We start from the raw sequence: 72,089 nt of genomic DNA on the forward strand, positions 1-72,089 counted from the left end.
AACACCAGACTAGCTGCATCAGAACACTGGTAGTTTCAACACCAGACTAGCTGCATCAGAACACTGATAGTTTCAACACCAGACTAGCTGCATCAGAACACTGATAGTTTCAACACCAGACTAGCTGCATCAGAACACTGATAGTTTCAACACCAGACTAGCTGCATCAGAACACTGATAGTTTCAACACTAGACTAGCTGCATCAGAACACTGATAGTTTCAACACCAGACTAGCTGCATCAGAACACTGATAGTTTCAACACCAGACTAGCTGCATCAGAACACTGATAGTTTCAACACCAGACTAGCTGCATCAGAACACTGATAGTTTCAACACCAGACTAGCTGCATCAGAACACTGGTAGTTTCAACACCAGACTAGCTGCATCAGAACACTGATAGTTTCAACACCAGACTAGCTGCATCAGAACACTGATAGTTTCAACACCAGACTAGCTGCATCAGAACACTGATAGTTTCAACACCAGACTAGCTGCATCAGAACACTGGTAGTTTCAACACCAGACTAGCTGCATCAGAACACTGATAGTTTCAACACCAGACTAGCTGCATCAGAACACTGATAGTTTCAACACCAGACTAGCTGCATCAGAACACTGATAGTTTCAACACTAGACTAGCTGCATCAGAACACTGGTAGTTTCAACACTAGACTAGCTGCATCAGAACACTGATAGTTTCAACACTAGACTAGCTGCATCAGAACACTGATAGTTTCAACACTAGACTAGCTGCATCAGAACACTGATAGTTTCAACACCAGACTAGCTGCATCAGAACACTGATAGTTTCAACACTAGACTAGCTGCATCAGAACACTGATAGTTTCAACACTAGACTAGCTGCATCAGAACACTGATAGTTTCAACACTAGACTAGCTGCATCAGAACACTGATAGTTTCAACACCAGACTAGCTGCATCAGAACACTGATAGTTTCAACACCAGACTAGCTGCATCAGAACACTGGTAGTTTCAACACCAGACTAGCTGCATCAGAACACTGATAGTTTCAACACTAGACTAGCTGCATCAGAACACTGATAGTTTCAACACCAGACTAGCTGCATCAGAACACTGGTAGTTTCAACACTAGACTAGCTGCACCAGAACACTGATAGTTTCAACACCAGACTAGCTGCATCAGAACACTGATAGTTTCAACACCAGACTAGCTGCATCAGAACACTGATAGTTTCAACACCAGACTAGCTGCATCAGAACACTGATAGTTTCAACACTAGACTAGCTGCATCAGAACACTGGTAGTTTCAACACCAGACTAGCTGCATCAGAACACTGATAGTTTCAACACCAGACTAGCTGCATCAGAACACTGGTAGTTTCAACACCAGACTAGCTGCATCAGAACACTGGTAGTTTCAACACCAGACTAGCTGCATCAGAACACTGGTAGTTTCAACACCAGACTAGCTGCATCAGAACACTGATAGTTTCAACACCAGACTAGCTGCATCAGAACACTGATAGTTTCAACACTAGACTAGCTGCATCAGAACACTGGTAGTTTCAACACCAGACTAGCTGCATCAGAACACTGATAGTTTCAACACCAGACTAGCTGCATCAGAACACTGATAGTTTCAACACTAGACTAGCTGCATCAGAACACTGGTAGTTTCAACACCAGACTAGCTGCATCAGAACACTGGTAGTTTCAACACCAGACTAGCTGCATCAGAACACTGGTAGTTTCAACACCAGACTAGCTGCATCAGAACACTGATAGTTTCAACACCAGACTAGCTGCATCAGAACACTGATAGTTTCAACACCAGACTAGCTGCATCAGAACACTGATAGTTTCAACACCAGACTAGCTGCATCAGAACACTGATAGTTTCAACACCAGACTAGCTGCATCAGAACACTGATAGTTTCAACACCAGACTAGCTGCATCAGAACACTGATAGTTTCAACACTAGACTAGCTGCATCAGAACACTGATAGTTTCAACACCAGACTAGCTGCATCAGAACACTGATAGTTTCAACACCAGACTAGCTGCATCAGAACACTGATAGTTTCAACACCAGACTAGCTGCATCAGAACACTGATAGTTTCAACACCAGACTAGCTGCATCAGAACACTGATAGTTTCAACACCAGACTAGCTGCATCAGAACACTGATAGTTTCAACACTAGACTAGCTGCATCAGAACACTGGTAGTTTCAACACCAGACTAGCTGCATCAGAACACTGATAGTTTCAACACCAGACTAGCTGCATCAGAACACTGATAGTTTCAACACCAGACTAGCTGCATCAGAACACTGATAGTTTCAACACCAGACTAGCTGCATCAGAACACTGGTAGTTTCAACACCAGACTAGCTGCATCAGAACACTGGTAGTTTCAACACCAGACTAGCTGCATCAGAACACTGGTAGTTTCAACACCAGACTAGCTGCATCAGAACACTGATAGTTTCAACACCAGACTAGCTGCATCAGAACACTGATAGTTTCAACACTAGACTAGCTGCATCAGAACACTGGTAGTTTCAACACCAGACTAGCTGCATCAGAACACTGATAGTTTCAACACCAGACTAGCTGCATCAGAACACTGATAGTTTCAACACTAGACTAGCTGCATCAGAACACTGGTAGTTTCAACACCAGACTAGCTGCATCAGAACACTGGTAGTTTCAACACCAGACTAGCTGCATCAGAACACTGATAGTTTCAACACCAGACTAGCTGCATCAGAACACTGATAGTTTCAACACCAGACTAGCTGCATCAGAACACTGATAGTTTCAACACTAGACTAGCTGCATCAGAACACTGGTAGTTTCAACACTAGACTAGCTGCATCAGAACACTGATAGTTTCAACACTAGACTAGCTGCATCAGAACACTGATAGTTTCAACACCAGACTAGCTGCATCAGAACACTGATAGTTTCAACACTAGACTAGCTGCATCAGAACACTGGTAGTTTCAACACCAGACTAGCTGCATCAGAACACTGATAGTTTCAACACCAGACTAGCTGCATCAGAACACTGGTAGTTTCAACACCAGACTAGCTGCATCAGAACACTGATAGTTTCAACACCAGACTAGCTGCATCAGAACACTGATAGTTTCAACACCAGACTAGCTGCATCAGAACACTGATAGTTTCAACACCAGACTAGCTGCATCAGAACACTGATAGTTTCAACACTAGACTAGCTGCATCAGAACACTGATAGTTTCAACACCAGACTAGCTGCATCAGAACACTGATAGTTTCAACACCAGACTAGCTGCATCAGAACACTGATAGTTTCAACACCAGACTAGCTGCATCAGAACACTGATAGTTTCAACACCAGACTAGCTGCATCAGAACACTGATAGTTTCAACACCAGACTAGCTGCATCAGAACACTGATAGTTTCAACACTAGACTAGCTGCATCAGAACACTGGTAGTTTCAACACCAGACTAGCTGCATCAGAACACTGAGAGTTTCAACACTAGACTAGCTGCATCAGAACACTGATAGTTTCAACACCAGACTAGCTGCATCAGAACACTGATAGTTTCAACACCAGACTAGCTGCATCAGAACACTGGTAGTTTCAACACCAGACTAGCTGCATCAGAACACTGGTAGTTTCAACACCAGACTAGCTGCATCAGAACACTGGTAGTTTCAACACCAGACTAGCTGCATCAGAACACTGATAGTTTCAACACCAGACTAGCTGCATCAGAACACTGATAGTTTCAACACTAGACTAGCTGCATCAGAACACTGGTAGTTTCAACACCAGACTAGCTGCATCAGAACACTGATAGTTTCAACACCAGACTAGCTGCATCAGAACACTGATAGTTTCAACACTAGACTAGCTGCATCAGAACACTGGTAGTTTCAACACCAGACTAGCTGCATCAGAACACTGGTAGTTTCAACACTGACTAGCTGCATCAGAACACTGATAGTTTCAACACCAGACTAGCTGCATCAGAACACTGATAGTTTCAACACCAGACTAGCTGCATCAGAACACTGATAGTTTCAACACCAGACTAGCTGCATCAGAACACTGATAGTTTCAACACCAGACTAGCTGCATCAGAACACTGATAGTTTCAACACCAGACTAGCTGCATCAGAACACTGATAGTTTCAACACCAGACTAGCTGCATCAGAACACTGATAGTTTCAACACCAGACTAGCTGCATCAGAACACTGATAGTTTCAACACCAGACTAGCTGCATCAGAACACTGATAGTTTCAACACTAGACTAGCTGCATCAGAACACTGGTAGTTTCAACACCAGACTAGCTGCATCAGAACACTGATAGTTTCAACACCAGACTAGCTGCATCAGAACACTGGTAGTTTCAACACCAGACTAGCTGCATCAGAACACTGATAGTTTCAACACCAGACTAGCTGCATCAGAACACTGATAGTTTCAACACCAGACTAGCTGCATCAGAACACTGATAGTTTCAACACCAGACTAGCTGCATCAGAACACTGATAGTTTCAACACTAGACTAGCTGCATCAGAACACTGATAGTTTCAACACCAGACTAGCTGCATCAGAACACTGATAGTTTCAACACCAGACTAGCTGCATCAGAACACTGATAGTTTCAACACCAGACTAGCTGCATCAGAACACTGATAGTTTCAACACCAGACTAGCTGCATCAGAACACTGATAGTTTCAACACCAGACTAGCTGCATCAGAACACTGATAGTTTCAACACTAGACTAGCTGCATCAGAACACTGGTAGTTTCAACACCAGACTAGCTGCATCAGAACACTGATAGTTTCAACACCAGACTAGCTGCATCAGAACACTGATAGTTTCAACACCAGACTAGCTGCATCAGAACACTGATAGTTTCAACACCAGACTAGCTGCATCAGAACACTGGTAGTTTCAACACCAGACTAGCTGCATCAGAACACTGATAGTTTCAACACCAGACTAGCTGCATCAGAACACTGATAGTTTCAACACTAGACTAGCTGCATCAGAACACTGGTAGTTTCAACACCAGACTAGCTGCATCAGAACACTGATAGTTTCAACACCAGACTAGCTGCATCAGAACACTGATAGTTTCAACACTAGACTAGCTGCATCAGAACACTGGTAGTTTCAACACCAGACTAGCTGCATCAGAACACTGGTAGTTTCAACACCAGACTAGCTGCATCAGAACACTGATAGTTTCAACACCAGACTAGCTGCATCAGAACACTGATAGTTTCAACACCAGACTAGCTGCATCAGAACACTGATAGTTTCAACACTAGACAAGCTGCATCAGAACACTGGTAGTTTCAACACTAGACTAGCTGCATCAGAACACTGATAGTTTCAACACTAGACTAGCTGCATCAGAACACTGATAGTTTCAACACTAGACTAGCTGCATCAGAACACTGATAGTTTCAACACCAGACTAGCTGCATCAGAACACTGATAGTTTCAACACTAGACTAGCTGCATCAGAACACTGGTAGTTTCAACACCAGACTAGCTGCATCAGAACACTGATAGTTTCAACACCAGACTAGCTGCATCAGAACACTGATAGTTTCAACACTAGACTAGCTGCATCAGAACACTGGTAGTTTCAACACCAGACTAGCTGCATCAGAACACTGGTAGTTTCAACACCAGACTAGCTGCATCAGAACACTGATAGTTTCAACACCAGACTAGCTGCATCAGAACACTGATAGTTTCAACACCAGACTAGCTGCATCAGAACACTGATAGTTTCAACACCAGACTAGCTGCATCAGAACACTGATAGTTTCAACACCAGACTAGCTGCATCAGAACACTGATAGTTTCAACACCAGACTAGCTGCATCAGAACACTGATAGTTTCAACACCAGACTAGCTGCATCAGAACACTGATAGTTTCAACACCAGACTAGCTGCATCAGAACACTGATAGTTTCAACACCAGACTAGCTGCATCAGAACACTGATAGTTTCAACACCAGACTAGCTGCATCAGAACACTGATAGTTTCAACACTAGACTAGCTGCATCAGAACACTGGTAGTTTCAACACCAGACTAGCTGCATCAGAACACTGATAGTTTCAACACCAGACTAGCTGCATCAGAACACTGGTAGTTTCAACTTCAGACTAGCTGCATCAGAACACTGATAGTTTCAACACCAGACTAGCTGCATCAGAACACTGATAGTTTCAACACCAGACTAGCTGCATCAGAACACTGATAGTTTCAACACCCGACTAGCTGCATCAGAACACTGATAGTTTCAACACCAGACTAGCTGCATCAGAACACTGATAGTTTCAACACCAGACTAGCTGCATCAGAACACTGGTAGTTTCAACACCAGACTAGCTGCATCAGAACACTGGTAGTTTCAACACCAGACTAGCTGCATCAGAACACTGGTAGTTTCAACACCAGACTAGCTGCATCAGAACACTGGTAGTTTCAACACCAGACTAGCTGCATCAGAACACTGATAGTTTCAACACCAGACTAGCTGCATCAGAACACTGATAGTTTCAACACTAGACTAGCTGCATCAGAACACTGGTAGTTTCAACACCAGACTAGCTGCATCAGAACACTGGTAGTTTCAACACCAGACTAGCTGCATCAGAACACTGATAGTTTCAACACCAGACTAGCTGCATCAGAACACTGATAGTTTCAACACCAGACTAGCTGCATCAGAACACTGATAGTTTCAACACCAGACTAGCTGCATCAGAACACTGATAGTTTCAACACCAGACTAGCTGCATCAGAACACTGATAGTTTCAACACCAGACTAGCTGCATCAGAACACTGATAGTTTCAACACCAGACTAGCTGCATCAGAACACTGATAGTTTCAACACCAGACTAGCTGCATCAGAACACTGATAGTTTCAACACCAGACTAGCTGCATCAGAACACTGATAGTTTCAACACCAGACTAGCTGCATCAGAACACTGATAGTTTCAACACTAGACTAGCTGCATCAGAACACTGGTAGTTTCAACACCAGACTAGCTGCATCAGAACACTGGTAGTTTCAACACCAGACTAGCTGCATCAGAACACTGGTAGTTTCAACACCAGACTAGCTGCATCAGAACACTGATAGTTTCAACACCAGACTAGCTGCATCAGAACACTGATAGTTTCAACACCAGACTAGCTGCATCAGAACACTGATAGTTTCAACACCAGACTAGCTGCATCAGAACACTGATAGTTTCAACACTAGACTAGCTGCATCAGAACACTGATAGTTTCAACACCAGACTAGCTGCATCAGAACACTGATAGTTTCAACACCAGACTAGCTGCATCAGAACACTGATAGTTTCAACACCAGACTAGCTGCATCAGAACACTGATAGTTTCAACACCAGACTAGCTGCATCAGAACACTGATAGTTTCAACACTAGACTAGCTGCATCAGAACACTGGTAGTTTAAACACCAGACTAGCTGCATCAGAACACTGGTAGTTTCAACACCAGACTAGCTGCATCAGAACACTGATAGTTTCAACACCAGACTAGCTGCATCAGAACACTGATAGTTTCAACACTAGACTAGCTGCATCAGAACACTGGTAGTTTCAACACCAGACTAGCTGCATCAGAACACTGGTAGTTTCAACACCAGACTAGCTGCATCAGAACACTGATAGTTTCAACACCAGACTAGCTGCATCAGAACACTGATAGTTTCAACACCAGACTAGCTGCATCAGAACACTGATAGTTTCAACACTAGACTAGCTGCATCAGAACACTGGTAGTTTCAACACTAGACTAGCTGCATCAGAACACTGATAGTTTCAACACTAGACTAGCTGCATCAGAACACTGGTAGTTTCAACACCAGACTAGCTGCATCAGAACACTGATAGTTTCAACACCAGACTAGCTGCATCAGAACACTGATAGTTTCAACACCAGACTAGCTGCATCAGAACACTGATAGTTTCAACACCAGACTAGCTGCATCAGAACACTGATAGTTTCAACACCAGACTAGCTGCATCAGAACACTGATAGTTTCAACACCAGACTAGCTGCATCAGAACACTGATAGTTTCAACACTAGACTAGCTGCATCAGAACACTGGTAGTTTCAACACCAGACTAGCTGCATCAGAACACTGATAGTTTCAACACCAGACTAGCTGCATCAGAACACTGATAGTTTCAACACCAGACTAGCTGCATCAGAACACTGATAGTTTCAACACCAGACTAGCTGCATCAGAACACTGGTAGTTTCAACACCAGACTAGCTGCATCAGAACACTGATAGTTTCAACACCAGACTAGCTGCATCAGAACACTGATAGTTTCAACACCAGACTAGCTGCATCAGAACACTGATAGTTTCAACACCAGACTAGCTGCATCAGAACACTGATAGTTTCAACACCAGACTAGCTGCATCAGAACACTGATAGTTTCAACACCAGACTAGCTGCATCAGAACACTGATAGTTTCAACACCAGACTAGCTGCATCAGAACACTGGTAGTTTCAACACCAGACTAGCTGCATCAGAACACTGATAGTTTCAACACCAGACTAGCTGCATCAGAACACTGATAGTTTCAACACCAGACTAGCTGCATCAGAACACTGATAGTTTCAACACTAGACTAGCTGCATCAGAACACTGGTAGTTTCAACACCAGACTAGCATAGCATCAGAACACTGGTAGACTCGATGGGCAGGCTAGGCTGCATCAGGACACTGATAGTTTCTAACCGGTAGACTCCATGGGCAGGCAGGCTGCATCAGGACACATAGTTTCTGACCGGTAGACTCCATGGGCAGGCTAGGCTGCATCAGGACACATAGTTTCTGACCGGTAGACTCCATGGGCAGGCAGGCTGCATCAGGACACATAGTTTCTGACCGGTAGACTCCATGGGCAGGCAGGCTGCATCAGGACACATAGTTTCTGACCGGTAGACTCGATGGGCAGGCAGGCTGCATCAGGACACATAGTTTCTGACCGGTAGACTCCATGGGCAGGCAGGCTGCATCAGGACACATAGTTTCTGACCGGTAGACTCGATGGGCAGGCAGGCTGCATCAGGACACATAGTTTCTGACCGGTAGACTCCACTGGGCAGGCAGGCTGCATCAGGACACATAGTTTCTGACCGGTAGACTCCATGGGCAGGCAGGCTGCATCAGGACACATAGTTTCTGACCGGTAGACTCCATGGGCAGGCAGGCTGCATCAGGACACATAGTTTCTGACCGGTAGACTCCATGGGCAGGCAGGCTGCATCAGGACACATAGTTTCTGACCGGTAGACTCCATGGGCAGGCAGGCTGCATCAGGACACATAGTTTCTGACCGGTAGACTCCATGGGCAGGCAGGCTGCATCAGGACACATAGTTTCTGACCGGTAGACTCGATGGGCAGGCAGGCTGCATCAGGACACATAGTTTCTGACCGGTAGACTCCATGGGCAGGCAGGCTGCATCAGGACACATAGTTTCTGACCGGTAGACTCCATGGGCAGGCAGGCTGCATCAGGACACATAGTTTCTGACCGGTAGACTCCATGGGCAGGCAGGCTGCATCAGGACACATAGTTTCTGACCGGTAGACTCCATGGGCAGGCAGCCCAGCTCCCTGATGTCCTTTGGAAGGGTGCAGAAGGTCAAACAGCTGGCTGAGTTGAACACCACACTAATGCACTGACAACACAGTTCAGGAAGCTGTGATGCCTCTCACTCAGTCACTCAGTCACTCAGTCACTCAGTCACATCACATTACATCTCTCCTGCTATCCAATCTTAAAGTCAGTAGAACATCAGGGTCACAGACCAATTCATACAGTTATTGTCCCAGACAGTTCTTTTCAAAGCAATACTTGGTGGATGACATTTTGAGGCCAATGTCCCTTTCAAATGTCCCTCTCTGTGAAAAATTCAAATGGAAAAAGAAAAACAGGACATTTTAAGTACTTCATTTGCATCCGACTACCATGCAGCTTTGACAGACTTCAATTGTATTTTTATGTCAGTATGGATGTTGGTCGTTGACAGTCTGCCCCTACAATCATCCACACACATGCACACCAATATACAGCTGCATTTTTACTGATGTCAAGCGCATCAATGTGTGAACATGGGGCTTGTGGTATAGGGTGCGTGTTTCTCTGTGGGAATGAGGGCAGTTCATTATAACCATACAATAACAGGTTGCTATGTTTCCTTCCTATTGTGCCTGTCTGTCATGATAGGAGATTTATAAACACACGAAGAAGAAAGGGTCACCCTTTAAATCACATCTAACTAGTGAAGCTCACACAAGAAGTAACTAAGAGCCGTTGCAGAAAGGTGAAGATGAAAAACAACTGCTGTGTGTGAAACACATGTTGTCTGACATAGGCCATACAGTAGGCTGCTGAACGTCAACAACACAGAGACAGGTATGCCTAACTAGCCGTCGGACAACTTACAGGAATAGACTTTGCTCAAGGGGCAAGGAAGCGTATTTGGGCAAAAACAATGGGAGCTTTTAGCATTAACAATTCAGATGCTTTTGAAAGCAAGCACAGAAATAAATGGTTGGGGCCACATAGTTCTCCACTGTTGCTATATTCTATCAGTATTTCAATGCATTATTAATTCATATGCAGCTCTGAACTTACTCAGAGCAACTCTACTCAGGTATTTCCACGGATAGTCAACTCTTCCTAAGCAGGTGAAGGTTCCGTATATTTATGGAAGGTGAAATTAGCTGCGCACTCAGAAGGGGGCGCCTTGGCTGTCCTCGTCATGCGTTGTAAAGCCACGGTCTCGTTCTGACATGACGGGGGCTCCCGGTTGGCAGGTTTGTGGCTGAGAATATGCTAAATGCTCTGTCATTGGCTGCTTCCGAGTAAACAGTGCTTTGGCATAGCAATTGATATCCTACAGCTGGAAGGTAGTGTTTGTCACACAAAGTGAGAGGGCTTAGAAAGTGAACGAAAGCTTAATGTAGGGTCTCAAAAGGAGGGATACCGAGGTTGTTTATTTAAAATTTTCTAAAGAGAGGTCTATAGACCAAAGCTAAAGTAATAGATTGCCAAAATGCTTTGCCATGTTACCCGTCCGGATTCGGTGGTTATGGAAGTGGAAGTTGATACGAAGGCGAATGGTGAAGACTGTCTGAATAAGGTATGGATAGTCGATACTAATTAAATTCCCCCCTTTTCAGGTTGTTAATACTTTACAAACCCATTTGTGTCAAATTCCAGTGAATATTGTCCTGCAAGTGTAATTTACAGTGAAATGTTGAGATTGAAACGCAACACTTGGCAGCATGAGCGCGTGTGTTGGTTTGCCGAGGTGATGAATCCAAATGTTAATGTAAAGGCGAAGTTCAATGTCTTTTTGCTAGATTTTCTGCCGACGTCAGTTATCTCGAAATTGCATTGTCTGTCACAGGATAGACTACTCTACATTGTCACACACAGCATTACAAATTATTATTATTGTTAAAAAATAAAATAAAATTACACAGCAATACAAATGAGCTTCTCTATCGTGCAACAATGTTGCTTTGGTCGAAAATAAGTTGGCTATATTTTCCGTGAAATAGCCCCCCCCAAAAAATGTTTTTTCCTGATGACACAATCAAACTCATTAAGTTGGTGATTTCCTAAATAGGTAACTTACTATTAAGGTTCTTTCTGAGGGAGTTGTTTCCTGGTAGTATATTCGCGATGAAAGGCTTTGTCAAGCCAAGGTTACTTCAGTTCATTTGGTTCCCCGGTGCATGCTTGGCAAATTGGCAATGTTATTGTGAAGCTTGAATGAGGGTTCCCATTGTTGACTAGATCAACATCGAATATACAATAGTTCCAAATTACTTCGAAATCCGTTTTGAAAGAGTTAATAAATCAAATCAAATTTTATTAGTCACATACACATGGTTAGCAGATGTTAATGCGAGTGTAGCGAAATGCTTGTGCTTCTAGTTCCGACAATGCAGTAATAACCAACGAGTAATCTAACCTAACAATTCCACAACTACTACCTTATACACACAAGTGTAAAGGGATAAAGAATATGTACATAAAGATATATGAATGAGTGATGGTACAGAACGGCATAGGCAAGATGCAGTAGATGTTATAGAGTACAATATATACATATGAGTAATGTAGGGTATATAAACGTAAAGTGGCATAGTTTAAAGTGGCTAGTGATACATGTATTACATAAAGATGGCAAGATGCAGTAGATGATATAGAGTACAGTATATACATATACATATGATATGAGTAATGTAGGGTATGTAAACATTATATTAAGTGGCATTGTTTAAAGTGGCTAGTGATACATTTTCACATAAATTACAATCACGCGTGCACAGAGCTGCTGGTGCCAAAGACTGTACATAGATTCATGTTTCTATTGTGTTATGGACTGTACGTTTGTTATGGACTGTACGTTTGTTTATGTGTAACTCTGTGTTTTAGTCGCACTGCTTTGCTTTATCTTGGCCAGGTCGCAGTTGTAAATGAGAACTGGCCTACCTGGTTAAATAAAGGTGAAAAAAAGGATGTAAAGTTAGTCCTCAAACCAGGAAATAAAAGGAACCAATGTGAATTTATCGGATGCTTCAATCGCGTTGTTTTCTAATGAGTTCTATCCATTCTATATCATACGCACAACGCGTTGACATAGTGGTCCTCATTCTCCGTCCTGTCTGGAAGTAGGCTGTCCTTGACGTTATGTACCTCCGTCCCGTCTGGAAGTAGGCTGTCCTTGACGTTATGTAACTCCGTCCCGTCTGGAAGTAGGCTGTCCTTGACGTTATGTAACTCCGTCCCGTCTGGAAGTAGGCTGTCCTTGACGTTATGTACCTCCGTCCCGTCTGGAAGTAGGCTGTCCTTGACGTTATGTAACTCCGTCCCGTCTGGAAGTAGGCTGTCCTTGACGTTATGTACCTCCGTCCCGTCTGGAAGTAGGCTGTCCTTGACGTTATGTAACTCCGTCCCGTCTGGAAGTAGGCTGTCCTTGACGTTATGTAACTCCGTCCCGTCTGGAAGTAGGCTGTCCTTGACCTTATGTACCTCCGTCCCGTCTGGAAGTAGGCTGTCCTTGACGTTATGTAACTCCGTCCCGTCTGGAAGTAGGCTGTCCTTGACGTTATGTAACTCTGTTTCTTTCTTGTCGCTGTTGAGAGGCGTGTGGGAAGCGCTCGAGGTGAGTTGTATTACCAGATGAAAAAGATCCCAATGTATTTTCCATCAATGCTCCCACTGGCTTTACGGCCTACATATTGATGTGTACGAGCCACGGAGTCAATGGCAAAAACATGGTAACCTCAGTCTCAGTAAACTTGTTTTTAGGCCTTCACAAACCAAATCAACTGAGGTTTTACTTTGATAGAATGACTATTCTGTGGGTTTGACTGGTTTCCCCCTGATCGCTCTGTTTAACCTAACACACTGAATTCTTCTATTCTAAAGGTGTGTAGGAAGTTGGGAATCATAGAGGTGGACTACTTTGGCCTGCAGTTCTCGGGCAGTAAAGGAGAGAACCTGTGGCTCAACCTCAGGAACAGAATCTGTCAGCAGATGGACAATCTGACTCCCTGCCGACTCCGGCTTCGAGTCAAGTTCTTTGTGGAACCACATCTCATACTCCAGGAACAGACGAGGTATGGATATTCTGTATCTCCCACACACACACACACACACACACACACACACACACACACACACACACACACACACACACACACACACACACTTCTTACTACAATAGTCATTCTTTATGGTCCTTACATCGTCTTGTTATGATTGGAAAAGAAAGCAAAATAAATCTAGGTCATGTTACTCATTAAATATTCATATTACAACATAACTCAACCCTTAACTGTTCAGATTCCCTCTGACTCCAGTCATGTGCTGTAGGAGGAGAAGGTAAACAACCAGATCATTCAGCACTGTACTGTAGCTACTGTATCCTGTGAAGTTAGTTGTGACTTCCTGCTTAGGCTCTACAGTGGAGCGAACTACAGTAACCCCGCAGCACACAGGGTTACTACAGGTCATTGTGGAGCCAAGCGGAGCAGGGCGGGAGGCCGCCAGGAAATGTGAACTCTTTAAAGGCTCTGTTGCTGATGCCACAGGGTCCCTATGCCTGCCTGGTCCTGCCTGCTGAGAGCTATACAGCCCTCCCTAGACCTTCCCTGCTGGCTCTCATTCAAGTGAATGAAGGAGAAGTGGGCTCACTTAAACATTTGTTGTTGCTTTTTGCTGTTGGTTTCTTTTCTTTTGTTGACTTTCTCATTTAAGGAGAAGCGTCCTTGTTCTTGTGCATTTCTCTGTTTTTTAGTTTCTTTTGGCTTTTGACAAAGTCTCAAAGGCACGTCTCACCGTTGTGAATTTTGTTTAAATGCTAAAATGCTTATACTACATACTCAGAAAATATGCATGAGTTTAAAATAACTATAAAAAGACCAGTGTGAAAGGCTGTTTTCTCATTTAATATGCTCTTAGCTCTGTATTTTGTCAGCCTCATTTTTGAAATCGTTCTTCTTTTCCACAAACAAACCAGAGAAGAAATGATCCTGTCTTCCAAAAAAAGCATGTTGAAACTTCTCTAGTGAATGGCCTGACACGCTGACATCAGGCTGATAGATAACAGGACCTTTGACACGCTGACTTCAGGCTGATAGATAACAGGACCTTTGACACGCTGACTTCAGGCTGATAGATAACAGGACCTCTGACACGCTGACTTCAGGCTGATAGATAACAGGACCTTTGACACGCTGACATCAGGCTGATAGATAACAGGACCTTTGACACGCTGACATCAGGCTGATAGATAACAGGACCTTTGACACGCTGACTTCAGGCTGATAGATAACAGGACCTCTGACACGCTGACTTCAGGCTGATAGATAACAGGACCTTTGACACGCTGACATCAGGCTGATAGATAACAGGACCTTTGACACGCTGACATCAGGCTGATAGATAACAGGACCTTTGACATGCTGACTTCAGGCTGATAGATAACAGGACCTTTGACACGCTGACTTCAGGCTGATAGATAACAGGACCTTTGACACGCTGACTTCAGGCTGATAGATAACAGGACCTTTGACACGCTGACATCAGGCTGATAGATAACAGGACCTTTGACACGCTGACTTCAGGCTGATAGATAACAGGACCTTTGACACGCTGACTTCAGGCTGATAGATAACAGGACCTCTGACACGCTGACTTCAGGCTGATAGATAACAGGACCTTTGACACGCTGACATCAGGCTGATAGATAACAGGACCTTTGACACGCTGACATCAGGCTGATAGATAACAGGACCCTTGACACGCTGATAGATAACAGGACCTCTGACACGCTGACGTCAGGCTGATAGATAACAGGACCTTTGACACGCTGACTTCAGGCTGATAGATAACAGGACCTCTGACACGCTGACTTCAGGCTGATAGATAACAGGACCTTTGACACGCTGACTTCAGGCTGATAGATAACAGGACCTTTGACACGCTGACTTCAGGCTGATGGATAACAGGACCTTTGACACGCTGACGTCAGGCTGGTGGATAACAGGACCTTTGACACGCTGACTTCAGGCTGATAGATAACAGGACCTTTGACACGCTGACTTCAGGCTGATAGATAACAGGACCTTTGACACGCTGACGTCAGGCTGATGGATAACAGGACCTTTGACACGCTGACTTCAGGCTGATAGATAACAGGACCTTTGACACGCTGACTTCAGGCTGATAGATAACAGGACCTTTGACACGCTGACTTCAGGCTGATAGATAACAGGACCTTTGACACGCTGACGTCAGGCTGATAGATAACAGGACCTTTGACACGCTGACTTCAGGCTGATAGATAACAGGACCTTTGACACGCTGACTTCAGGCTGATAGATAACAGGACCTTTGACACGCTGACTTCAGGCTGATAGATAACAGGACCTTTGACACGCTGACTTCAGGCTGATAGATAAACAAAACTCCCTAAATTCTATCAGCATATCGATTGTGCTACCAGGGCTGGAAAAACACTAGACCATTGTTATACTAATTTCCGCGACGCTTATAAGGCCCTCCCCCGCCCCCCTTTCGGAAAAGCTGACCACGACTCCATTTTGTTGATTCCAGCCTACAAACAGAAACTCAAACAACAAGCTCCCGCGCTCAGGTCTGTTCAACGCTGGTCCGACCAATCTGAATCCACGCTTCAAGACTGCTTCGATCACGCGGATTGGAATATGTTCCGCATCGCGTCCAACAACAATATTGACGAATATGCTGATTCGGTGAGCGAGTTCATTAGGAAGTGCATTGATGATGTCGTACCCACAGCAACGATAAAAACATTCCCAAACCAGAAACCGTGGATTGACGGCAGCATTCGCGTGAAACTGAAAGCGCGAACCACTGCTTTTAACCAGGGCAAGGTGACCGGAAGCATGACCGAATACAAACAGTGTAGCTATTCTCTCCGCAAGGCAATCAAACAGGCTAAGTCTCAGTACAGAGACAAAATCGAGTCGCAATTCAACAGCTCAGACACAAGAGGTATGTGGCAGGGTCTACAGTCAATCACGGATTACAAAAAGAAAACCAGCCCCGTCGCGGACCAGGATGTCTTGCTCCCAGACAGGCTAAACAACTTTTTTGCCCGCTTTGAGGACAATACAGTGCCACTGACACGCCCCCTACCAAAACCTGCGGGCTCTCCTTCACTGCAGCCGAGGTGAGTAAAACATTTAAACGTGTTAACCCTCGCAAGGCTGCAGGCCCAGACGGCATTCCCAGCCGCGTCCTCAGAGCATGCGCAGACCAGCTGGCTGGTGTGTTTACGGACATATTCAATCAATCCTTATCCCAGTCTGCTGTTCCCACATGCTTCAAGAGGGCCACCATTGTTCCTGTTCCCAAGAAAGCTAAGGTAACTGAGCTAAACGACTACCGCCCCGTAGCACTCACTTCCGTCATCATGAAGTGCTTTGAGAGACTAGTCAAGGACCATATCACCTCCACCCTACCGGACACCCTAGACCCACTCCAATTTGCTTACCGACCCAATAGGTCCACAGACGACGCAATCGCAACCACACTGCACACTGCCCTAACCCATCTGGACAAGAGGAATACCCATGTGAGAATGCTGTTCATCGATTACAGCTCAGCATTTAACACCATAGTACCCTCCAAACTCGTCATCAAGCTCGAGACCCTGGGTCTCGACCCCGCCCTGTGCAACTGGGTCCTGGACTTCCTGACGGGCCGCCCCCAGGTGGTGAGGGTAGGTAACAACATCTCCACCCCGCTGATCCTCAACACTGGGGCCCCACAAGGGTGCGTTCTGAGCCCTCTCCTGTACTCCCTGTTCACCCACGACTGCGTGGCCATGCACGCCTCCAACTCAATCATCAAGTTTGCGGATGACACTACAGTGGTAGGCTTGATTACCAACAACGACGAGACGGCCTACAGGGAGGAGGTGAGGGCCCTCGGAGTGTGGTGTCAGGAAAATAACCTCACACTCAACGTCAACAAAACAAAGGAGATGATTGTGGACTTCAGGAAACAGCAGAGGGAGCACCCCCCTATCCACATCGACGGGTCAGTAGTGGAGAAGGTGGAAAGTTTAAGTTCCTCGGTGTACACATCACGGACAAACTGAATTGGTCCACCCACACAGACAGCGTTGTGAAGAAGGCGCAGCAGCGCCTCTTCAACCTCAGGAGGCTGAAGAAATTCGGCTTGTCACCAAAAGCACTCACAAACTTCTACAGATGCACAATCGAGAGCATCCTGTCGGGCTGTATCACCGCCTGGTACGGCAACTGCTCCGCCCACAACCGTAAGGCTCTCCAGAGGGTAGTGAGGTCTGCAGAACGCATCACCAGGGGCAAACTACCTGCCCTCCAGGACACCTACACCACCCGATGTCACAGGAAGGCCATAAAGATCATCAAGGACAACAACCACCCAAGCCACTGCCTGTTCACCCCGCTATCATCCAGAAGGCGAGGTCAGTACAGGTGCATCAAAGCAGGGACCGAGAGACTGAAAAACAGCTTCTATCTCAAGGCCATCAGACTGTTAAACAGCCACCACTAACATTTAGCGGCCGCTGCCAACATACTGACTCAACTCCAGCCACTTTAAAAATGGGAATTGATGGAAATTATGTAAAAATGTACCACTAGCCACTTTAAACAATGCCACTTAATACAATGTTTACATACCCTACATTACCCATCTCATATGTATATACTGTACTCTATATCATCTACTGCATCTTGCCATCTTTATGTAATACATGTACCACTAGCCACTTTAAACTATGCCACTTTATGTTTACATACCCTACAGTACTCATCTCATATGTATATACCGTACTCTATACCATCTACTGCATCTGCCATGCCGTTCTGTACCACCACTCATTCATATATCTTTATGTACATATTCTTTATCCCTTTACACTTGTGTGTGTGTGTGTAAGGTAGTAGTTGTGGAATTGTTAGGTTAGATTACTGTTGGTTATTACTGCATTGTCGGAACTAGAAGCACAAGCATTTCGCTACACTCGCATTAACATCTGCTAACCATGTGTATGTGACTAATAAAATTTGATTTGATTTTTTTAGATAACAGGACCTTTGACACGCTGACTTCAGGCTGATAGATAACAGGACCTTTGACACGCTGACTTCAGGCTGATAGATAACAGGACCTTTGACACGCTGACTTCAGGCTGATAGATAACAGGACCTTTGACACGCTGACTTCAGGCTGATAGATAACAGGACCTTTGACACGCTGATAGATAACAGGACCTTTGACACGCTGATAGATAACAGGACCTTTGACACGCTGATAGATAACAGGACCTTTGACACGCTGACTTCAGGCTGATAGATAACAGGACCTTTGACACGCTGACTTCAGGCTGATAGATAACAGGACCTTTGACACGCTGACTTCAGGCTGATAAATAACAGGACCTTTGACACGCTGACTTCAGGCTGATAAATAACAGGACCTCTGACACGCTGACTTCAGGCTGATAGATAACAGGACCTCTGACACGCTGACTTCAGGCTGATGGATAACAGGACCTTGAACCTGGCTTCGTTTCTTCTCCTCCTCCTCCAGCCCTTTAGAGGTCCTCTATTGAGAAGTCCTGACTGCATCCCTCATGGAACCCTATTCCCTATATAGTGCACTTCTTTAGACCAGCGACCTATGGGCAGTGCACTATAAAGGGAATAGGGTGCCGTTTGGGACACAGATTCTCAACTAGGCTTCTCTTTTGATGTTATTTATAGGACGCTCTGATCTCAGTGTTAACCCTCCCTCTCTACCGCCTGGCCGTCGCAGAAAAACAGCTTTGCATGCAGTATTCACGTTAATATCATCATGTCTATCTTTCCACAGCTGTGGGAGATCCTGTATCATTAAAAGCTGATTCTAACCCCAGTCAGTCTGTCTGCCAGGAGAGGCATCAGATAACTCAATGTTAGAGTAGAAAAGTGTGTGGGAAGCAGGATGCAGGATGGACTGTGTGTGTGTCTTTAAGACTGGACAGTGTGCCAGTGGAGTTGGGGAGAGGAAAGGGATAGATGAGGGTAAGGAAAAGGTGAGGGGTATTCACCCAGTCAGACTACTGCTGTCTCCCTCCGCCCGTCACCCAGTCAGACTACTGCTGTCTCCCTCCGCCCGTCACCCAGTCAGACTACTGCTGTCTCCCTCCGCCCGTCACCCAGTCAGACTACTGCTGTCTCCCTCCGCCCGTCACCCAGTCAGACTACTGCTGTATCCTTCCGCCCGTCACCCAGTCAGACTACTGCTGTCTCTGCCTGTCACACTCCGACCACAAACAGACAGGAGTGCTACGCCACTGCTTGTAAGTTAAGTAGAAATATATAAGATGTGTTAAATGAATGATATTCAGCTCAGGGCTCCAGCTATGCATTTGGTTTGCTAACTTGCTAGCTAAGTGGTTAGATGTCAAGATCAAGCTTCATGTTTACAGCAGAGACATTCAATCCCCTCCTGTATCAAAATCCCTGTTGTTGCCTAAATTGTTTTGTGCGTCAACATTTGTAAGAAATAGCGCCCCTTGTGTGCACTTCCGGTAATACCTTATACCCTGGTATGGTACAGAAACAGTATGACCGTCTGGATAGCACCCAACCCGACCAGTAGACTCTCACAGTGAGAGCAGAACATCTAAGTAAGTGGAAGGCGTGACTGTGTCCAACTCCCATTCCTCCATCTCTCCTCTGCATGTGCTCTAGTCTATTCCTAATCTATCAGCTTGTTCTGCTACAAGTGTTGCACTGCCAGTTGGTGTATGAGAGAGACCCCAGCCAATAGTTTACTAGTGAAAGACGCCTCTCAGAAACAACTATATACCAATGGAACATGCTCACAAACTAATATCCACCAATGGAACATGCTCACAAACTAATATCCACCAATGGAACATGCTCACAAACTAATATCCACCAATGGAACATGCTCACAAACTAATATCCACCAATGGAACATGCTCACAAACTAATATCCACCAATGGAACATGCTCACAAACTAATATCCACCAATGGAACTGAGTGTTCTTGGCAAGTGACAGTGCTGAATGCTGACCTGGCCCAGGGGGATTTTCCAGCATTATAGGCATGCTCACACTTACCCTCACAGCTATACACACACACACACACGCACACACACACACACACACACACATCATGTCCTGGTACAGGAAAGCCTGCAGGTAGTAACAGATGCTGGAGAGCGTGTGAATTGTCCTTAGTGGGTACAGACGCACGCAGAACGCCAGTTTGTACACATTCACTCACGCATATACATGCTACCCATATACATGGGCCTCTCTCTCACCCTGTTACGTAGCATATGGTGGACTCTGCACTCACAGAATACAAATAAAAAGCTGCTTACATAAGCTGGAGCGCTTAAATTTACAGAATCATCACCAAATCCTGCTGCTATCCCATTATTGTAAGCTTGCGCCTTTTTGTGTGTGCTTGGCTGACTCTAGTAGTCTGCACAGGACTGATTTATTCACCCCGCTCGCACCTGCAGCTTTTCGTCCCACTCCCGCCCACACCAGCTGTCTTTCTGTCGGGCTCCCACAAGAACTGATCCCACAATGTTATTTTAGGCTCATGTGAAGACTCAGCAATTGGCAATATCGAAATGTGCAAAAATACCTAAGAAATGGGTTAAATTACCAGAGATTTTCACGTGGCCATTTTATATTAAGCTTTCGGTATTACTGGGCTATATCAGCGAGTAGGCTAGACGTAGTTTGAAGAGAGCAGAATTGGTGAGACTTTCACTTGAGCTTCGTTTTATAGCTTACCTTTTTAGGAGTGGGACGATTTTCAGACAGACATGTATGGGTGATCAATATTTATTTTTAGGCAATGTAGTTAACTATATCCTAATCCTCATATTTAGGAAGTACATATCCTTGGAAAGATGACTGCCCCCTTGCTTCAAGAGAGACTCTGGTGGCGCAGCTAGCACTGCGATGCAGTGCTCTAGACCACTGCGCCACCCGGGAGGCCCCAGATGTGACTTTTTAATACAATAGGTAGTCTAACGCGCAGAAAGACGACCGTTTCCAAATAATCTGCGGGACAACACAAAATATTTCCATTCCAAGTTTGATCTGACCACCCACTCCCAACCGCAGAGTGAAAAATGGCGACTGCAGCAGTGCTCTGTCGGGATCCGCAGCGCTCTACACTCTTCTTATTAGTTTGCTTGCTGAAGGCAAGCTACTCTAGATTTCTTAGAAACTCATCATTATTATTATAATATTTATTCCGCCCGCTCTAGCGCTTAAACCATTTAACACGAAACCAACTTTAAAACGTACATGCAAGCCCCAACTTTTCATAGCATTTATACTTTGACTACAACAAAGGCCCATCTCAATAGGTGGTCCAGGTATGTTATGACATGGGGGGGCTTTCCTCTATTGTTCCTCAAGCTAGGGATGACATCACGGACTCCCATCAGACCAACTCCTTGAGGTTTGCGCAATAGTTATTTTTTTTAACCCTTTAGTGTGTGTACTTCATTGTATTTATACTTTGGATATCGCTTTCCAACAGTCAAAGTTCAAAAATCGCTGGAGGACGTCTTTTAAAATGATCTCCAATGAATTTCACACACTCCCACATTTTAAAAAAAAAAAGAAAAAAAAAAGCTTTCTATAAATACACACTCAGGCCTTTGGTCTGTAGCACAGGCTCAGTTCAGTCTGATTTGTGTGGTTCCTCCGAACATCAAATAAACCCCCATCCTAATCCTGTAGCTTAGATCACAGCATCTCTCTACACCGCTCCGCCTGGGTAGCTTCTGAAACACCCTGTCTGCCTAATGCAGCCGACTGCCTGCTAGTGGGAGAGATGTTTTCTCTACTCTCATCCCCCCCATCTAGTTTTGTTGCTGCTCACACTTAGACTGACTCTCTGACCATGGTTTGAGATGAGGCAGTCTTGATGTTTGTGTGTGTGTGTGTTCACTGACCAGATCTGTGCAGTTTCATAGAGCTACTTCTGCATTTGGTTGTAATTTCTGAACTCTCGGAGGAGTAGTAGATTTCATATTTGTTTTAAAAGCTGTTCGCTCAAACAACAAACATCCCTCTTTATGAAACGTCCTGATAAATCCATCCATTGGTTAGGAGATGATGGGAGTGGTCATGTCTGTTTGGGTGAGAGCAAGGCAGGGATTGAGCTGGGGCCCCATAGAATAAGTAGAATGTCATCACTGTTCTACTTGTTTTAATTCTATGGTTGGAACTTGGCCCCCTCAATGAATGTGTGCTGTCTACGTCATTATCCCTCACTAGCCCAGAGGTAGTGCCGCCTGCCTCGTTATCCCTCGCTAGCCCAGAGGTAGTGCCGCCTGCCTCGTTATCCCTCGCTAGCCCAGAGGTAGTGCCGCCTGCCTCGTTATCCCTCGCTAGCCCAGAGGTAGTGCCGCCTGCCTCGTTATCCCTCGCTAGCCCAGAGGTAGTGCCGCCTGCCTCGTTATCCCTCGCTAGCCCAGAGGTAGTGCCGCCTGCCTCGTTATCCCTCGCTAGCCCAGAGGTAGTGCCGCCTGCCTCGTTATCCCTCGCTAGCCCAGAGGTAGTGCCGCCTGCCTCGTTATCCCTCGCTAGCCCAGAGGTAGTGCCGCCTGCCTCGTTATCCCTCGCTAGCCCAGAGGTAGTGCCGCCTGCCTCGTTATCCCTCGCTAGCCCAGAGGTAGTGCCGCCTGCCTCGTTATCCCTCGCTAGCCCAGAGGTAGTGCCGCCTGCCTCGTTATCCCTCGCTAGCCCAGAGGTAGTGCCGCCTGCCTCGTTATCCCTCGCTAGCCCAGAGGCAGTGCCGCCTGCCTCGTTATCCCTCGCTAGCCCAGAGGCAGTGCCGCCTGCCTCGTTATCCCTCGCTAGCCCAGAGGCAGTGCCGCCTGCCTCGTTATCCCTCGCTAGCCCAGAGGCAGTGCCGCCTGCCTCGTTATCCCTCGCTAGCCCAGAGGCAGTGCCGCCTGCCTCGTTATCCCTCGCTAGCCCAGAGGTAGTGCCGCCTGCCTCGTTATCCCTCGCTAGCCCAGAGGTAGTACCGTCTGTGTCATGCTGGTCTAAATTAACATGTTTTCCACTCCTTGTTGTTTAGCATTCCGATCAGGCCAACGGTTGGTCGGGGGGGTTAGCAATCCAGAGGGCACAGCCATTAATATAGACCACTGCCATGAATGAGAAAAGGGACGTTTTTAGTTCCTTTTCCTTAGAAATAGAATCTGTAGAAGGGACTTAAAGCCTCTAAGCAATTTGACGGGTGAATTCTGCTAATACTGGGTTCAAAATGGAAGGGCATTCTGGCTGGGTTTTGAATGGCAGCAACATGCATGCATTATTGGGTTTGCATGACCTCTCGGACTCAGTTAATTGTCCTTCAATCAGAGTCTAGTTGATTTGTTAGTACACAAATATAAAGGCAACATGTAAAGCGTTGGTCCCGTGTTTCATGAGCTGAAATAGAAGATTCTAGAAATGTTCCATACTCAAACCTTATTTCCCTTAAATGTTGTGCTCAAATGTGTTTACATCCCTGTTAGTGAGCATTTCTCCTTTGCCAAGATAATCCATCCACCAGACAGGTGTGGCATATCAAGAAGCTGATTTAAACAGCATGGTCATTACATAGGTGCACCTTGTTCTGGGGACAAAAGGCCACTCTAAAATGTGCAGTTTTGTCACACAACACAATGCCACAACTGTCAAGTTTTGAAGGAACGTGCAATTGGCATGCATAAGCCTCATCCAATGTCGTTTTAGAGAATTTGGCAGTACTTCCAACTTGCCTCACAACCGCAAACCACGTGTATGGTGTGAACGTGGGCGGGCGGTTTGCTGACATCAACGTTGTGAACAGAGTGCCCCATGGTGGGGTTATGGTATGGGCAGGCATAAGCTACAGACAATGAACACAATTGCATTTTATTGATAGCAATTTGAGTGCACAGCGATACCGTGACGAGATCCTGAGGCCCATTGTCGTGCCATTCATCCGCTGCCATCACCTCATGTTTCAGCATGATAATGCACGGCCCCATGTCGCAAGGATCTGTGCACAATTCCAGGAAGCTGAACATTTCCCAGTTCTTCCATGGCCTGCGTACTCACCAGACATGTCACCCGTTGAGCATGTTAGGGATGCTCTGGATCAACGTATACGACAGCGTGTTCCAGTACCCACCAATATCCATCAACTTCACACAGCCATTGAAGAGGAGTGGGACAACATTTCACAGTCAACAGCCTGATTTAACTCTGTGAAAGATGTCACACTGCATGAGGCAAATGGTGGTCACACCAGATACTGACTGGTTTTAGGATCAACACCTCTACCTTTTTGTTAAGGGATCTGTGACCAGATGCATATCTGTATTCCCAGTCATTTGAAATCCATAGATTAGGGACTAATTCATTTATTTCAGTTGACTAATTTCCTTATATGAACTGTAAATCACTAGAATCTTTGACATTGTTGCACGTTGCTTTTAATTTGGTTTAATATATCTGTGAATTCAGTTAGCCTAGTGAGAGAGGAACATTTGAGACTGTTTTGTCAGTTTAATTTGGGTGCAAATGCAGAAGTCACATGTTTTTGTGCTTTGATATCCTCCCCCTAAACCCCCTCGGAGAGCCGTTGTGTATTATTGAGCCAGTGTCTTTACATGTCTGCAGAAGCAGAACCTAGATATTGTCACAACAACAAGGCTGATGGATGTTTTTCACGGAATTGAAGACCATTCGTTGTTAGCATTATATCCATTTGCCTTAGTTTAGGAGACAAGATGGTTTCCACAGTCAGCCCCTGTCCTTTTCCCCAAACTTTTTTTTAACCTGCTTTAAGGTCTCTGAACTCAAGTATCAATCAGTCCCTCGTATATCTAGTTTGAACCCATAGGATTAGTTCCCGGCCAGGAAGGATGTCTGTGGCTGGTTCTGGGCTGTGTGTGTGACCTTTGCCCTTCTACAGTCCGTTACTAGGGAACACTCCGTTATGTTCCCATAACCGGAGGGTGTTTTAGCTTACAAAAACAATTTATTTGTTCGCCTCAAAATGCCACTTTGGATTCAGGAATTCAGTCGGCGTGTGAATAATTTTCTTATTTATTTAGTGTTTTGTCCCTCTTTCCGTTGCTTAAACGAGCTGATTAACAGCCTTGTGTTGGAGAGTGTAAATTGTGAAGTTTTCATTGAGAGACGGTGAGTCAAACTGGTCCATGGAATGGGGTTATTAGAGTTCGTTGACTGGGAGTGACCTCTAGCACCACAGCTTTGGGCTGTGTTATTGTTACTCCAACAAACCACATTGTTTAGAGTCTGGCCCTGTGAGCTCTGAAATAGACACTTCTCATTGGCTGATGTGGTGCAGTCGCAAGGCAGAGGTTTTTGGTTTCATTTCACACAGACTTTATGTTCTTCTGGAAACTGAGAACTCTGTGATGTTCTGATGTGTTCTATGTTACTACTGAGAGGAGAAGTCCAGTTGAAACAATTGTTTCCATTTGTTTTTGGCTAATTTTGAGAACTTGTTTACTCTTAATTTAGTTAAGTAAGAAAAAGTACTGACGAGAGGAGAGCATGTGAAATGCACTATATAGCTTATTTGGTGAAGTCATTTAACTTTGACAATATCTCAAACACAGTTAAAATATGTCACTAATAAAATCATAACTCAAGTGCACTAAACGCCCTCTTCCCCCTTTCTCTTCTTCCTCCTCCTCCTCCTCCTCTCCATCTTCCATCTGCTGTCACACATAGGGATCATTGAACCATATTCCCCCCTCAGTCTACGGTGCACTTTAATTTAATTATTCCAGCTATGCAGTCAAGTGTTTTAACATTCCAGCAGTAGAACATATTACTTTGTGTTGGAGCCCCCGCTGTCATCCATTGCCCGCGGGTGTGTGTGTGTGTGTGTGTGTGTGTGTGTGTGTGTGTGTCTGAACAGTAAATGTACCATGCGGTCCACTGGTCTGAGAGCAGGTGTTCCTTGACAGTAATGAAAGCCTTAAAGAGGCTGTGTTCATCCCAGTTGTATTTAAACTGGGCCAGCAGAGAGGAGGACGTTTAAGGGTTTTCTGTTCCAATATCAGATTCCCTGCAGGCTTAACTAGAAGCCCTGCTGTTTTGTCCGTCTGTGTTAGAGTTGAATAGCGGCAACCAGGTTAGAGATTTCCAGCCCAAACCCGCTCTCTTTTCCAGAGAAAAAAATAACATAATTTTATGTTCCATGCCCTTACCTCTTAAAAAAAAAAAAAAAAAGCAACCAATCCACATCTGAATTCCCAGTCATGTGGAATCCATAGATAAGGGCCTAGTTTATTTATTTCAATTGACTGATTTCCTTATATGAACAGGAACTCAAAGTAAAATCTTTGTCGCGTTTTATTTTTGTTCTCTGTGTGTGTGTGTCTAATGTGCAGTAGCCTAGCTGTGTATTGGATAACAGGCTTTTTTGGGCTTGGGATCATACATGTCTAATGTGGGGCTCATAAAATGTCTTTAAGGAGATAAGTGATTTATACTCGGGATGGAATATTTTGTAAAATACCTGTAAAATATTCAACAGGTCTTCTCCTTGGACATATGGTGGGCAGGGGTGTCCTTCTACCTGGACAGATGGTGGGTAGTGTGGGCAGCGGTGTCCTTCTACCTGGACAGATGGTGGGTCGTGTGGGCAGCGGTGTCCTTCTACCTGGACAGATGGTGGGTCGTGTGGGCAGCGGTGTCCTTCTACCTGGACAGATGGTGGGTCGTGTGGGCAGCGGTGTCCTTCTACCTGGACAGATGGTGGGTCGTGTGGGCAGCAGTGTCCTTCTACCTGGACAGATGGTGGGTAGTGTGGGCAGCGGTGTCCTTCTACCTGGACAGATGATGGGTAGTGTGTGCAGCGGTGTCCTTCTACCTGGACAGATGGTGGGTAGTGTGGGCAGCGGTGTCCTACTACCTGGACAGATGGTGTTTAGTGTGGGCAGCAGTGTCCTTCTACCTGGACAGATGGTGGGTAGTGTGGGCAGCAGTGTCCTTCTACCTGGACAGATGGTGGGTAGTGTGGGCAGCAGTGTCCTTCTACCTGGACAGATGGTGGGTAGTGTGGGCAGCAGTGTCCTTCTACCTGGACAGATGGTGGGTAGTGTGGGCAGCAGTGTCCTTCTACCTGGACAGATGGTGGGTAGTGTGGGCAGCAGTGTCCTTCTACCTGGACAGATGGTGGGTAGTGTGGGCAGCAGTGTCCTTCTACCTGGACAGATGGTGGGTAGTGTGGGCAGCAGTGTCCTTCTACCTGGACAGATGGTGGGTAGTGTGGGCAGCAGTGTCCTTCTACCTGGACAGATGGTGGGTAGTGTGGGCAGCAGTGTCCTTCTACCTGGACAGATGGTGGGTAGTGTGGGCAGCAGTGTCCTACTACCTGGACAGATGGTGTTTAGTGTGGGCAGCAGTGTCCTTCTACCTGGACAGATGGTGTTTAGTGTGGGCAGCAGTGTCCTTCTACCTGGACAGATGGTGTTTAGTGTGGGCAGCAGTGTCCTTCTACCTGGACAGATGGTGGGTAGTGTGGGCAGCAGTGTCCTTCTACCTGGACAGATGGTGGGTAGTGTGGGCAGCAGTGTCCTTCTACCTGGACAGATGGTGGGTCGTGTGGGCAGCGGTGTCCTACTTGGACAGATGGTGGGTAGTGTGGGCAGCAGTGTCCTTCTACCTGGACAGATGGTGGGTAGTGTGGACAGCGGTGTCCTTCTACCTGGACAGATGGTTACTGTCTATGGTAGTGACTGGTTGGTTGTGTGTGGGCAGGGTAGTGACTGGTGTCATGATGTGTGCTGTTGGCAGTCTGGGCACCTCTGATTCAGCCTGGCGTTGCAGCCTGGCGTTCCCAGATGTTGTTGGAGTTCATGTTCGAGCCGTGTACCAGTCGAGATCCTGCACAGAGGACAGTCGGACCAGCTCACACCCTCCTCATCACCGCCCTCTACAGTTCACATCAAAGCATGGTGGATGAGGGGAGACTCATGCCCTGCTGCCCTGGAAGTTGATTTGTGTCGACTTGCTGTACAAGTTAGACTAGAATTGTGACTGTTTCCTATACATTGTCCTTAACAACAATACCTACCTAGTATTTAAGTTCTTATTACGAGGATGTTCCAGATACTGTATACACCCAGACATGGTCATTTAGCTCATGTTCTGAGCCCAGAATAAACCCAGTATTGGGTGGGGGGTATAAAAGAGTTGGACTGCACGGGGCAGAGCTACAGGAGAAGTGTTCCTTTTCAATTAGTGGCTTTGTGTTTCCAAAATTAGTCACGTAAGGCGGAGCGCCTAGCTGGCGACCCCGGGGTGACGAGGGAGAGGGAAGGAGAGCAGTCAGGCCAGGCAGGGCCGTGACTGATAGTAAGCCCCAGGTAGTCAGAGCCCGTTGTTTACGACCAGACAGGTAGCAGCCTGCTGCTGGGCCTAGCACAATAGGGAAACAGACGGCTGTTTAGAGCCCGACCGCTAAATATGTTGACCGACATTATCGGTGATATTAGCCTTTCACATAAATATTTGTATCGGTCTCTATTCCATACGTAAAGCACCAAGATTATATACTGTACATAGAATGAACAAAAATAGGTCTGCTAATTTGTATACATTTTCAATGGTTGCCTGAAGAGGGCACTCTATGAGCTGCTCTGAACATCATTCAGCCCGTAAGTCACAACGTGAGAGTAGGCATGGTGGTTTGACGGTGAGTAGCGTGCCAGCGACAGCCTATTTGAAAACAGATGTAATCCAAAGTACACTTCACCAAGCAAGCAGCCCTCATCACGTGATCACTTAGTTAACGTTAGCTGGCTAGCTAGCAATCTGTGCTACTTATGTGTGAACGCTGGACTGGCTCCAAAGTGAACTCATCCTTGATACAAAAATAGCACTGTTACTGTCTGGAGTCCAGACTCTGGATCTATTATGTTTTCTGCCTGAAATATGCAATCTGCAAAAAAAACAAGACAGTTGGCGCGTTCAAGATGAGATGGGATTGTTTGCTAGCTAAATTAGAATGTTTGTGTGACTAAAACCAGTGTGGCAAGCGTTTTCCTGCATGGGTGCTTTCAGCCGTCAGCACGGGGGTGGCAGGAAGAGACCAAGCAGAGTTGACAGTACATCTCACTGTAACACATTCATACACCGTTGGAGTTGTATGTTACATAGCTTTGTGTTAGGGATGTTGCATAGTTGTGTTATTCATTTGTACAGATGGGCTCGGTATGCCAAGTTACATTATGCTATGAGGGTACATTATGTGTGAGGAAAACAAGGGAGTCTGGTCTCGTTTGATCCAGTTGACTGGATCCTGTTTGGGGAGGAAGGTGGGGAGGGGAGGAAGGTGGGGAGGGGAGGCTGGTGGGGAGGAAGGAGGCTGGTGGGGAGGAAGGAGGCTGGTGGGTTGCCTGACGGGTTTGTGCTGGTTTTCAGTTCCAGTTGCAGGTCTGAGACAAGGCCACAGTTCTCATGTTCACACTCCTTTTTAATGGGAGAGAATTAGTCTATTTCGTTGCCTCAGTGTCATATATATATATATATATATATATATATATATATATATATATATATATATATTACTAGTTCATGTTTAACTGACCATACACTTTCACAGTCCAGTCCAGAATAATAGTATTGGTATCTCAGTTATGTATTAACAGCCTCGCTGGACAGTGACTTGAAAAAGGAAGTGTCATCACATCATAACTGAGTTAAAGTAGGCAAGAACTTAATAACTCAATCATTCACCACATCTCAGGAACTAATACATGTTCTGATCTTTCGGGGGAAAACAATGGAAAAGCCTCCATGCCTGTGATTGTACCAGTCCAATGTTCACAGTATTCCATGTTTATGTCTATTGTTATTCATTCTTTTTTCTTAAAAAAAAAAATCCAGTTTCTTTCCCGAGGCCTACTATCCCTCCATGTTGAATCCAGCACAATAACAAGTGTTTAGCAACAACATGGGAGGGCCCTTGCCTCACTAAGAACAAGCTTACGACGCTGCGGCATCATTATGTTGATTTAGCCGTGTCTTTGTGTGGGCTTGTTTTGGTATATAACCGGACTTATTTTTTAAGAATGAGAGAGGGAGAACAAGAGAGGCCATTGGCTGAATGGTGCTATCGTACCCAGACCCCACTGTTACAACACAACAGCAGTAGAACCATGTCTGCTTATCGCTCCGCAGCACACTACTGTGAATAGGCAGCCATACAGAAGCTTTACAGGGCTGGCTGCTGACTCCTCTTACACTGTAATAAGAGCTAGAGCTCTGTGTGTGTGTGCGTCTTTGTGTGTGTACAGTGTACCCTGTTTTAGAGTTATGAAGCCCCATTTCGGGGCGGCAGGTGTGGTTAGAGTTTAGGACCAGTAACCGAAAGGTTGCAAGATCGAATCCCTGAGCTGACAAGGGAAAAATCTGTCGTTCTGCCCCTGAACAAGGCAGTTAACACACTGTTCCTAGGCCGTCATTGAAAATAAGAATGTGTTCTTAACTGACTTGCCTAGTTAAATATAGGTTAAATAATTAGTCGCTGACTGATTGAGTCACTGGGTTAAAAGTCAGACCACGTCACGCACTGTCTGACTGGGAACAGCTTTTACTTTTTAACTCTGCTCGTGTTCCTCATTCTATTCCTGGCATCAATGACCGTGGGGAACTAGAAAGCGGAACAGAGTACTACTTTGAGGTGTACGGCTTTGGTAAGCTGGAGGTCAGCTGTCAGTCATAGCGTGTGTTGGTGTGAGAGAGAAAGTGAGCTGTACAGGTGTCAATGAGTGAACAATCATCCATTTTCAAAAAGAAAGGAGGACCAAGGCACTCTTCATATAATTAATTAAAATGCCTTTATTAGTATGGCATGTTCAATAGAAACAAAGTTGTTTAAAAACCGACGCGTTTCGGCTGCATGGCCTTCGTCAGGGAGTACAGTACTGTACTGTACTCCCTGACGAAGGCCATGCAGCCGAAACGCGTCGGTTTTTAAACAACTTTGTTTCTATTGAACATGCCATACTAATAAAGGCATTTTAATTAATTATATGAAGAGTGCCTTGGTCCTCCTTTCTTTTTGATGACCAATTTACACCTTTTACCAAAGAGCACCTTCTATCTACCAAAATATACTATAGTGTACCTTAGTAGCGCTTCCCTTCCTCCTCTTTCTAATCATCCATTTTCTTTCTTTCTCTAGGCCTATTGCCCCCCCCCCCCCCACACACACCTACTCTGTGTGTAACCCAACCTCTAACTTCCACCTCCTCCCCCAATCATTACCTGTTTGGTTCCAGGCCCTGTGCACCACTCCTTTCCAATCACTACCTGTTTGGTTCCAGGCCCTGTGCACCACTCCTTTCCAATCATTACCTGTTTGATTCCAGGCCCTGTGCACCACTCCTTTCCAATCATTACCTGTTTGGTTCCAGGCCCTGTGCACCACTCCTTTCCAATCATTACCTGTTCCAGTTCATGTCTAACATTCCCTCCCTCTCTCTTCCCTCCACCAGACATGTGTTCTTCATGCAGGTCAAGGAGAACCTCCACAGCGGCCACCTGAGGATGTGTTCGGGGCAGGCTGAGGAGCTGAGTGCCCTGCTGGCCCAAGCCGAGTTCAGAGACTACAACCAGAACACAGCCAAGTACTGGTACTCTGAGCTGTGTGGGAGCGAACCCTGCCCGGCAACAGTCAACAGGTAAGGCCAGGGGACACCTGGGGGACATGAAGGCTCGCACACACACACACACACACAGCTATGTCTTACTATGCTTGAGGACTTTTTGGGGACCAACAGTTGATTCCCATTCAAGATCCTATTTTCACTTTTCCCCTAAACTGAACCTAACCCTAAGCTTGAAATAGCTGGCAAAAATGGCCTCACTTCTGAATTTGAGTTAGTTTACTATTCTTGTGAGTACTTTTGGTTCTCACAAGTATAGTAAAATGTGTCACACACACACACACACACACCTGTGGCGTGTCAAAACAGGATTGAAGCTCTAGCCATTGTGCTAATTGAATGGAGTTTGCAGGACATGAATACACTGTTGAAATATTGAAAGCAAAGCTACCCTTGACAAGGTCGCTGGCTGGCTTAGTGAACAGATATGTTATTAGAGGCTTATGATATGAAAGTCTCAACATCTAGCTGAACCAAGTGACAGATGTATTGTTAATGATTCATCAAACATCGGTTGGACATCTAACAATCAGGTGCTTGAAAGAGTAATATTCCCTTTCCCGTCCCAATTCAGAATGTTTGAAAATTCATCCCAGAACACGTCAAACCTTTCATCATTTATTACCATCAGTGTTACCTAGACATAGCTGTGTTCCTATTCCCAATAACACATGGTAGCTGCTCAAAACAAACAATTAGGTGTAAAATACCCTAACCCATGAGTTGCTCCAAGCCGTAACATTTCCCTCTACTTAGCCTACCTTTTTGAATATGAATCAGTCTGTCGTGTGCAGCTGACAGAAACATGCAGCGCCATGGGAACCTGATATCAGTTACACTGACATTGCAGACAGCAGCAGAGTTTGGAAGTCCCCAGAAATTGTTTGCTTTGTAATTGGAACAAAGTTCGAATCTCATGCCCACGTGTCAGTCGCCATGCGCAAAAGACAGACTAAGAGGAAACTAAAAGAAAAGACATGGTCACGAGGTTCACTACAGAAAGAATACATGTTCCCCTCCCATGTTTCTACCATGGAGCTGAGGTTGGTTTGCAATTCAAACAACAGTTTGTCCCACGTGATGTCACCCAACATGAGATGAGCAACAGATGGAAAGGAAATGGCACCCTATTTCCCCATAGGCTCTGGTCAAAAGTAGTGCACTAGATCGGTAATAAGGTGCCATTTTGGAGCATACTACACATGCTCACAAGGTCCCCTCTACAGAGACACACCCCTCTCTTCCCCATGTTTCTACCATGTAGCCACTTGATTTTCTCTCTCAGGGACCAAACCTGTTCAGGCATGGAACTGAACACCTAACAGGGAATTTCACCAAAGCAAGCAGGGTCATTGAGTTCTCGCCAGGTAACTGTCCTACAAAAAAGTGAAAAGACTGTAAATCATACAAATCAGTACTTGAAAAGGGAATGGTACAGTTGAAGTCGGAAGTTTACATACACTTATGTTGAAGTCATTAAAACGCGTTTTTCAACCACTCCACAAATTTCTTGTTAACAAACTATAGTTTTGGCAAGTCGGTTAAGACATCTACTTTGTGCATGACACAAGTAATTTTTCCAACAATTGTTTACAGACAGATTATTTCACTTATAGTTCACTGTATCACAATTGCAGTGGGTCAGAAGTTTACATACACTAAGGTGACTTTGCCTTTTAAACAGCTTGGAAAATTCCAGAAAATGATGTCATGGCTTTAGAAGCTTTCCCAAAGGCTAATTGGCATAATTTGAGTCAATTGGAGGCGTACCTGTGGATGTATTTCAAGGCCTACCTTCAAACTCATGGGAAAATCAAAAATAAATCAGCCAAGACCTCAGAAAAAAAATTGTAGACCTCTACAAGTCTGGTTCATCCTTGGGAGCAATTTCCAAACGCCTGAAGGTACCACGTTCATCTGTACAAACAATAGTACGCAAGTATAAACACCATGGGACCACGCAGCCGTCATACCGCTCAGGAAGGAGACGCGTTCTGTCTCCTAGAGATGAACGTACTTTGGTGCGAAATGTGGAAATCAATCCCAGAACAACAGCAAAGGACCTTGTGAAGATGCTGGAGGAAACGGGTACAAAAGTATCTATATCCACAGTGAAACGAGTCCTATATCGACATAACTTGAAAGGCAGCTCAGCAAGGAAGAAGCCACTGCTCCAAAACCACCATAAAAAAGCCAGACTACGGTTTGCAACTGCACATGGGGACAAAGATTGTACTTTTTGGAGAAATGTCCTCTGGTCTGATGAAACAAAAATAGAACTGTTTGGCCATAATGACCATTGTTATGTTTGGAGGAAAAAGGGGGATGCTTGCAAGCTGAAGAACATCATCCCAACCGTGACGCATGGGGGTGGCAGCATCATGTTGTGGGGAGCTTTGCTGCAGGAGGGACTGGTGCACTTCACAAAATATACGACATCATGAGGAAAGAAAATTATGTGGATATATTGAAGCAACATCTTAAGACATCAGTCAGGAAGTTAACGCTTGGTCGCAAATGAGTCTTCCAAATGGACAATGACCCCAAGCATACTTCCAAAGTTGTTGCAAAATGGCTTAAGGACAACAAAGTCATTGTATTGGAGAGGCCATCACAAAGCCCTGTCCTCAATCCTATAGAAGATTTGTCGGCAGAACTGAAAAAGCTTGTGCGAGCAAGGAGGCCTACAAACCTGACTCAGTTACACCAGCTCTGTCAGGAGGAATGGGCCAAAATTCACCCAACTTATTGTGGGAAGCTTGTGGAAGGCTACCTGAAACGTTTGACCCAAGTTAAACAATTTAAAGGCAATGCTACCAAATACACTCAATTAGTATGTAAACTTCTGACCCACTGGGAATGTGATGAAATAAATAAAAGCTGAAATAAATCATTCTCTCTGCTATTATTCTGACATTTCACATTCTTAAAAGTGATTATCCTAACTGACCTAAGACATCATTTTTACTAGGATTAAATGTCAGGAATGTGAAAAACGTAGTTTAAATGTATTTGGCTAAGATGTATGTAAACTTCTGACTTCAACTGTATTTGATCTGACTTGAGCCATGTTCTTTTATACAGACAGAAAAAACAAGGATTATAACTTGGTGTTAAACATTGACTTATTAATATTTTCTGTGAAATCCAACCCGGACGTTGTTTTTCACCTCCAACACATAAAGCCCACGGCTGTCTGTCTCTCTCTGTACAATAACAATAACATGGTTCTCTGTCTCTCTCTCTCTCTCTCTGTCTCTCTCTCTGTCTCTCTGTCTCTCTGTCTCTGTGTCTGTCTCTCTGTCTCTCTCTCTCTGTCTCTGTGTCTGTCTCTCTCTCTGTCTCTCTGTCTCTGTCTCTCTGTCTCTGTGTCTGTCTCTGTGTCTCTGTCTGTACAATAACAATAACATGGTTGGGAGAGCCAAGCCAGCGATTAGAGTGTAGCTCAGCAGCTTGTTGACTGGTTAAGTCAACAGTTTGAGAAGACCGACAGTTTGGGCGGAGGCCAAGCTAAACTAGGGACTGTTCATACTAGGTCAGAGGAGGACCGCTCTATCGCTGTGTTTACACACACACTCTAGGACACACACACACTCTAGGACACACACACACTCTAGGACACACACACTCTAGGACACACACACTCTAGGACACACACACTCTAGGACACACACACACTAGGACACACACACACTAGGACACACACACACTAGGACACTCACACTCTAGGACACACACACTCTTGGACACACACACTCTAGGACACACACACTAGGATACACATGCAAGACAAGCACACACAAACTATGATCCTGCTGACATCATAATTAGAGGGAAAATGTAAATGCCAATGGACTGACTCTAATCAGGCTAATATGGACATGAAGTTGTATTGTCAATTATAATAGCCCATTTGGTGATTTCCGTCAGCCCTGTTTTGAGTAATTGCCGATAGCATACTTCTATTGCACTATGGGTGATGTTCTAGACGTTCTCGCCCCTCATAATCAATCTTTTGTCTTTGGAGGAAGACTTAACCAATGTCTGTACTGTGTTTAACTCATTTTGTGATACCATTTACAGCTGCGCTCAAATTAAATTTGTAAACCACTTTCAAATGGCTGTGAGCCAACAACAATAATAAAATGCATACATACGGATCATTTTACCATAGTAAAGAAATTACAGCAGGGAAATATTATCACTGTTGTGAAAGTTTCCGAACAGCCAAGCTGTCTAAGAGGAAATGTATTGGTGATGCATTCCATAGACAGAAACAGTTGTTGGGAGTCGACATCAGTACCCCCGTACCCCCGCAGAGCTGTATGAGTAATGTTCCTATGGAACTGAGGAGGGGCGGAGGTTCCTATGGAACTGAGGAGGGGCGGAGGTTCCTATGGAACTGAGGAGGGGCCGAGGTTCCTATGGAACTGAGGAGGGGCGGAGGTTCCTATGGAACTGAGGAGGGGCGGAGGTTCCTATGGAACTGAGGAGGGGCCGAGGTTCCTATGGAACTGAGGAGGGGCCGAGGTTCAGTCCATGAGTAATGCTAGGGCAATAATAGCTCAGTTCATACACTTGAATTCACACTGCACACATAGTGATGAGAGGATTGCTAGCAGGACAGGACAGAGGCTCACATTACATTATAGTAATTGATTCCCTTATTATTTTTGCTCAGATAAGGGGATGATGAGATTATATTATAAAATCTGCTCTCTGGGTGACAGACTGACAGCTCAGGAAGGACCCTTCCTTCCTCTCTATAATCTCAATCCCCATCACATGAGGTCTCTGTAGAACTATGGAAATATGAGTTCCCTCCCTCCCGGGGTAATAGGATTCATAAAGATATGATGGAATTCTTATGAAGATATTTTCCCTTCAGTCTGCTGTCTGTAGTATCTGGGACCTTGGTTCGTCAGTCTGCTGTCTGTAGTATCTGGGACCTTGGTGCTTCAGTCTGCTGTCTGTAGTATCTGGGACCTTGGTTCGTCAGTCTGCTGTCTGTAGTATCTGGGACCTTGGTGCTTCAGTCTGCTGTCTGTAGTATCTGGGACCTTGGTGCTTCAGTCTGCTGTCTGTAGTATCTGGGACCTTGGTGCTTCAGTCTGCTGTCTGTAGTATCTGGGACCTTGGTTCGTCAGTCTGCTGTCTGTAGTATCTGGGACCTTGGTGCTTCAGTCTGCTGTCTGTAGTATCTGGGACCTTGGTTCGTCAGTCTGCTGTCTGTAGTATCTGGGACCTTGGTGCTTCAGTCTGCTGTCTGTAGTATCTGGGACCTTGGTGCTTCAGTCTGCTGTCTGTAGTATCTGGGACCTTGGTGCTTCAGTCTGCTGTCTGTAGTATCTGGGACCTTGGTGCTTCAGTCTGCTGTCTGTAGTATCTGGGACCTTGGTGCTTCAGTCTGCTGTCTGTAGTATCTGGGACCTTGGTGCTTCAGTCTGCTGTCTGTAGTATCTGGGACCTTGGTGCTTCAGTCTGCTGTCTGTAGTATCTGGGACCTTGGTGCTTCAGTCTGCTGTCTAGTAACTGGGACCTTGGTGCTGTCTGTAGTATCTGGGACCTTGGTGCTGTCTGTAGTATCTGGGACCTTGGTGCTGTCTGTAGTATCTGGGACCTTGGTGCTTCAGTCTGCTGTCTAGTAACTGGGACCTTGGTGCTGTCTGTAGTATCTGGGACCTTGGTGCTGTCTGTAGTATCTGGGACCTTGGTGCTGTCTGTAGTATCTGGGACCTTGGTGCTTGCTGTCTGTAGTATCTGGGACCTTGGTGCTTGCTGTCTGTAGTATCTGGGACCTTGGTGCTGTCTGTCTGTAGTATCTGGGACCTTGGTGCTGTCTGTAGTATCTGGGACCTTGGTGCTTGCTGTCTGTAGTATCTGGGACCTTGGTGCTTGCTGTCTGTAGTATCTGGGACCTTGGTGCTTGCTGTCTGTAGTATCTGGGACCTTGGTGCTTGCTGTCTGTAGTATCTGGGACCTTGGTGCTTGCTGTCTGTAGTATCTGGGACCTTGGTGCTTGCTGTCTGTAGTATCTGGGACCTTGGTGCTTGCTGGCTGTAGTATCTGGGACCTTGGTGCTGTCTGTAGTATCTGGGACCTTGGTGCTTGCCTTGTGGTGCAGCTGACATACTGACTGTGGCCATTGAGTGATTCCTGTAGCATCCTGACTGCTGGATTGACTGTATGGCTGGTGTTAGAACTCTTCATGACTTCTACATGGCCATGGGTAGTGATGTTCATGACTTCTACATGGCCATGGGTAGTGATGTTCATGACTTCTACATGGCCATGGGTAGTGATGTTCATGACTTCTACATGGCCATGGGTAGTGATGTTCATGACTTCTACATGGCCATGGGTAGTGATGTTCATGACTTCTACATGGCCATGGGTAGTGATGTTCATGACTTCTACATGGCCATGGGTAGTGATGTTCATGACTTCTACATGGCCATGGGTAGTGATGTTCATGACTTCTACATGGCCATGGGTAGTGATGTTCATGACTTCTACATGGCCATGGGTAGTGATGTTCATGACTTCTACATGGCCATGGGTAGTGATGTTCATGACTTCTACATGGCCATGGGTAGTGATGTTCATGACTTCTACATGGCCATGGGTAGTGATGTTCATGACTTCTACATGGCCATGGGTAGTGATGTTCATGACTTCATTACCAGCAGTCTGTCTCAGTTGTGTGAAGATGTTTCTCTACTGTTTTCTCACAGCCCTCCCAGGAAATGAATGCAGAACATTAGCTATTTGAAGCACAGTGGCTCTTTGTGTGAACCCTTTGAAGCAATGAGGCTCTGCATGTGAACCATTAGTAACACTGCCATCTCCCTCTCTCTCTCTCGTCACAGTATCATCTCTAAGCACAAGGCGTTGGAGGGTCAGAGCCCGGGGTCAGTGGAGTACCAGGCCCTGCAGCTGGTGTCCAGCCTGGAGCACTACGGGGTGGAGTGGCACTGGGCCAGGGACGCAGAGGGACAGAGGCTGGCCATAGGGGTCGGCCCTGAAGGTATCGCTGTCTGTAAAGAGGACTTGAGCCTGGTCAACAGGTAAATGAAGGGTCTTCACCATAACCAACTGCGCCATCTCTTGTGCAGTCAGAACACTGACATATCTTCCAAAACAATGTCACCAGAGCGCTTGGCATGTGGGTTGCACAATACACAATCTACTGTACATAGTTCAGATTGCCTCCAAGAAATACTCTACCTTTACTGTCCATAAATACTCTACCTTTACTGTCCATAAATACTCTACCTTTACTGTCCATAAATACTCTACCTTTACTGTCCATAAATACTCTACCTTTACTGTACCGTCCATATCTATGAAGCGTAAAGTCCATCTGACCCGTTAACTTTACCTTCCAGAAAATCTGAGATTGTCATCACGAAACTTTAATTATATATTTGTTTTATTGTTGTGCGATAGGGTGTAATATTACAGGATTTCAGGTGAAAGAATAACGTTTCTAAATTCAGCTTTTTTTTCATCCATTCTAGGATCAGCTATCCTATAATCCAAACAGCCACCCAGTCAGGAAAGAGTGTTTACCTGACGGTGACCAAGGATACCAGCGACAGTGTGGTTCTGCTATTCAAGCTGATCAGCAACCGGGCAGCAAGCGGACTGTACCGGGCCATCACTGAGACACACGCCTTCTACAGGCGAGTGGAGAGGGTTACCTTGTGGGAAGCCAGAACACAAATACATGCAGTCCAATTGTACACTCTGCATAAAATCGTTAGATTGGATCACCAACTGATCAAAGGCACTGTTGATCAAATGTTCCATGATGAAAACCTAAGGGACTGACTTCTCCGCAAACCATTTGGTAGAGTTAAAATGAGAGCCTCTGAGTATAGTACAGACACATTGACAGGGCTTCACTGTCATGTTAATGTGTTGACCACATGTTGTTTACACTACCATCCCCTACATGGTCTGTGATCACTTACTCACCTGACTCTACAACCTTCTGAATTCACAAAGAGTTCCTGAACCAGTCTGGCGTGACTTTATACTGCCTAGGGGGTGGTCAACCAGCCAACCGTTACACTTCCCCATTTCAGTCCAGTTAGGTATCATTCTCTCATCTCTTAAACGGTGGTGTTTCTGAAGACTCAACGTTCTGCTCTGTTTACCATGGTTCTGTTCCCTGAATATGCATCCGGATCTGTAGTTGTACACATTCACTGAGACTGTGCTTTGGTCTTTAGTGTCGTCAACAAACTGTCTCCCCATCTACAGATTCACAGTGTGCTTTGGTCCTTAGTGTGGTCAACAAACTGCCTCCTCATCTACAGATTCACAGTGTGCTTTGGTCCTTAGTGTGGTCAACAAACTGCCTCCTCATCTACAGATTCACAGTGTGCTTTGGTCCTTAGTGTGGTCAACAAACTGCCTCCTCATCTACAGATTCACAGTGTGCTTTGGTCTTTAGTGTGGTCAACAAACTGCCTCCCCATCTACAGATTCACAGTGTGCTTTGGTCCTTAGTGTGGTCAACAAACTGCCTCATCTACAGATTCAGTGTGCTTTGGTCCTTAGTGTGGTCAACAAACTGCCTCCTCATCTACAGATTCACAGTGTGCTTTGGTCCTTAGTGTGGTCAACAAACTGCCTCCTCATCTACAGATTCACAGTGTGCTTTGGTCCTTAGTGTGGTCAACAAACTGCCTCCTCATCTACAGATTCACAGTGTGCTTTGGTCTTTAGTGTGGTCAACAAACTGCCTCATCTACAGATTCACAGTGTGCTTTGGTCCTTAGTGTGGTCAACAAACTGCCTCCTCATCTACAGATTCATAGTGTGCTTTGGTCCTTAGTGTGGTCAACAAACTGCCTCCTCATCTACAGATTCACAGTGTGTTTTGGTCTTTAGTGTGGTCAACAAACTGCCTCCCCATCTACAGATTCACAGTGTGCTTTGGTCCTTAGTGTGGTCAACAAACTGCCTCCCCATCTACAGATTCACAGTGTGCTTTGGTCCTTAGTGTGGTCAACAAACTGCCTCCTCATCTACAGATTCACAGTGTGCTTTGGTCCTTAGTGTGGTCAACAAACTGCCTCCTCATCTACAGATTCACAGTGTGCTTTGGTCTTTAGTGTCATCAACAAACTGCCTCCCCATCTACAGATTCACAGTGTGCTTTGGTCTTTAGTGTCATCAACAAACTGCCTCCTCATCTACAGATTCACAGTGTGCTTTGGTCCTTAGTGTGGTCAACAAACTGCCTCCCCATCTACAGATTCACAGTGTGCTTTGGTCCTTAGTGTGGTCAACAAACTGCCTCCTCATCTACAGATTCACAGTGTGCTTTGGTCCTTAGTGTGGTCAACAAACTGCCTCCTCATCTACAGATTCACAGTGTGCTTTGGTCCTTAGTGTGGTCAACAAACTGCCTCCTCATCTACAGATTCACAGTGTGCTTTGGTCCTTAGTGTGGTCAACAAACTGCCTCCTCATCTACAGATTTACAGTGTGCTTTGGTCCTTAGTGTCATCAACAAACTGCCTCCTCATCTACAGATTCACAGTGTGCTTTGGTCCTTAGTGTGGTCAACAAACTGCCTCCTCATCTACAGATTCACAGTGTGCTTTGACATGTCCTGATCTTGATGAAGCCATAGGCAGTACAGGACATTTCCTGATCTTGATGAAGCCATAGGCAGTACAGGACATGAAGAGACTGTCTTAGTGTTGATATTAATTCAACTAAAAGTGCTTCTTCCTGGAAAATTGGATGTCAGCTGTTTTCATTTGTGCAATAGCAAAGATTGTCTTACAATAGTCACAAAGGACCATAGATTACCTCTCTATTGTGTGTGGGGGTTTTCACCACGTATTCCTCAGCTTGTGCAGATGTGCCTGTTCTGTAGAACCTACAGCAGTAACAGTGTCTGTCAGTGTAGAGGATTTCTACAGTCCTATTCTGTTGTTGAACATGATCAACCCCCTTTATAGGGTTTTGACTAGATGCTATACAGCTACGGACAGATTGGACTTTTTCTAGTAGGTTAGGAGAACTTACATAACAGGTTAGGAGAACTTACAGGACATAGAATGTTAGGAAAAGGGTTAGGGTTAGCCAGAATGCAAATATTCTCCCAGACTCAAACATGCAACATTTTTACCTTAGCTGTACACCATTTAACCACAACCCTTGTATAGATTTAGAGCCAAAAGAGATGTGGACAATGGAGAAATCAATTGATTTGAAAATAGTGTCTAACATTCAGTTGACAGATGAACACAGAATGAGATTGATTCTTCATCCTCGTGACTTCCTGGTTAGTAATGTCTCCCTCTCTCCTCCCAGGTGTGACACGGTGACCAGTGCGGTGATGATGCAGTACAGCCGTGACTTCAAGGGTCACCTGGCGTCTCTCTTTCTCAACGAGAACATCAACCTGGGCAAGAAGTACGTCTTCGACATCCGTCGCACCTCCAAGGAGGTCTACGACTACGCACGCCGGACGCTCTACAACGCCGGCATCATGGCGGCGGGCGGCGAGAGGACGCCGTCGGGGCGCAGTCCGCTGCGTGGCCAGGAGGAGGGGCTGGGAGAGGACTGTGGGAGCTGTCAGCAGAGCAGGGCGCTGCTGGAGAGACTAGAGAAACTCAGAGAAGCTCTGCTGTGTATGCTGTGCTGTGTGGAGGAGATTGACTCAGCCTTCTGCCCCTGTGGACACATGGTGTGCTGCCAGACCTGTGCAAACCAACTACAGGTGAAGAGACCCAGATAGAAGTGACTACTTGTAATTGGTTGAAAATGATCTCAACACACATGTTAATTCCTGCATGGTGGTCTTGGCTACATTGAGAAGCTACTACCAGTCAATGATAGAGAAGGACTCCAGAAAACACTTTCATCTCTGCACATTCATTTAGTTGTTGATGGTTTTTGGTCAAGTCGACCATTGGTCAAGACATTTGGATGCCACCACTACCGTCAACCCCCAGAATACTCAGCTGTCTCACTAGGTTTAAATGTCTTCCCTTTCTCATCTTTCACGAGGCCGTATTTCAGCTTGGTCTTAATACACTACAGCAGTAGGACAGAAACCCATCCGGTCCTTTGTGCCATTGTAGGAAAGAACACTTGGGAAGGAAGGAAGCTGTTGAGGAGTATTGGAACCTAGCCACAGTCTGTGTTAGTGGTGGTTGTCCAGACTCTGTGGTTCTAGCTGTGTAATACCATGAGTGTCAGAGCGTTCTGATTCCAGGAGAATACTTGACTTTTCTCCTGAGTCACTCACTTTTAAGGCTTTTAAAAAAACGATCCAGTGTTTTGCTCATGCAGCTAACCTGATTGTCCCTCCCACTAATCTCCTAAATGTGCCCAACTTTGCTTGAACTGCCGTCTCAGATGGTGAATTAGTGGCTGTGGATTAAAGCTGCCGGCAGCAGGCCAACAAATCTCTATTCCATTAAATCCACAAGGAAATGTGTCATGTGATGGCTAGGCACAAACACATTGAGAGGAGAGGGAGAGGACAGAAGATGTTCCCCCCCAAAAATGTACTCACTTTCCAAGATGGCCACCCCCTTATAAAACACTATTAACCATCTTCTAGATATGTCTGAACAGAGTGTATCGTGGGTAATTTGATCTGGAGGTCCCGGTTGGTTAACTAACAGGCTTTTACGTGACTTCAATACAATTGACTGGCTAAATGAGAATGGAGTGCGTTTCCACTATCCCTGCTCCATCACTTTGACAGACTGGTTAGTATTGTTGGTCGGTGTTCTGGGTGTCTGAAATATGATTGGTTGGCTACCTGGTCCATTCTGCAGCCCAGGGCTGGTGGTGGTTCATGCTTTCTGTAGCATTGTGGATCTGCATGCCCAACTAGACCTCTTAATGTGCTTACTGTCTACAGAATGTATTGTACTTGTCCTGTACCTCAAATGTTTTATGTTCTTCCTCTGTCCTCTCCCCAGTCGTGTCCGGTGTGTCGGTCGGAGGTGGAACACGTGCAGCATGTCTACCTCCCCACCTGCACCAGTCTTCTGAACTTCACCACCACCACCTCTCACGATGGCGACGACAGCCCCGGCCCCATCCACAGAGCTATGTGTGGTCTAGGACACACCTGCCACACCAAGGACTACTGCAATACCAACAGCCAACACGACTCCAACAACATCTACCACACAGAGACATAAAACCACTTCACCACTCCCAGGCTGTGTACCAAATGGCTCTCTGGCACTACATGGGGACTGGGGTGCAGTTTGGGAAGCACCTCAGTCCAGTTCCAACAGCATTGGGTTCTGTTGTGTTGTTTTCACCTTGCCACTCTACCTGACGGTGGTATTTTCTCCACTCCCCACTGTCAATGATATGGATTATTTTTAAACCAATGATGGATTTGGGATTTTTTTTAATACTTCCCCTCCATTTTAGATTTAGGTTTATTGCGTATTATTATTTAGTTTTAATCTAATTTCATCAGTTGATCTGATCTGAATTAGTGGCGCTATTTTGATTTATTTCACCGTTTTTGATTGTGTTTTTTCTCCATATTGGTCTACAGAACGTGAATTATCTATTGGGTTCATAACCTGCAGCGTTTGTACAATACGAGGACGTTCTGTGTTCTAGGAGAGGAGTAAGGCAACGTAGATAGTCATTCAGTTTTAAACTTTCATTTACATTTTTAAACCGTTTCTTTTAAGCTTTGAGAATCTCATTTTATGGTTCTAATGGAGTGAAATGCGTTTCATTTTTTTTTTGTTTGTTTCCTGTTTAGTTCTTTGTTTTCCATGTGGTTCCTATGGTTTCCATGCCAATGAGAAGTTATTTGAGGGGTAGGAAGCAGCCCGACCCTAGCACAGCACAGCATTCTGATTTAGAGATGGAATGCGTCCCAAATGACATGCTATTCCTTATATGTTGTGCACTACTTTGGGCTCTGGTCAAAAGTAGTGCACTATATAGGGGAATAGCATGTCATTTGGGATCCCGCTGTGGGTAAGTCTTGACGATAAGCCCAGTATTATTCTCTTCATGTGTAGCTGGGTTCTGGAACCAAACCAGAACTTTGACAGGGAAAGAGAAATGGTTGAATGACCCTCCCTTAGAAAAAAGACCCGATTCAAACGGAACTCCATGACCTCCATCCATCCATTCATTATTTTATCCCATATGAACAGGAACCCGCAGAAATGCAGGTCCCCAAAAATAAGATGTAATCTGTGATTTTATTTATTGCTAAGGCTGTTTTTCTAGCCTGATCCCAGATCTGTTTGTGTTGCATCACTAACCCAGACCATAGGAGTTATTTATACAACACAAACAGATCTGGGATCAGCCACTACTGTGTATTCTGTGATCAGTATTTCTGTTTTTATGTGGTCAACTAGTGAGTTCCTTATGATTTCATTATTAAAGGGTACTAGTCTATCAGTGCAATACTGGCTGCTTTTTGAAAAGCCTTTTTGATTTATTTCTTGTGTGGAATATATATTTTTTTCTTATCTACAATCACTTTACCAAGGAAGCTTCCCAAGTGAATTATCTGGTAGGGTTTTGCCTTATTAATGTAGCAACATGGGTGTGTCTCCCAAATGGCACCCTATTCCTTACGTAGTGCACTACTTTTGACCATGGCCCATAGGATTCTGGTCAAAAGTAGTGCACTGAATAGGGTACCATTTTGAGACTCACTCACATCGTGTTTTTGGTATGCGTTCTTTCTTTGCACAGACTTTCTTTGTTTTGAAAGATGATGAAGAATATTTTCTTTATTGCTGGAACCGTTTGGCACATTGTCACTGCAGGGGATTGATGGTTTTGTTCACTTTGTACAAGTAGGATTTGTTTCTGTTTTTTTGAAGCAAAAACCTATGCTCTGTAAATGTAGAAAGAAATTACTTTGGATCTTTTGTATGTTATTTCTTTGAATGAGAAAAGTGTTAATAAAGTTGTTTTTTTTAAACATTACTTTTCTGACTGAGTTTAAAAAAACATTTTTTTAGTTAATCCATTTTATTCATGGCTTTGACAGTGTTGATCTGAAGTTACCCTGGCAACACTCACATTCACTACTGCCAGTGGGGAAGTTCACAGTTGACAGGTCAGATAAAGATATGGGATTAAATGACGGGGTGCTTTGTGATTGAAGATTACTAAACTCATAAGGTCAAAGGTAATGCCTGCTATGCTTTTAATCAGATCTCAGTAAATGAATGATGGTGTTGCCTGTCATTAAAGTTTCTGTATGTTGATGTACTGATCATTTCATTATCAGAACGCATACAGTCAAATTACAGACATTACTGTTTACTAGTGATTCTTTTAGAATACGCTTTGCTTCACTGTGATTAAACAGTTTGGCGAGCGAGGGGAGGTGACCTCATACAACGTTGCAGAGTATTGATCCACTATCTGTATTGACAACACACACACACACACACGGTCAGGCAACATCAATACTGTTAAAGAGACTCCAAGGACACTGATGACAGCTGGAACAGAGGGAGGGTCCTGAATGAGTAGTGGGGGTGACTGACTTTAAAGGCACAATCTGCAATATTTACAGCTGTTCGGTGGTCCATTCCATTAAGGATGAATAAATACCCATTTGATTCTTTAATATTTTTTTCAGGGCTGATCTGATTTGGTCAAAATACCAAAAATCTGGTCTGCCTGTGTGAACGCAGTTGAGGAGGCTGCCTTTTTGTCATGTCTAGCCACGAGGCCTTAGGTAGCCAGTAACCCAGATGCACATAGAAACTTCATCTAGTACAGAGATGGGCAATTCTAGTCCTCAAGGGCCTGATTGGTGTCACACTTTTTCCTCCATCCCTAGCAAACAGAGGACTGGAGTTGCCCACCCTTGATCTAGTGTGTTCTGCTCTGTGACGCAGCAACAGTCATATCTGTCGCTGCCCTGTGGCCATACAGTGTGGTCAAAAGCATACAGGCAACATGTATTAGTGGTGTCAGAGAACAATGTGAAACTATAACAAGCTTGTGGGCATTATGTCTGACAATGAAAATATAATGTATGACCAAAAGTGTTAATATCAGCATAAAACTATAATCTGTCTTTAAAATAATATAGAAGAAACACAAACATTACATGGCTTATTTTGTCCAAGAGTCCAATCAAAAATGTATTTAAGTGAAATGCTATATGATTGCATAAATTCCTCATTACATAACTGGCAGTAAAACACTATACTGTAGGCTTACACAATGAGTGGCAACATGTACTACGTGACATATTAGGGAGTGGTTAACACAGAGAACAGGAGAGAGAGAGAGGAAAGAGGGAGGTTATCAGAGAGAGAAAGAGGGAAAACGGGAGGGAGCGAGAGAAGTAAACTAGAGATCCGGTAGTCTAATAATCCATGTGTAGTCATTATTTATATAATCCATCCAACTTTCACCTCTGTTGAGTTTATAGTCTCAAAGTTCTCTTCAGACTCTCATGGCTAGTCAGAGATGGGTTTCACCTCTGTTGAGTTTATAGTCTCAAAGTTCTCTTCAGACTCTCATGGCTAGTCAGAGATGGTTTCACCTCTGTTGAGTTTATAGTCTCAAAGTTCTCTTCAGACTCTCATGGCTAGTCAGAGATGGTTTCACCTCTGTTGAGTTTATAGTTTCAAAGTTCTCTTCAGACTCTCATGGCTAGTCAGAGATGGTTTCACCTCTGTTGAGTTTATAGTCTCAAAGTTCTCTTCAGACTCTCATGGCTAGTCAGAGATGGGTTTCAAGGGCTTAGGCATCAGTAGTTTAACTCACAGGCCCATGCAGAGAAAGAGGCTGGAGGTTTCAGTGTAAATGTAATGCATTTAATTGCATGCAACTCCTTGATGGTTGGTGAGTTCAAGTCCTCTCAGGGTTTTAGTTAGAGAAAGTGTTCAGTTTAGAATGTACATTTTGTACCAAAAGATAAAAGGGTTCTACCCCTTGATGAGAGTTCCATTTAGAACACTTAGATTAGAAGATTGAAGGTGTTCTAGGTAGACGCCTTAATAAATGGTTCTAGGTAGAACCATTTATAAAGGGTTCTAGGTAGAACCATTTACAGGGGGATTCTAGGTAGAACCATGTGCAGAGGGTTCTAGGTAGAACCATTTACAGAGGATTCTAGGTAGAACATTTTGCAGAGGGTTTTACCTAGAACCATTAAGGGTACCCCTATCGGGACACGCTTGTATGGTTCTAGTTAGCACCCTTTTTTTCTACGAGTATAGTTGTTGTTCTCAGAAAGAGAGTGGCATTACAGAAAGAGAACAATCTTTTAAAAAACATGAAGTGAACAACTAACATTCCTTCCTTTAATATACATACTTCCATGTCTTTCTGGCCAACTTATTAAAGACTTCATTACTTTTCACTTACAGATACTTGGTCTACGTCTGAAATGACATGCTATGGCCTGTATAGTGCAGTGTGTACTATAATAGTAGATAGCCGTGGAACCTTGCTTATGGGAGGTGTTCTAGAAGAGTTGCTGTTATGAAGAAGAATCGAATTCAAAGCAGGAAACAACCTGAGAATATGTCTTTCAAATCAGCCCTTAGAAGTGCTGAAAGTAATATGCTACTCTACTGTAAATTACACTTTTCACATTAGGCAATACAGTTACATTACCCAACAAAATGGATTTCCATAATATCTATCCAATGTGTGATCAATGAAGACATCCTCTACAATCACATTTGTGGCCTGCTGGAGGTCATTTTGCAGGGCTCTGGCAGTGCTCCTCCTTGCACAAAGGCGGGGGTAGCGGTCCTGCTGCTGGGTTGTTGCCCTCCTACGGCCTCCTCCACGTCTCCTGATGTACTGGCCTGTCTCCTGGTAGCGCCTCCATGCTCTGGACACTATGCTGACAGACACAGCAAACCTTCTTGCCACAGCTCGTATTGATGTGCCATCCTGGATGAGCTGCACTACCTGAGCCACTTGTGTGGGTTGTAGACTCCGTCTCATGCTACCACTAGAGTGAAAGCACCGCCAGCATTCAAAAGTGACCAAAAGATCAGCCAGGAAGCATAGGAACTGAGAAGTTGTCACCTGCAGAACCACTCCTTTATTGGGGGTGTCTTGCTAATTGCCTATAATTTCCACCTTTTGTCTATTCCATTTGCACAACAGCATGTGAAATGTATTGTCAATCAGTGTTGCTTCCTAAGTGGACAGTTTGATTTCACAGAAGTGTGATTGACTTGGAGTTACATTGTGTTGTTTAAGTGTTCCCTTTATTTTTTTGAGCAGTGTAGTTACAAACAAAATTCTGCTGGGAGCGTTCTGCACAGCTTTTAGAGATTTTATCAATTAGAAATGATGATCTCCCTCCCCTTTTAAATGTTATTTTTAATCATAGTTTGCAGATAGCCATTTCATTAGACAGCCCTCTCTATGACTGCATGTCAGTGACACAGTAACGTCTTTCCTCTGTGTCATTCTCTAACACGAGAATGGAGTTTGGAGGGAAAGACATAAAAGACCCAAGTGTACAAAATCTTCGACACTCAGGAACCATCTGTTCTGTTCTCTTCTGCTCTGCTCTGTTTTATTCTGTTCTGTCTGTTCTATTCTGCTCTGTTCTGTTCTATTCTGTTCTATTCTCAACCTCTTGGCTTTAGTAAAGATGTCTGTCACTGACCCACTCCCCAGTAGTCACACACACAACCAGCACTGACCAAGTGCACTTTCACGTACCATATATCTATCAATCTTTCCAGTGTCATCTTCTCCAACATGCTTACAGGTTTTTACAGTGTACATTCTGTAAAATAGACTAGAAGACTTGTCATGACTGTCCTGTGAGGATCAGAATGAGTCAGAACAGACTGGTGGGATTGTGACAGTAACCAGGCCTCTCTCTGGAGGGGAGGGGAGTGGGGAGTAGGGGGGGGGGGGGGGGTGCTGGATGGTCGACAGTTCACATCCGGTCGTAAATTACAAGAGGAGACTCTCTTTTACCCTTTAGTATCAACTAAAGGAATGTCCCTTTGTCTCCAAAGACAATCATATCTTGACATTCCACTAGGGACCATTGTCTCATGTAAGTCTGTATGTTACTCTGTGTTATTATTTAGTTAGCTAGTAAATAAACAATTAAACCAATTTGTGTGACACAGAATGATCAGTAAAGCTGGGGGTTTTGCGGATCTAAGAATGATGCCACCGTTCAGATTATGAGACTAATATGAGGTAATGGTTAATAAGTGACTGTTATCGATATATAATTTACATATCTTCTAGAGATTAATTCGGGAGATGGTAACTCATTAAACAACTTAATCCGTGGTGCCCCAAATCCTAATGAGTTAATTGTTACATGATTCATTTAATCAGGGTAACAATGAAACATGGATTAAATAAATAACACTCATCAGATTAATGAAAGTAAAGTCACAACAGACTTATTTTCTATTTATTGCAGTGATACACAGGAATAAAGTGGTAAAGAAACAGTGGGTAAAACCTAATACAATAACAGGTAACTAGATGAGTAAAACCTAATACAATAACAGGTAACTAGATGGGTAAAACCTAATACAATAACAGGTAACTAGATGGGTAAAACCTAATACAATAACAGGTAACTAGATGGGTAAAACCTAATACAATAACAGGTAACTAGATGGGTAAAACCTAATACAATAACAGGTAACTAGATGGGTAAAACCTAATACAATAACAGGTAACTAGATGGGTAAACCCTAATATAAAAACAGGAAACTAGATAAGTAAACCCTAATGTGAAAACACACTTCAATGTAATAGGTAAGTAAGCCCTTTCATAAAATAAAAAAGTGGGTAACATTGAGTTTTATTGAGGTCACCCTCCCTCCATACATGCAGCGATGGTGACCCCCACTTGAACTTTCACCTACAGGCAGCATCTATCTATCTCTCCAGTGTCATAAAATCTAACAATGTATTACACAGTAGACACAGAGGCAGACCTGACGCCTCATCTTCAGCTCCAACATGCTGACACAGGTTCTTATGGTGGACATTCTGTAACACAGACTGCTCCACTTCTAATTGAATATTGCATAAGACATGGGCTGACTGGCTTATCTTGCTGACTTATCAATGCAGGGCTGTGTCTCTGTCTCCTGATAAGGCACAATAAGAGAGTTATACTGTACAAGGGGTCAAAGATGAGTTGGCTATACAATGATGTGAAAAAGTATTTACCCCTTTAACATTTTCTCAACTTTGGAATATTTTAGATACTGCTTAAGTATGTATGTAATTAAGTATGTAAGTATGTAATTATTGTGTTATTTGTAAACTCAGGTTCCTTTTATCTAATATTAGGTTTTGGGTGAAGATCTTTTTATTTTTTATTTCACCTTTATTTAAAACCTCTTTGGGCTAGGTGGGACGCTAGCGCCCCACCTCGACAACATCCGGTGAAATTGCAGAGCGCGGAATTCAAAATACAAAAATCGTAATATTAAACATTCATGAAAATACAAGTGTCTTACATCGTTTAAAAGCTTAACTTCTTGTTAATCCAGCCACTTTGTCAGATTTCAAAAAGGCTTTACGGCGAAAGCATACCATTCGATTATCTGAGGACAGCGCCCCGTGTACACCAGTATTAAAAACATTGTCCAAACCAGCTGAGGCATCACAAAAATCAGAAATAGCGATAAAATAAATAACTTACCTTTGAAGATCTTTCTCTGTTTGCAATCCCAAGGGTCCCAGCTACACAACAAATGGTTGTTTTGTTCGATAAAGTCCTTTATATCCCATAAAAGTCAGTTTAGTTGGCGCGTTTGATTCAGTAATCCACCCGTTCCAGTCGTTCAACATGCAGACAAAGCAATCCCAAATTTACCTTCGTCCAAACAACTTCGTCCAAACAAGGTAAACAATGTTTCTAATCAATCCTCAGGTACCCTAATATGTAAATAAATGATCAAATTTAAGACTGAATGTAGTATGTTCAATACCGGAGATAAATAACGAAGTGCGCGTCCTCATCCACGTGCGCCACAAGACTACAGTCAAAATGAGAGCCACCTTGAAAAACTACAACTACTAACTCATTTTTCAAAAAACAAGCCTGAAACCCTTTCTGAATACTGTTGACATCTAGTGGAAGCAATAGGAACTGCAATCTGGGAGGATTTCCTTTGAATATTCCATAGACAAGCATTTGAATGGCCTGTGAACTAAAAAAAACACTTTCTGGATGGATTGTCCTCGGGTTTTCGCCTGCCAAATCACTTCTGTTATACTCACAGACATTATTGTAACAGTTTTGGAAACTTCAGAGTGTTGTCTATCCAATGCTTCCAATTACGCTACCAATGCTACCAATATACACATATCCTAGCTTCTGGGCCTGAGAAACAGGCAGTTTGCTTTGGGCACGCCAGTCTTCCGAACTTCCGAATACTGCCCCCTAGCCTTAAGAAGTTTTAACCAGGTTGGCCAGTTGAGAACAAGTTCTCATTTACAACTGCGACCTGGCCAAGATAGAGCAAAGCAGTGCGGCACAAACAACACAGCGTTACACATGGGATAAACAAACATACAGTCAATAACACAACAGAAAAGTCTATATACAGTGAGTGCAAATGTAGTAAGATTAGGGAGGTAAGGCAATAAATAGGCCATAGTGGCAAAATAATTACAATTTAGTAATTAAACAATGGAGTGATAGATGTGCAGAAGATGAATGTGCAAGTAGAGATACTGGGGTGCAAATGAGCAAACAAATAAATAACAGTATGGGGATGAGGTAGTTGGGTGGGCTATTTATAGATGGGCTCTGTACAGGTGCAATGATCGGTAAGCTGCTCTGACAGCTTACAGGCATACAGGTCGCAGTGGTGGGTAGTATATGGGGCTTTGGTGACAAAATAGATGGCACTGTGATAGACTACATCCAATTTGCTGAGTAGAGTGTTGGAGGCTATTTTGTAAATGACATCACCGAAGTCAAGGATCGGTAGGATAGTCAATTTTACAAGGGTATGTTTGGCAGCATGAGTGAAGGATGCTTTGTTGCGAAATAGGAAGCTGATTCTAGATTTAATTTTGGATTGGAGATGCTTAATGTGAGTCTGGAAGGAGAGTTTACAGTCTAACCAGACACCTAGGTATTTGTAGTTGTCCAAATATTCTAAGTCAGAACCATCCAGAGTAGTGATGCTATATGGGCGGGCAGGTGCGGGCAGCGATTGGTTGAAGACCATGCATCTGATAACATTCAGTATCAAAAATATTAAAAATAGAGAAAATCAGAAAGGGGGCAAATACTTTTTCACAGGACTGTATATGCTTTAGGTTATCACAGTTATCGCTGTGAGGTTATCACAGTTATCACCGTTATCGCTGTGGGATTATCACAGTTTTATGGAGAGGAGATAAGAGTTTAGATAAAGTTCAAACCTGGATTTTGAAAATGTACCTGGAATATTACTAAGCCATATCACAAAGTTCAGTACCCCGCTGTACCAAAACACAGGGCATAAGGCTGTCACTGTACCAAAACACAGGGCATAAGGCTGTCACTGTACCAAAACACAGGGCATAAGGCTGTCACTGTACCAAAACACAGGGCATAAGGCTGTCACTGTACCAAAACACAGGGCATAAGGCTGTCACTGTACCAAAACACAGGGCATAAGGCTGTCACTGTACCAAAACACAGGGCATAAGGCTGTACCTGTACCAAAACACAGGGCATGAGGCTGTCACTGTACCAAAACACAGGGCATAAGGCTGTCACTGTACCAAAACACAGGGCATAAGGCTGTACCTGTACCAAAACACAGGGCATAAGGCTGTACCTGTACCAAAACACAGGGCATAAGGCTGTCACTGTACCAAAACACAGGGCATAAGGCTGTACCTGTACCAAAACACAGGGCATAAGGCTGTACCTGTACCAAAACACAGGGCATAAGGCTGTCTCTGTACCAAAACACAGGGCATAAGGCTGTCACTGTACCAAAACACAGGGCATAAGGCTGTCACTGTACCAAAACACAGGGCATAAGGCTGTCACTGTACCAAAACACAGGGCATAAGGCTGTCTCTGTACCAAAACACAGGGCATAAGGCTGTCACTGTACCAAAACACAGGGCATAAGGCAGTCACTGTACCAAAACACAGGGAATAAGGCTGTACCTGTACCAAAACACAGGGCATGAGGCTGTCACTGTACCAAAACACAGGGCATAAGGCTGTCACTGTACCAAAACACAGGGCATAAGGCTGTCACTGTACCAAAACACAGGGCATAAGGCTGTACCTGTACGAAAACACAGGGCATAAGGCTGTCACTGTACCAAAACACAGGGCATAAGGCTGTCACTACCAAAACACAGGGCATAAGGCTGTCTCTGTACCAAAACACAGGGCCTAAGGCTGTCACTGTACCAAAACACAGGGCATAAGGCTGTCACTGTACCAAAACACAGGGCATAAGGCTGTCACTACCAAAACACAGGGCATAAGGCTGTCACTGTACCAAAACACAGGGCATAAGGCTGTAACTGTACCAAAACACAGGGCATAAGGCTGTCACTGTACCAAAACACAGGGCATAAGGCTGTAACTGTACCAAAACACAGGGCATGAGGCTGTCACTCTACCAAAACACAGGGCATGAAGCTGTATTTCCTTAGCTATTGTGACCCCTTCTGGCCATAGTGAGTATGTTCTCAAGTACAATTTGTGTGTGTTGTAGAATGTAGGGGGAGATCCTTGTGGTGTTTCACCATTCCTATCCGCCATGTCTCATTCCAGACATGGTCCATCTGAAAGTAATGAACACGTTGTGAAATTTGCTAATATTTTAGCACTGTTCCTCCGTGAGAATCAAACTCAAGCCATGCTGTACCAACTGAGAACCAGAGTCTCCTTATCTATTCTTCTCTCCTCAATTCTCTCTCGCTCTCTCTCTACTGGACTATACTCTACCGGACTATACTCTACTGGACTATACTATACTCTACCGGACTATACTCTACTGGGATATACTCTACTGGGATATACTCTACTGGACTATACTATACTGGACTATACTCTACCGGACTATACTATACTGGACTATACTCTACCGGACTATACTCTACCGGACTATACTCTACTGGGATATACTCTACTGGGATATACTCTACTGGACTATACTATACTGGACTATACTCTACTGGGATATACTCTACTGGGATATACTCTACTGGACTATACTCTACCGGACTATACTCTACTGGGATATACTCTACTGGGATATACTCTACTGGACTATACTATACTGGACTATACTCTACCGGACTATACTATACTGGACTATACTCTACCGGACTATACTCTACCGGACTATACTATACTGGGATATACTCTACCGGACTATACTCTACTGGACTATACTATACTGGGATATACTATACTGGGATATACTCTACCGGACTATACTCTACCGGACTATACTATACTGGGATATACTCTACCGGACTATACTCTACTGGACTATACTATACTGGGATATACTGGGCTATACTATACTGGGATATACTATACTGGGATATACTCTACCGGACTATACTCTACCGGACTATACTATACTGGGATATACTCTACCGGACTATACTCTACTGGACTATACTATACTGGACTATACTGGGCTATACTATACTGGGCTATACTATACTGGACTATACTATACTGGGCTATACTATACTGGGCTATACTATACCGGACTATGCTCTACCGGACTATACTATACTGGGATATACTCTACCGGACTATACTCTACCGGACTATACTATACTGGGATATACTCTACCGGACTATACTCTACTGGACTATACTATACTGGGATATACTCTACCGGACTATACTATACTGGGATATACTCTACCGGACTATACTCTACCGGACTATACTATACTGGGATATACTCTACCGGACTATACTCTACTGGACTATACTATACTGGGATATACTCTACCGGACTATACTATACTGGGATATACTCTACCGGACTATACTCTACCGGACTATACTATACTGGGATATACTCTACCGGACTATACTCTACCGGACTATACTCTACTGGACTATACTGGGCTATACTATACTGGGCTATACTATACTGGACTATACTATACTGGGCTATACTATACTGGGCTATACTATACTGGACTATACTCTACCGGACTATACTCTACTGGACTATACTCTACCGGACTATACTATACTGGACTATACTCTACCGGACTATACTCTACTGGACTATACTCTACCGGACTATACTATACTGGGATATACTCTACCGGACTATACTCTACTGGACTATACTGGGCTATACTATACTGGGCTATACTATACTGGACTATACTCTACTGGACTATACTCTACTGGACTATACTCTACCGGACTATACTCTACTGGACTATACTCTACCGGACTATGCTCTACCGGACTATACTCTACTGGACTATACTGGGCTATACTATACTGGGCTATACTATACTGGACTATACTATACTGGGCTATACTATACTGGGCTATACTATACCGGACTATGCTCTACCGGACTATACTATACTGGGATATACTCTACCGGACTATACTCTACTGGACTATACTGGGCTATACTATACTGGGCTATACTATACTGGACTATACTATACTGGGCTATACTATACTGGGCTATACTATACCGGACTATGCTCTACCGGACTATACTATACTGGACTATACTCTACTGGACTATACTATGCTCTACTGGACTATACTAGACTGTACTCTACTGGACTATACTCTACTGGACTATACTATACTAGACTATACTCTACCGGACTATACTATACTGGACTATACTCTACCGGACTATACTCTACCGGACTATACTCTACTGGGATATACTCTACTGGGATATACTCTACTGGACTATACTATACTGGACTATACTCTACTGGGATATACTCTACTGGGATATACTCTACTGGACTATACTCTACTGGACTATACTCTACTGGACTATACTCTACTGGGATATACTCTACTGGACTATACTATACTGGACTATACTCTACCGGACTATACTATACTGGACTATACTCTACCGGACTATACTCTACCGGACTATACTCTACTGGGATATACTCTACTGGGATATACTCTACTGGACTATACTATACTGGACTATACTCTACTGGGATATACTCTACTGGGATATACTCTACTGGACTATACTCTACCGGACTATACTCTACTGGGATATACTCTACTGGGATATACTCTACTGGACTATACTATACTGGACTATACTCTACCGGACTATACTATACTGGACTATACTCTACCGGACTATACTCTACCGGACTATACTATACTGGGATATACTCTACCGGACTATACTATACTGGGATATACTGGGCTATACTATACTGGGATATACTATACTGGGATATACTCTACCGGACTATACTCTACCGGACTATACTATACTGGGATATACTCTACCGGACTATACTCTACTGGACTATACTATACTGGGATATACTGGGCTATACTATACTGGGATATACTATACTGGGATATACTCTACCGGACTATACTCTACCGGACTATACTATACTGGGATATACTCTACCGGACTATACTCTACTGGACTATACTATACTGGACTATACTGGGCTATACTATACTGGGCTATACTATACTGGACTATACTATACTGGGCTATACTATACTGGGCTATACTATACCGGACTATGCTCTACCGGACTATACTATACTGGGATATACTCTACCGGACTATACTCTACCGGACTATACTATACTGGGATATACTCTACCGGACTATACTCTACTGGACTATACTATACTGGGATATACTCTACCGGACTATACTATACTGGGATATACTCTACCGGACTATACTCTACCGGACTATACTATACTGGGATATACTCTACCGGACTATACTCTACTGGACTATACTATACTGGGATATACTCTACCGGACTATACTATACTGGGATATACTCTACCGGACTATACTCTACCGGACTATACTATACTGGGATATACTCTACCGGACTATACTCTACCGGACTATACTCTACTGGACTATACTGGGCTATACTATACTGGGCTATACTATACTGGACTATACTATACTGGGCTATACTATACTGGGCTATACTATACTGGACTATACTCTACCGGACTATACTCTACTGGACTATACTCTACCGGACTATACTATACTGGACTATACTCTACCGGACTATACTCTACTGGACTATACTCTACCGGACTATACTATACTGGGATATACTCTACCGGACTATACTCTACTGGACTATACTGGGCTATACTATACTGGGCTATACTATACTGGACTATACTCTACCGGACTATACTCTACTGGACTATACTCTACCGGACTATACTCTACTGGACTATACTCTACCGGACTATGCTCTACCGGACTATACTCTACTGGACTATACTGGGCTATACTATACTGGGCTATACTATACTGGACTATACTATACTGGGCTATACTATACTGGGCTATACTATACCGGACTATGCTCTACCGGACTATACTATACTGGGATATACTCTACCGGACTATACTCTACTGGACTATACTGGGCTATACTATACTGGGCTATACTATACTGGACTATACTATACTGGGCTATACTATACTGGGCTATACTATACCGGACTATGCTCTACCGGACTATACTATACTGGACTATACTCTACTGGACTATACTATGCTCTACTGGACTATACTAGACTGTACTCTACTGGACTATACTCTACTGGACTATACTATACTAGACTATACTATACTGGACTATACTGGGCTATACTGGACTCTACTCTGCTGGACTATACTCTGCTGGACCATACTATACTCTACTGGACTATACAATGCTGGACTATACTCTACCAACTATACTCTACTTGACTATACCGGACTATACTCTACTGGACTATACTCCATTGGACTATACTGGACTATATTCTACTGGACTATACTGGGCTATACTATACTGGACTACACTCCACTGGACTATACTGGGCTATACTATACTGGACTATATTCTACAGGACGATACTGTACTGGGCTATACTATACTGGACTATGCTCTACCGGACTATACTGGACTACACTCCACCGGACTATATTCTACAGGACGATACTGTACTGGACTATACTATACTGGACTATACTATACTCTACAGGACTATACTCCATTGGACTATACTGGACTATGCTCTACCGGACTATACTATACTTGACTATACTCTACTGGACTATACTCCACCGGACTATACTCCACTGGACTACACTACACTGGACTATACTATACTGGGCTATACTCTGCTGGACTATGCTCTACTGGACTATACTGGACTCTACTCTGCTGGACTATGCTCTACTGGACTATACTGGACTCTACTCTGCTGGACTATGCTCTACTGGACTATACTATACCGGACTATACTATACTGGACTATACTATACTGGACTATACTATACTATACCAGACTATACTATACCAGACTATACTCTACTGGACTATACTCTGCTGGACTGTACTCTACTGGGCTATACTCTACTGGACTATACTGGACTATGCTATACGGGACTATATTCCACTGGACTATACTATACTGGACTATACTCTGCTGGACTATACTGGACAATACTCCAGCGGACTATACGTTTCTGGACAATACTATACTGGACTATACTATACTGGACAATACTCTACTGGACCATATTCTACTAGACTATACTTTACTGGACCATACTATACCATACTATACTGGACAATACTACACTGGACTATAACGGACAATACTCCGCTGGACTATAGTTTTCTGGACTATACTCTGCTGGACCATACTCTGCTGGAATATACTCTACTGGACTATACTATACCGGACTATACTTGTCTGGACTATACAATACTGGACTATACTACACTGGACTATACTGGACTCTACTGGACTCTACTGGCCTATACTATACTGGCCTATACTCTACCGGACTATACTACACTGGACTATACTGGACTCTACTGGACTCTACTGGCCTATACTATACTGGCCTATACTCTACCGGACTATACTATACTGGACGATACTATACTGGCCTATACTCTACCGGACTATACTATACTGGACGATACTTTTCTGGACTATACTATACTGGACTATAATATACTGGACTATACTATACTGGACTGTAATGTACTATACTATACTGGACTATAATATACTGGACTATACTCTACTGGCCTATAATATACTGGACTATACTATACTGGACTATAATATACTGGACTATACTCTACTGGCCTATAATATACTGGACTATACTATACTGGCCTATAATATACTGGACTATACTATACTGGACAGGAGGTGATGCTCTACAGTGCTGCAGAGCTGCTGAGCCCCATTGCAGTGTGACTGCTTATGTGTTTGTGCGTGTTTGTGTGTGTGTGTGTACACTGCAGGTCAAAAGTTTTAGAACACCTACTTATTCAAGGGTTTTTCTTTATTTTTACTATTTTCTACATTGAAGAATAACAGTGAAGACATCAAAACTATGAAATAACACATATGGAATCATGGAGTAACCAAAAAAGTGTTAATATATTTTATATTTGAGATTCTTCAAATAGCCACCCTTTGCCTTGATGAAAGCTTTGCACACTCTCGGCATTATCTCAACCAGCTTCATGAAGTAGTCACCTGGAATGCATTTCAATTAACAGATGTGCCTTCTTAAAAGTATAATTTATTTCCTTTATTATGCGGTTGAGCCAATCAGTAGTGTTGTGACGAGGTAGATGGGTATACAGAAGATGGCCCTATTTGGTAAAAATCAAAGTCCATATTATGGCAAAAACAGCTCAAATAAGCAAATAGAAATGACAGTCCATCATTAATTTAAGACATGAAGGTCAGTCAATACGGAACATTTCAAGAACTTTTTATATTTCTTCAAGTGCAGTTGCAAAAACCATCAAGCACTATGATGAAACTGGCTCTCATGAGGACCGCCATAGGAATGGAAGACCCAGAGTTACCTCTGCTGCAGAGGATAAGTTCATTAGAGTTACCAGCCTCAGAAATTGCAGCCCAAATAAATGCTTCACAGAGTTCAAGTAACAGACACATCTCAACATCAACTGTTCAGAGGAGACCGTATGAATCAGGCCTTCATGGTCGAATTGCTGCAAAGAAACCACTATCAAAGGACACCAATAAGAAGAAGAGACTTGCTTGGGCCAAGAAACACGAGGGGGGACAGGGGGTAGGGGACAGGGAGTAGGGGACAGGGGGTAGGGGACAGGGGGGAGGGGACAGGGGGTAGGGGACTGGGGGTAGGGGACAGGGGGTAGGGGACAGGGGACTGGGGGTAGTAGGGGACAGGGGGTAGGGGACAGGGAGTAGGGGACAAGGGGGTAGGGGACAGGGGGCTGTGGGTAGGGGACAGGGGGTAGGAGACTGGGTGTTGTGGATCGTGTTCCTCTGGGTTTGCTGTGTGCTGTTTGTTTGTACCCCTGGCATTATTACAGGGAACATCTTGTGATCTAGTTGTAGTGGCTGGTATTGATTTATTGGCTACAGTGTATCTCAATAAGGAAGACTTGTCATAGTACTTGATTCCTTTGAGAAAGTGTTTGCTTGAGTACAGTGTCTGTATACGTGAGTTGTATAAGACCAAGAAAGAGAGGGAGGGATTCAAGGGAGTGACCTTCTCATGGTGAAGGAGACAAAGGTTTGGTTCAGAGGTTAATGTGTGTCAAGGCAATGGGCATCACGAGACAGGAGGATGTTTCTCAGAACATCTAAATGCTTCATGTCAGTGAGAACACATTTCATCAACAGACGGCCTACCGGGATAACACAGAGACACACAAAACATTTAATAACCACCTCCAGGGGTCAGCACACGTGATAGGTTACATTAGTATCTGCTGTAGAGTATCAGACACACTGGAGTGTACCATGGAGTGTACCATGGAGTGTAACATGGAGTGTAATATGGAGTGTAACATGGAGTGTAACATGGCGTGTACCATGGAGTGTAATATGGAGTGTAACATGGAGTGTAATATGGAGTGTAACATGGAGTGTACCATGGAGTATAACGTGGAGTATAACGTGGAGTATAACATGGAGTGTAACATGGAGTGTAACATGGAGTGTAACATGGAGTGTACCATGGAGTGTACCATGGAGTGTACCATGGAGTGTACCATGGAGTGTAATATGGAGTGTAACATGGAGTGTAACATGGCGTGTACCATGGAGTGTAATATGGAGTGTAACATGGAGTGTAATATGGAGTGTAACATGGAGTGTACCATGGAGTGTAACATGGAGTGTAATATGGAGTGTAATATGGAGTGTACCATGGAGTATAACGTGGAGTATAACATGGAGTGTAACATGGAGTGTAATATGGAGTGTAACATGGAGTGTTCCATGGAGTGTAATATGGAGTGTAACATGGAGTGTAACATGGAGTGTACCATGGAGTGTAATATGGAGTGTAACATGGAGTGTAACATGGAGTGTACCATGGAGTGTACCATGGAGTGTAATATGGAGTGTAACATGGAGTGTACCATGGAGTGTACCATGGAGTGTACCATGGAGTGTAATATGGAGTGTAACATGGAGTGTAACATGGAGTGTACCATGGAGTGTACCATGGAGTGTAATATGGAGTGTAACATGGAGTGTACCATGGAGTGTACCATGGAGTGTACCATGGAGTGTAATATGGAGTGTAACATGGAGTGTAACATGGAGTGTACCATGGCGTGTACCAATGAGTGTAATATGGAGTGTAACATGGAGTGTACCATGGAGTGTACCATGGAGTGTAATATGGAGTGTAACATGGAGTGTAACATGGAGTGTACCATGGAGTGTACCATGGAGTGTAATATGGAGTGTAACATGGAGTGTACCATGGAGTGTACCATGGAGTGTACCATGGAGTGTAATATGGAGTGTAACATGGAGTGTAACATGGAGTGTACCATGGAGTGTACCATGGAGTGTACCATGGAGTGTAACATGGAGTGTAACATGGCGTGTACCATGGAGTGTAATATGGAGTGTAACATGGAGTGTAACATGGAGTGTACCATGGAGTGTAACATGGAGTGTAATATGGAGTGTAACATGGAGTGTAATATGGAGTGTAACATGGAGTGTAACATGGACTGTAACATGGAGTGTAACATGGAGTGTAATATGGAGTGTAACATGGAGTGTAACATGGAGTGTAACATGGAGTGTAACATGGAGTGTACCATGGAGTGTACCATGGAGTGTAATATGGAGTGTAACATGGAGTGTAACATGGACTGTAACATGGAGTGTAACATGGAGTGTAATATGGAGTGTAACATGGAGTGTAACATGGAGTGTAACATGGAGTGTAACATGGAGTGTACCATGGAGTGTAACATGGAGTGTAATATGGAGTGTAACATGGAGTGTAACATGGAGTGTTATATGGAGTGTTCCATGGAGTGTTCCATGGAGTGTAACATGGAGTGTACCATGGAGTGTAACATGGAGTGTAATATGGAGTGTAACATGGAGTGTACCATGGAGTGTAACATGGAGTGTACCATGGAGTGTTACATGGAGTGTAACATGGAGTGTACCATGGAGTGTAACATGGAGTGTAATATGGAGTGTAACATGGAGTGTAACATGGAGTGTTATATGGAGTGTTCCATGGAGTGTTCCATGGAGTGTAACATGGAGTGTACCATGGCGTGTTCCATGGAGTGTAACATGGAGTGTTCCATAGAGTGTACCATGGAGTGTAACATAGAGTGTAACATGGAGTGTAACATGGAGTGTTCCATGGAGTGTTCCATAGAGTGTACCATGGAGTGTAACATAGAGTGTAACTTAGAGTGTAACATGGAGTGTAACATAGAGTGTAACATGGAGTGTAACATGGAGTGTAACATGGAGTGTTCCATGGAGTGTAACATGGAGTGTTCCATAGAGTGTACCATGGAGTGTAACATAGAGTGTAACATGGAGTGTAACATGGAGTGTTCCATGGAGTGTTCCATAGAGTGTACCATGGAGTGTAACATAGAGTGTACCATGGGGTGTAATATGGGGTAAGCATCTTTTTTGCCCTTTTGTTCCAAGTGTTCAGTCATTCAGCGCCTGCAGCCAGTCAGCTCAGCTGTAGTATCTAACTGTCTGTATGGACAGCCTACTGGTTGATTCAGCGCCTGCAGCCAGTCAGCTCAGCTGTAGTATCTAACTGTCTGTATGGACAGCCTACTGGTTGATTCAGCGTCTGCAGCCAGTCAGCTCAGCTGTAGTATCTAACTGTCTGTATGGACAGCCTACTGGTTGATTCAGCGTCTGCAGCCAGTCAGCTCAGCTGTAGTATCTAACTGTCTGTATGGACAGCCTACTGGTTGATTCAGCGTCTGCAGCCAGTCAGCTCAGCTGTAGTATTTAACTGTCTGTATGGACAGCCTACTGGTTGATTCAGCGCCTGCAGCCAGTCAGCTCAGCTGTAGTATCTAACTGTCTGTATGGACAGCCTACTGGTTGATTCAGCGCCTGCAGCCAGTCAGCTCAGCTGTAGTATCTAACTGTCTGTATGGACAGCCTACTGGTTGATTCAGCGTCTGCAGCCAGTCAGCTCAGCTGTAGTATCTAACTGTCTGTATGGACAGCCTACTGGTTGATTCAGCGTCTGCAGCCAGTCAGCTCAGCTGTAGTATCTAACTGTCTGTATGGACAGCCTACTGGTTGATTCAGCGTCTGCAGCCAGTCAGCTCAGCTGTAGTATCTAACTGTCTGTATGGACAGCCTACTGGTTGATTCAGCGTCTGCAGCCAGTCAGCTCAGCTGTAGTATCTAACTGTCTGTATGGACATTCTACTGGTTGATTCAGCGCCTGCAGCCAGTCAGCTCAGCTGTAGTATCTAACTGTCTGTATGGACAGCCTACTGGTTGATTCAGCGCCTGCAGCCAGTCAGCTCAGCTGTAGTATCTAACTGTCTGTATGGACAGCCTACTGGTTGATTCAGCGTCTGCAGCCAGTCAGCTCAGCTGTAGTATCTAACTGTCTGTATGGACAGCCTACTGGTTGATTCAGCGCTGGTGCTCAGCCTAGTATCTAACTGTCTGTATGGACAGCCTACTGGTTGATTCAGCGCCTGCAGCCAGTCGGCTGCAGCTGTAGTATCTAACTGTCTGTATGGACAGCCTACTGGTTGATTCAGCGTCTGCAGCCAGTCAGCTCAGCTGTAGTATCTAACTGTCTGTATGGACAGCCTACTGGTTGATTCAGCGCCTGCAGCCAGTCAGCTCAGCTGTAGTATCTAACTGTCTGTATGGACAGCCTACTGGTTGATTCAGCGTCTGCAGCCAGTCAGCTCAGCTGTAGTATCTAACTGTCTGTATGGACAGCCTACTGGTTGATTCAGCGTCTGCAGCCAGTCAGCTCAGCTGTAGTATCTAACTGTCTGTATGGACAGCCTACTGGTTGATTCAGCGTCTGCAGCCAGTCAGCTCAGCTGTAGTATCTAACTGTCTGTATGGACAGCCTACTGGTTGATTCAGCGTCTGCAGCCAGTCAGCTCAGCTGTAGTATCTAACTGTCTGTATGGACAGCCTACTGGTTGATTCAGCGTCTGCCTTGTGACACACTGTTTACAGCTGACCTCCACTACACATGTTTTTATTTTATTTTTATTTCACCTTTATTTAACCAGGTAGGCCAGTTGAGAACACGTTTTAATTTACAACTGCAACCTGGCCAAGATAAAGCAAAGCAGTGCGACAAAAACAACAACACAGAGTTACACATGGAATAAACAAGCGTACAGTCAATAATACAATAGAAAAAAAAGAAAGTCTATATACAGTGTGTGCAAATGGCCTGAGTATTGCTACTACTGTAGACACTTTCGCTCAGCGCTTGTATGTTTTACACCCTCTCTTTTTTACATCAGTGAAAAAAAATGATAATTTAACACAGACTTCAGTATTGAATGTATGGATGAACATGATCATGTACACATAGGGATCTACAGACATGCACTAGTACTATGGATTGGACATCCTGCAGCAGAACAGGAAGACTGCAGTAACAGTAGAGATCAGTGTTTAGATGTGAAAGGAGATGGTAGTGGCCTATTGATCTATATGATGCTGTATGGCATAGGATTAGATGCTGAAGTTGCGACTCCCTTCCCTCCCTCTTTCCCTCCCTCTTCCTCCCTCTTTCCCTCCCTCCCTCCCTCCCCTCTCCCTCTTTCCATCCCACCTTCCCTCCCTCTTTCCATCCCACCTTCCCTCCCTCTTTCCCTCCCTTCCCTTCCTCTTTCCCTCCCTCCTTCCCTCCCTCGACAAGAGAGACACCACAACACTACATAAAGAGAGACCTAATACAACAACACATCATGGCAGCAACACAACATGACAACACAGCATGGCAGCAACACAACATGACAACAACATGGTAGCAACACAGCATGGTAGCAACACAGCATGGTAGCAACACAACATGACAACAACATGGCAGCAACACAACATGGTAGCAACACAACGTGGTAACAACACAACATGACAACACAACATGGTAGCAACACAACATGACAACAAAATGGCAGCAACATAACATGGTAGCAACACAACGTGGTAGCAACACAACATGACAACACAACATGACAGCAACACAACATAACAACAACATGGCAGCAACACAACATGGTAGCAACACAACGTGGTAGCAACACAACATGACAACACAACATGACAGCAACACAACATAACAACAACATGGCAGCAACACAACATGGTAGCAACACAACGTGGTAGCAACACAACATGACAACACAACATGGCAGCAACACAACATGGTAGCAACACAACGTGGTAGAAACACAACATGACAACACAACATGACAGCAACACAACATGACAACACAACATGGCAGAAACACAACATGGTAGCAACACAACGTGGTAGCAACACAACATGACACCACAACATGACAGCAACACAACATGGTAGCAACACAACACATGGTACAAACATTATTGGGCACAGACAGCACAAAGGGCAAGAAGGTAGATACATCAATACATCATGCAAAACAGCCACAAGTATCAGTGGGAGTGTCCATGATTGATTCTTTGAATGTAGAAATGGAGATAAAACTGTCCCGTTTGAGTATCTTTTTTGCAGCTCGTTCCAGTCGCTGCAGCGAACTGAAAAGAGGAGCGACCCAAGGAAGTGTGTGCTTTGGGGACCTGTGTGTGTGTGTGTGTGTGTGTGTGTGTGTGTGTGTGTGTGTGTGTGTGTGTGTGTGTGTGTGTGTGTGTGTGTGTGTGTGTGTGTGTGTGTGTGTGTGTGTGTGTGTGTGTGTGTGTGTGTGTGTGTGTGTGCAGGCTGGCAACGTTGTGACAGCGGAGATGGTGGAGGAGTTCATTCTCTCTGGCGCTGACATCAAAGTGGGCATTGGGCCAGGTGGGTGCCCTCAGTCTAAGTGTTCCCCCTGGCAAGGTGGGTGCATCAGTCTAAACCTTCCCTCCAGGGGCCAGGAGGGTGCATCAGTCTAAACCTTCCCCCAGGGGCCAGGTGGGTGCATCAGTCTAAACCTTCCCCCCAGGGGCCAGGTGGGCGCATCAGTCTAAACCTTCCCCCCAGGGGCCAGGTGGGCGCATCAGTCTAAACCTTCCCCCCAGGGGCCAGGTGGACGCATCAGTCTAAACCTTCCCCCCAGGGGCCAAGTGGGCGCATCAGTCTCAACCTTCCCCCCAGGGGCCAGGTGGGTGCATCAGTCTAAACCTTCCCCCCAGGGGCCAGGTGGGTGCATCAGTCTAAACCTTCCCCCCAGGGGCCAGGTGGGTGCATCAGTCTAAACCTTCCCTCCAGGGGCCAGGTGGGTGCATCAGTCTAAGTGTTCCTCCCTCGGAGGCAAGGAGACTGTCCACATCTGTTCCATCTTTACACACACACCAAGCTCACTAACTGCTTGGGGCAATAAGCAAAGCCATTGAATCAACTCTTTAACGTAGCATGAAGGGATGATGCAGCGACCAGGGTGAGGAATCACAATATGACATCTATCTGTAATAATGAATGACCTTCATGTCCAGGGTCAGTGTGAACCTCTTCATGTCCAGGGTCAGTGTGAACCTCTTCATGTCCAGGGTCAGTGTGAACCTCCTCATGTCCAGGGTCAGTGTGAACCTCTTCATGTCCAGGGTCAGTGTGAACCTCTTCATGTCCAGGGTCAGTGTGAACCTCTTCATGTCCAGGGTCAGTGTGAACCTCTTCATGTCCAGGGTCAGTGTGAACCTCTTCATGTCCAGGGTCAGTGTGTACCTCTTCATGTCCAGGGTCAGTGTGAACCTCTTCATGTCCAGGGTCAGTGTGAACCTCTTCATGTCCAGGGTCAGTGTGAACCTCTTCATGTCCAGGGTCAGTGTGAACCTCTTCATGTCCAGGGTCAGTGTGAACCTCTTCATGTCCAGGGTCAGTGTGAACCTCTTCATGTCCAGGGTCAGTGTGAACCTCTTCATGTCCAGGGTCAGTGTGAACCTCTTCATGTCCAGGGTCAGTGTGAACCTCTTCATGTCCAGGGTCAGTGTGAACCTCTTCATGTCCAGGGTCAGTGTGAACTTCATGTCCAGGGTCAGTGTGAACCTCTTCATGTCCAGGGTCAGTGTGTACCACCCGTATCAAGACTGGGGTGGGCTACTCCCAACTTAGCGATGTCATCGAGTCTGCAAACTCCACCCACGGCCTCAAAGCCTTTCTGAACACACACACACACACACACACACACACACACACACACACACACACACACACACACACACACACACACACACACACACACACACACACACACACACACACACACACACACACACACACACACACACACACACACACACACACACACGCACACACACACATAGGGTACACACTGTAGCTATCCAGTTGTTTGAGTCCTCTATGTATTTACTTGTCGTGTGGTTGGGTCAGGGAACGACTAAGTACAGGAAGTGAAGCTGTTTGAGATACAGTATTTTTCTCTTTGTTAGTATTGTAGAAACAGCCATAACAAACCCATATGGCCACAATAGTCTCTGTAGCAACGCTTAAAGGGCTGTATTTCTCCTGCAACAGTGTCACCATGCAAAGGAAGGAAGCAGGGTGTCACTATGCAAAGGTAGGAAGCAGGGTGTCACCATGCAAAGGAAGGAAGCAGGGTGTCACCATGCAAAGGAAGGAAGCAGGGTGTCACCATGCAAAGGAAGGAAGCAGGGTGTCACCATGCAAAGGAAGGAAGCAGGGTGTCACCATGCAAAGGAAGGAAGCAGGGTGTCACTATGCAAAGGAAGGAAGCAGGGTGTCACTATGTAAAGGAAGGAAGCAGGGTGTCACTATGCAAAGGAAGGAAGCAGGGTGTCACTATGCAAAGGAAGGAAGCAGGGTGTCACTATGTAAAGGAAGGAAGCAGGGTGTCACTATGCAAAGGAAGGAAGCAGGGTGTCACTATGCAAAGGAAGGAAGCAGGGTGTCACTATGTAAAGGAAGGAAGCAGGGTGTCACTATGCAAAGGAAGGAAGCAGGGTGTCACTATGCAAAGGAAGGAAGCAGGGTGTCACTATGCAAAGGAAGGAAGCAGGGTGTCACCATGCAAAGGAAGGAAGCAGGGTGTCACTATGCAAAGGAAGGAAGCAGGGTGTCACTATGCAAAGGAAGGAAGCAGGGTGTCACTATGTAAAGGAAGGAAGCAGGGTGTCACCATGCAAAGGTAGGAAGCAGGGTGTCACTATGCAAAGGAAGGAAGCAGGGTGTCACTATGCAAAGGAAGGAAGCAGGGTGTCACTATGCAAAGGAAGGAAGCAGGGTGTCACTATGCAAAGGAAGGAAGCAGGGTGTCACTATGCAAAGGAAGGAAGCAGGGTGTCACTATGCAAAGGAAGGAAGCAGGGTGTCACTATGCAAAGGAAGGAAGCAGGGTGTCACCATGCAAAGGAAGGAAGCAAACACCATGATTTGATACTATAAATACAAACCATTATTGAAATTGCAAAGTAATAAAACCACATTACAATCTAATAGGTTGGAGAACACCAATTGATTTATTTGTTTATGAACCTGTCCATGGCTGGTTGCAGTTAGGCTTCCCATCTTCATCCCTGCTGGCATGGTGAGGACGGGGGAATGCAGGCGGGACACGACCGGTGCCTGAGTGAGGTCGTCCAGACGGATGGAAAGAAAGATCAAGCTGTTCTATGGGTTGAGCTCTGACACCGCCATGAAGAAACACGTAGGGAGTGACCGAGTACACAGTCACCTACTGTCAGTCGATATGGACTATCTGTTAAAGGACCTGTTGAATGGAACTGTGAGGGGACCTGCTATGGACCTGTTGAATGGAACTGTGAGGGGGCCTGCTGTGAACCTGTTGAATGGAACTGTGAGGGGGCCTGCTGTGAACCTGTTGAATGGAACTGTGAGGGGGCCTGCTGTGAACCTGTTGAATGGAACTGTGAGGGGGCCTGCTGTGAACCTGTTGAATGGAACTGTGAGGGGGCCTGCTGTGAACCTGTTGAATGGAACTGTGAGGGGGCCTGCTGTGGACCTGTTGAATGGAACTGTGAGGGGACCTGCTATGGACCTGTTGAATGGAACTGTGAGGGGGCCTGCTGTGAACCTGTTGAATGGAACTGTGAGGGGGCCTGCTATGGACCTGTTGAATGGAACTGTGAGGGGGCCTGCTGTGAACATGTTGAATGGAACTGTGAGGGGGCCTGCTGTGAACCTGTTGAATGGAACTGTGAGGGGGCCTGCTGTGAACCTGTTGAATGGAACTGTGAGGGGGCCTGCTATGGACCTGTTGAATGGAACTGTGAGGGGACCTGCTATGGACCTGTTGAATGGAACTGTGAGGGGGTCTGCTATGGACCTGTTGAATGGAACTGTGAGGGGGCCTGCTATGGACCTGTTGAATAGAACTGTGAGGGGGCCTGCTATGAACCCGTTGAATGGAACTGTGAGGGGGCCTGCTGTGAACCTGTTGAATGGAACTGTGAGGGGGCCTGCTGTGAACCTGTTGAATGGAACTGTGAGGGGGCCTGCTATGGACCTGTTGAATGGAACTGTGAGGGGGCCTGCTATGAACCTGTTGAATGGAACTGTGAGGGGGCCTGCTGTGAACCTGTTGAATGGAACTGTGAGGGGGCCTGCTATGGACCTGTTGAATGGAACTGTAAGGGGGCCTGCTATGGACCTGTTGAATGGAACTGTGAGGGGGCCTGCTATGGACCTGTTGAATGGAACTGTGAGGGGGCCTGCTTAAAAGGATTTGTAATCATGATCAGTAACATCCCTTGAATGTTGTCTCATCAGATACGTACACTGAGTTGGTGCTGATGTTCTCCTCTCCCTCTGCGGGGCGTCAGAGGGTCGGACGGTGGAGGTTCCCTACAGAGGAGACGTAGAGAACAGCATCAGAGATATCCTGGGGGATCTCCGCTGATATCTGGTGGTGTCTGATATCTGGTGGTGTATGGTATCTGGTGGTGTATGATATCTGGTGGTGTCTGATATCTGGTGGTGTCTGATATCTGGTGGTGTCTGATATCTGCTATCTGGTGG

General features: G+C 44.8%; 2 protein-coding genes across 2 annotated transcripts; both read left to right on the forward strand.

The window, feature by feature from the left end:
- Positions 1-10,830: 10,830 nt before the first annotated feature.
- Positions 10,831-46,353, forward strand: LOC139559188 (E3 ubiquitin-protein ligase MYLIP-A-like). The gene is made up of 7 exons (XM_071374963.1): positions 10,831-11,229; positions 13,533-13,723; positions 32,215-32,400; positions 39,255-39,452; positions 39,906-40,070; positions 42,724-43,132; positions 44,349-46,353. Exons 1-7 carry the CDS (start codon positions 11,143-11,145, stop codon positions 44,571-44,573), a joined length of 1,461 nt encoding a protein of 486 aa, XP_071231064.1. The 5' UTR covers positions 10,831-11,142; the 3' UTR covers positions 44,574-46,353.
- Positions 46,354-62,407: 16,054 nt separating this feature from the next.
- Positions 62,408-64,564, forward strand: LOC139558880 (cysteine-rich, acidic integral membrane protein-like). The gene has a single exon (XM_071374398.1). The coding sequence runs from the start codon at positions 62,408-62,410 to the stop codon at positions 64,562-64,564; it is 2,157 nt and encodes a 718-aa protein (XP_071230499.1).
- Positions 64,565-72,089: the final 7,525 nt, after the last annotated feature.

The sequence above is a fragment of the Salvelinus alpinus genome, chromosome 29 (assembly GCF_045679555.1).
Source record: "Salvelinus alpinus chromosome 29, SLU_Salpinus.1, whole genome shotgun sequence".
NCBI lineage: Eukaryota > Metazoa > Chordata > Actinopteri > Salmoniformes > Salmonidae > Salvelinus > Salvelinus alpinus.

Bases quoted from the DNA above. Each gene is read 5' to 3' on its own strand.
- LOC139558880 (XM_071374398.1), top strand. From the start codon at position 62,408: ATGGAGTGTACCATGGAGTGTAACATGGAGTGTAATATGGAGTGTAAC.
- LOC139559188 (XM_071374963.1), top strand. From the start codon at position 11,143: ATGCTTTGCCATGTTACCCGTCCGGATTCGGTGGTTATGGAAGTGGAA. The intron at 39,453-39,905 runs GTAAATGAAGGG...CATCCATTCTAG, and splicing joins GACTTGAGCCTGGTCAACAG to GATCAGCTATCCTATAATCC. The intron at 43,133-44,348 runs GTGAAGAGACCC...TCCTCTCCCCAG, and splicing joins CCTGTGCAAACCAACTACAG to TCGTGTCCGGTGTGTCGGTC.